The sequence below is a fragment of the Lepidochelys olivacea genome (assembly GCF_965140295.1).
Source record: "Lepidochelys olivacea isolate rLepOli2 genome assembly, chromosome: 3".
NCBI classification, from domain to species: domain Eukaryota; kingdom Metazoa; phylum Chordata; order Testudines; family Cheloniidae; genus Lepidochelys; species Lepidochelys olivacea.
The window spans coordinates 79,218,446-79,290,534 of NC_140413.1; the positions used below are offsets into that span (position 1 = coordinate 79,218,446).

General features: G+C 41.7%; 1 long non-coding RNA gene across 1 annotated transcript; it reads right to left on the bottom strand.

Moving 5' to 3' along the window:
- Positions 1 to 38,434: 38,434 nt before the first annotated feature.
- LOC311518565 lies at positions 38,435 to 57,593 on the bottom strand. Its single transcript, XR_014711024.1, has 4 exons — positions 57,382 to 57,593; positions 55,326 to 55,870; positions 40,072 to 40,155; positions 38,435 to 38,498 (listed from the first exon to the last, which is right to left on the bottom strand). It is a non-coding gene; the product is annotated as an uncharacterized lncRNA (long non-coding RNA).
- Between the last annotated feature and the right edge of the window lie 14,496 nt (positions 57,594 to 72,089).

Genomic DNA, 72,089 nt, shown 5'->3' on the forward strand with positions numbered 1-72,089 from the left:
ATGGGTCTTTTGCTCATGGTTTGTGTTTATGAACCCTAGTTGCACTGTTCTCCCAAATTAATGCTGAGTTAATTCCCTCCTTTTATTAAAAGTTTTTGCTACATTCAGACTCTGTGCTTGTGAGAGGGGAAGAAGCGCCCAGGAGGGTGATGTTTAAGTCACTCGGTGCGGGCTCGAACCGGTTTTGTGTTGTATTGTTGAAAAGGAACCCCTAGATACTGAACCCGGGCCCTTGTTGCTGCTGGCTCTGCCAGGCAGAAGGGTTACACCCAGGAACAACATATTTAATAACAAGCATATAGTAAAATTTCCTAACTACAAACACATTTGAACAGGAATAATAATAATTTACAGATTGTAGCTTTTCAAGTGATTTCAAGTGGAAATCACTTGAAAGTATTACAAGGCATACTTTCTACAAGATTTATTGTGATTGTGCAACAGTGGCAATAATAGTAGTGTAAACATGGTCACCTTCCTTTTTATACCGTAGTAACAACTGGACCAGGGACTTAAGTGAAGATGGGGGACAACTAAAGAATAACAGGGTCGGGAGTGGGGGTTGTAGGTTCAAAACTAGGGATCCAGAGGGGCACACCGAGCAGAGAACCCCAGACAGCACCCACTGCTCCTCAAAGGTGCCTAGAGAGGCATCAGACTCTGCCTAGAGGAATTCTGCCCGGATGCATGAGACAAGGAGGAATGGAAATAGCTCCCGTAGTTGCAGATCAGGAGGTTGATGAGGAGGTCTCGTGACTTCGTGGGGCTCCGGGCAGGGTTTGCGTATATGAAAAGGTATGGGGAAAAGTGCAGTCAGAACTTCAACAGGAGGTTCTGGAGGAGCCATAAAAGGGGCTGAAACCTGGCACATTCCAGATAGGTGTGTTCCAGGTCTCCCTCATGCTGCAAAAGGTGCAGGCATTAAAGATGGCGATGAACCATACCAGGTACATGCCCGTGCTCACGGCTCCATGAAGGAGCTGGCAACTGATGTCCCCAGCGGGCCGTGGAAACATGGTGGAGTACAGTCTGGCCCACCAGGGTTCCTTACCCTCCGCAGGTGGTAAAAGGTCCCACCACTTAGTATCAGGGCAGGACACAAGAGTGAGGAAGTGAAACTTGTGGAGTACGATCACATACAGTTGTTTCTTAGGTGCATTCTGGGAAAAAAAAACAGCTGAAGGGTGCACAGCTGGCTCAGGTTGTGGAAAGGAGAGTGTCAGGGTGGGCTTGCAGGGCAGGGGCCTGATGAAAAAGTCCAGAGAGCCAGGGATGAGGGGCAGGCAGGGAGCACCCTCTCGCAGGACCCACTAAAGGGAAGCCCGACAGATGGGTGATAAGTTTGTCCCCACCTCCTGAAGCATGAGTGGCGGGGGGAGGATATGAAGGGTGGAGAGCCCCCTGCACGACCAAGTGCCCAAGGATCCACCCAGTTCCCCCAGTCATAGTTCAGGAGATCTCCAATTCCGGTGGTTTCTGCCAGGACCAGTCTCCAGAACATTGAAATGGACTCGAATGTGTGGCAGAAAGGCAGACGCCCAAATAGAGCAGTGGACCCACACTCCTCAGAATGGCCTGAAGCATGAGTGGGAGGGAGCTAGTCTGCCACCCATCCCCGACCATCAGGCCAGAGATCGACCCAGTTGACCTGGGTGGAGGAGGCTGCTGAGTAACTCGCCTGGCAAGTCTCCACCCATACCAGGTCGCCCAGGTCCTGGACCACGAGGAGCACATTATTGGCATACACTGACAGGACCACCCACAACTCCAGCTCATGAAGCACCAATCCTGTCGTTCTCTGGTGGAGGACACAGAGGAAGGGCTCGACCACCGGAGTATACAGCTGGCCTGAGAGCGGACATCCCTCATGTACCCCTAGCCCAAAGGTGACCGTTTCAGTCAGGCTCCAGTTGAGCTTGACCAAACACTCCATGGAAGTGTACAGCACTTGGAGAAAACCCACAAACTGGGCCTGATGCTGAATGCCCACAGAGTGCCCAGAAGATACTAATGGTTCACCCTCTTGAACGCCTTCTCCTGGTCCAGAGACAGGAGGGCAAATGACAGACCATCCCTATACCCGATTTCCCCCAGGTCCCAGACCAAATAAAAGTTGTAAAAGATGGAGCGGCCTGGGACAGTGTAGGTCTAGTCGGGGTGGACTCTATAGTCACAGTGAGATGGCCTTCACTACGACTTTGTAGTTCGTGCTGAGGAGCAAGATGGGACGCCAATTCCAAAGGAAAAAATGGAAATCCCCTTTCTTTGGTAGCAAGGCGAGCATGGATTGCCTACACGACAGGTGGAGGACCCTGCTCCCCAAGGACTTGGCCCAGACGGTGACAAGGTCCGGGCCGAGGACTTCCCAGAACATGTGGTAGAACTCCACAGTCAGCCCGTCCGTGCCTGGAGATTTACTAGTGGGCATAAGACAGAGGGCTTCTGAGAACTTGGCTGGAGTGAAAGGCAGCCCCAGATGGTCCCGGTCGCCCACTCTGACCGTAGGAAGTTCATCCAAGAGCACTCTGCAAGCATTGGCATCAGTCGGATCTGGGGAGAAGAGGCTGGCATAGAAGGCCCTGGCCCTTCCATGCATCTCCTCTGGATCCGGGGGGTGGGGACGCCATCCTCCACCAAAAGGCAGGTGACATGCTTCTTGGGCCCCCCTTTTTCCTCCAAGGTATAGAAGAAACAGCTGTGTAGAGGGGCGAAGAGCAGGTCCAGATGACAAGTGGGGATGGTGGAGGGGGAGGAGTAGATGGGCTAGGAAAAGGGCTTCATGCTGCTCCGCCTTCTCCCCACAACAGCAGTAGCTACTACCACCACAGGAACAAAGTTGGAAAAGTTACTCAGTCCAGCAACAAACCCCCTCCACAGTGTCCTGCAGCATCCTGCGTGCTCTCCCAACAGGGGTCCTCCTCCTTGGCGGCGGCAGCAGTAGCAGCAGCAGCCGCCTCTGACGCATCAGGAGCAAGCAGCAGCCAGCCAGGAGAGACCCCACTGATGGTGGTAGCAGCAGAGGTCCTCACTCCCCTCTGGAGGGCAGGCCAGCAGGGACCCTGACACAGAAGCAGCAGCCCAGGAGTCCTCACACAGAAGCAGCAGCCTGGGAGACCTCAAGCCAGCAGGACAGCAGGGAGAACTGGTCAGTCACTGTAGTGAAGCCAGTGGGCCTCCCTCAGAACTGGAGTGTGAGGGACCACTACACAGAGTCACAGTGATTACATTTCTGTGGGGATAGGTGTTACTACTTGTTTATTATGCAAATACAAATCAGTCTTAAACTCTGAAGATACTAGTAAATCAGAATACCAAAACTTGTATGCGAACTGCTTTTGAAAAGTATTTAACATTTGTGATTAATTGTACATCCTGTTCTATCAATAGATCTCAAGCACTTTACAAAGGAGGTAAACATTGATATCCCCATTTTAAAGATGCAGAAACTGTGGCACAGGGCACGTCAGTGACAAAACAAGGGACAGAACCCAGGTCTCCTACATGCCAATCTCGGTCTCTATGCCATAGGCTATACTGCCTCCCTCCCTTAGTGATACTTGTGTTTCTTCAGGGAAGAAATCAAACTTTATGTTACGATACAATTTTACAGGCTTATAAGTATAAAAAAGCAAAAATAACCAAATCAGCATCAACAATACTGGCATTGTCACCTCTGACTCTGATATAATGTAGATTACTAAATATTCTTGAAAGTAGAGTGTGAAATACACCATTGGAGATAATTCATTGGGGAAAAATATGGTATAAAAAGGTGAAAAGGCCAAATTGCGCCCTCAAATGCATGTTTGTGACTTCCAATAAATAAAATAACTGTAATTGTGTCTTCCATCTAAGGATCTCAAAGAACTTGATAAAATGAATGAATTAATGGAGTGTGTTGCAGGGTAGGTACCCCCGTGAGGGGAGTGCTATGTTATGGGTGAATTAGAGTAGGGGTTTGGTGGCCTGAGTGGCTTACTCTCCCACATTGCCATAGCAGCCCTGGCTCCCAGGGCAGCACGGCGTAACGGCCAGAGTCAAGGGAACTACCCTCTGATGCAGTTCAGTGCAGCCTAGTGGCAAGAGTCAATATGGCTACCCTCCTATGCGGGGCTTAGTGGCCAGAAAAGAGTGGGATGCTACCCAGGGATGGGTGGCAGCTAGGGTAGGGGTACCCAGGTGCTCCCTACTCAACCAGGTCCCAGCCTAGGGCCCTAACTGTGGTGGGTGTATCCACCATGGAGGTCAGGGGGGGTACATATGAAACACTGGATCAATGTCTAGTTTCCCTGGAATAGTTCCTACCCTTCCGAGTCTGGGTGTCTCGAGGCTTCTGCTCTCTCTCCTCTGTCAAGGTGGTGGATGGCTGGGGGTCGGTTGGCGTCTCAGCCCAGCTGGTTCATAGGTGCTGGAATTAGGGTTGCTGGAAGTACTGCTGCACACTCAAGCTTGAAGTGGTTTCCATCAGACACAAGGTTTACAGTTTACAGCACCCCCACTATAAAAATTATTCCAGCACCCCTGGGCCAGTTTCTGTGTCTTCAAGCTCCAGCAGTCTTTTTGTAGGAGTCTGCAACACACATAGAATCATAAAATCATAGAAGATTAGGGTTGGGAGAGACCTCAGCAGGTCATCTAGTCCAACCCCCCTGCTCAAAGCAGGACCAACCCCAACTAAATCATCCCAGCCAGGGCTTTGTCAAGTCGGGCATTCAAAACCTCTAAGCATGGAGATCCCACTACTTCCCTAGGTAACCCATTCCAGTGCTTCACCACCCTCCTAATGAAAGAGTTTTTCCTATATCCAACCTAGACCTCCCCCACTGCAACTTGAGTCCATTGCTCCTTATCCTGTCATCTGCCACCACTGAGAACAGCCTCGCTCCATTCTCTTTGGAACCCCCCTTCAGGTAGTTGAAGGCTGTTATCAAATCCCCCCTCACTCTTCTCTTCTGTAGACTAAATAATCCCAGTTCCCTCAGCCTCTCCTCATAAATCATGTGCCCCAGCCCCCTAATCATTTTTGTTACCCTTCGCTGGACTCTCTCCAATTTTTCCACAGCTTTTCTGTAGTGGGGGCCCCAAAACTAGACACAATACTCCAAATGTGGCCTCACCAGTGCCTGATTAGAGATGAATAATCACTTCCCTTGATCCGCTAGCAATGCTTCTACTAATGCAGCCGAATATGTCATTACCCTTCTTGGTAACAAGGGCACAGTTTGAGCCCAATGATCTAGCCAGCTTTCTATCCACCTCATAGTCCATTTATCCAGCCCGTACTACTGCTGCCTGATCATATATTTCTGGTTCCAAATGAGGTATGTGGTTGACTGATCAGTTCGTAACTCTCATGCTTGTAACTCTGAAGTTCTACTGTACTACAAAAAATACAAATAAAACTGGGATTGGTTACTGATACCTGATGCATCTCTAGAAACTTATTACCACTTTAATATTTAATACTGCAATTACTTTAAGAAAATCATTAAAATTCTATGACACTAGTGCCTTCAAGCCTGGAGCAATTCCATACATAGTTACTTTTAGTTACCCATTGTTTCCAATATCAGCGATTTTCAAAGCAATACAAAATGTTCCCCATCTAAAGTATACCAAGAATCATGTACCTTAGAGATTAAAGGTTTGGATGCTGTACTTTGGCAAATGTTTTGTTAGGATCCAAGTTTATGAGGTATGTTATATCCTTTTTTCATTTTGGCAGTAGTATCCTCTCGTAATTCCAACAAATTAGTGAGATGTGACCTTTAATTTCTGAAACAGTGTTAGCTGTGTTTTATCAAGATGTGGTTTTCTAAATGTTCACTCATTTGATGTCTTGAAATTTCTATTACTTCATCAGTCACTGAAGTTTAACTAACCAGACTGTAATTTCTTAGCCTGTCCTTAGGCTTTTTCTTAAATAATGGTATTATGCTGGCCACCTTCCAGTCTTTCGGGATGCCTCTTGAATTAAATGAGCATGCATAAATGCCTTTAAAAGTCCCCTCAAATTTTATCTGCCTCATTCAATATTCTCAGATATACTGAATGTCTGGTCTTTGTATCTTAAATCCTCTTTTTTTTTTAAAGATTAAATATATATTTAATGTATACATTTTAATAATTTCTAGTCTGGCCCCAAAGACTGATTTTAGAATTGTACACAAGAAGCTACCCAATATCAACAGCAGAGAAGTATGCTGGATTAATTCAAATTGAGAGAAATTTTCACTCCAAGGGGCAACAACTCTTCAGGGAAGACTCAGTTTAGTTTAATTGAAAACGTATAATCAGCCCCCAAAATTCCCACTCAGGATCCTCAAGGATTCTGTGCATTTCTGGAAGACACAACATTATCCATTATCTATAAAGCAATAACTCAAGGTGCAACTTACAAGCTGCTAACAGATCCAGCAGGCCTGATACGTCCATCTAATCCTAAACTAGCAAGAGCTCATTCATGATCCTGAAAATATGGAATACAGACTGGCACCAGCCTAAGGTGTGCCTGATATCTACATGAGCCTGGAACTAAGTAGCCACCACCTTTTCAATTACCTTCTCCAAAAAAACCCAGAAATTAGAGACTGAATGGCAATTAGCAGGCACTCCAGTGTTCAAGAAAAGATTTATTAAGGCGGGGGCAGGATTCTGCTTCATTATGAATTGTCAATATCCTCTTACCAAAATATAATATATCAATAATGTTTGCCAGTAATGACATCAAAATCACACCATTTGTTTTAGCAACCAAAAATGGTCAGAATCACAGGTGCTGAGCACCAAGGAACTCAAAGCTCATGGAAATATTCACCAGAAAACAAATCAAACTCAGAAGGAGGGATCTACTCCATTTTTAAATTGCCTGTCACTGTAGTATCTAAAGAGAGCAGCTTAGAGCATGTCTTAGGGTGAGTGTCATATTCTTGACGGCTATTATACATCAAATATTTACATTGCAGAATCAGAGTTCTCACTCAAGGTTGACGTTCCAATGTGTGAGGTCAGTGCAAACATATTAAGATACAGTCCTTGTCCTGATGAGATTACCCTTTTAAGACGACAAGAAATAATAGTAAGGTCATCATTTCATGGTTTTCCTTATATATAAACAGTGATTAGTGAAATTAAAAGATTTCATAGGTCCATCTTACTTAGGCAGCCAGCTCAAATTATTTAGAACTTTGAATCAGAAGATTCCAGAACCCTAGTTTGAACCACAAATAGCCCCATGCTCTCTTCTACTTATGCTATACTCTTTGACAGAGGCCTGATGACTTGCTATGACTGTCCTGTAAGTTGCTTTGTGAAGTTAGGCCTCCATACAAAAATTAAACCCAAAGTTGTTATTTTTAAGAAGAAAATACTTTTATCCCAAGTGAGTTAAACCTCTAACCCAGGGGTGGGCAAACTATAGTCCAGGGGCCAGATTTGGCCTTCCAGCCGTTTTAATCCAGCCCTTGAGCTGCAGATGGGGAGGGCGGTCCAGGGCTTTCCCTGCTCCGGAGCTCCAGCTAGGGAGCACGGTCCAGGGCTTCTCCTGCTCCATGCGGCTCTCGGAAGCAGTGGCATGCCCCGCCCTCTGGCTCCTGCATGTAGAGGCAGCCAGGGAGTTCTGCACACTGCCCCCGCCCCAAGCACTGCCCCTGCAGCTCCCATTGGCTGGGAACTGCGGCCAATGGGAGTTGCAGGGGCAACACCTGCGGACACTTGGCCGTGCCTCTGCTGCTTGAGGTAAGAGCCACCCAGAGCCTGCACCCCTGACCTCCTCCCATGCCCCAACCCCCTGCCCGAGCCCTGATCCCCCTTCCACCCCTTCAGTCCCAGCCCAGAGCATCCTCCTGCACCCTGAACTCCTCATTTCTGGCCCCACCCCAGAGCCCTCACGCCTTCCTACACCCCAACTCCCAATTTTGTGAGCTTCATGGCCCACCATACAATTTCCGTACCCAGATATGGCCCTCGGGCCAAAAAGTTTCCCAACCCCTGCTCTAACCTCTTACCCAGATTTTGAGAGTTTAAAAAAAGGCTGTTCAGAGTTGAGCTGTGGAGTACCAAAACATAAAGAGGAAGCGATAAGCATCTGTCTGAAAAACAGAACTGTCCCTCTCTGGGCATGGCTTAGTGAATGTATAATCAGTGTGTTCCTATGATTTTAGTTCCAACCTTTTTTCTAGTATCAATTTTTAAAATTATTTTTGAGTCAAGACTTCTTAGAGTGGCTGTGATAATGCCTGTAGAGTAACCCATGATTTAAAATGTCTCAAAATACCGATAGATATGCTGACTGACCGGATTTTTGGATACATCCACTTTCTGGGCCCAAGTTAGTGTAATGGGGGAAGTTCTTCATTCGCATAAAGATAGCCTAATCAGACCCAATTTAGTGATGCCCGAAGAGGAGTGCCCAATACTGATTCACCAAGAAACTCCTGAGAATTCCAAGGGAGAAGAACTACTCAGGCCACCATCTTCAAAAACAGAATGAATGAAAGACGCCTTATGGCTGGTGACTGGCTTGCATGTTTCTGCCGTCTTTGCCTGTCATGACTGCTGCTGTAAACATTTGGTTGCTGGCCTATGGCTTTGCAATGTGACCATGCCTGACAAAGAGGCCTATGCTTCCTCCGTTCTCCCAAGTGGCCACTGCAGGATAGGAGTCCAGAAACACAGAACACCTAAGACATCTAACAAGAAAGTAACCTCTCCCCAGCCAGCAAGTCCATCAATGTTAAACATTGGCACCAATGAGATTTTCAATCACACATGAGCTAAATGAAACCACAAGAGCTGCAAGAAACATCCTGCATAAGTACAAATCTTTTTGGTGTTGTTTTGTTTTGTTTTAGTAGAGGTATGCCTATATATCAGCATTCTTGCATTTGGTTTCTTTGCTAAAATATCATACACATATATTTAATGGGTTAGGAATCTTCTTCATTTCGTTGTTGTAGATGTAGAGCAATGATTATAATTTTACAAGTAGGTGGTTAAGACAGATAATTGTACGAGCAGTAGTGGAGGATATCGCTGTGATGCCTCCTTTGTATTTTGGGATTGTATGTTTAATCCAGAGAAATCATGTCATTTCTCCTCCAACTTTGCCATGTAAATATTAAAATAGGACAAGTTGTGTCACCTTGAGTTCTGTTTCATTGCAATAGTATGTTGGGGGATGGGGAGAGAAGAAATGGCTATTACCTAACCACCAGTAATTTGGAGAAATTGCCTTAACTGGCATCAGAGCTGTAATCTCACCATTAGCTTCAACCTCAGAGTGATCTGACCCTCCTTGCATTGGCTCTTTGTCTGAAACCTATTGATTGGCATTGACACTGATACTGTTTTGGGGACTGATAGTTTAACAAGACTGTGCTTTACCAGATTATTACCTAGAGTTTATAAGGAATTGTTGGCTTAGTTCATATGTTTTAATTATCTGGTGGACTAGATTAATTTGATATAACCCACTTACAACATTTATTTATATATGTTATGCTTTGTTATTTAGTTTAGTTATTAAAACATAAAATGAAAGCTGTATGGACATTTCCTCTCCAGGCATCCGGGCTCCGATGCTGTGGAATCCCTGGAGTAACGAAGAGGCAATGTAACCCAGTCATAAATATAAAGGGAAGGGTAACCACCTTTCTGTATACAGTGCTATAAAATCCCTCCTGGCCAGAGGCAAAACCCTTTCACCTGGTTAAGAAGCTAAGGTAACCCCGCTGGCACCTGACCCAAAATGGCCAATGAGGGGACAAGATTCTTTCAAGTCTGTAGTGAGGGGGGAACAAAGGGTTTGGTCTGGCTGTGTGATGTTCTTGCCGGGAACAGATCAGGAATGCAGCCTTACAACTCCTGTAAAGTTAGTAAGTAATCTAGCTAGAAAATGTGTTAGATTTTCTTTTGTTTAATGGCTTGTAAAATAAGCTGTGCTATGTATAGTCCTGTTTTTGTGTCTTTTTGTAACTTGAGGTTTTGCCTAGAGGGGTTCTTTATGTTTTGAATCTGATTACCCTGTAAGGTATTTACCATCCTGATTTTACAAAGGTGATTCTTTTACCTTTTCTTTAATTAAGATTCTTCTTTTAAGAATGTGATTGATTTTTCATTGTTCTTAAGACCCAAGGGTTTGGTTCTGTGTTCACCTGTACTAGTTGATGAGGATTATTATCAAGTCTTCCCCAGGAAAGGGGGTGTAGGCCTTGGGAGGATATTTTGGGGGAAGACGTCTCCAAGTGGCCTCTTTCCCTGTTCTTTGTTTAAAACGCTTGGTGGTGGCAGCATAGGGTTCAAGGACAAGACAAAGTTTGTACCTTAGGCAAGTTTTTAACCTAAGATGGTAAGAATAAGCTTAGGGGGTCTTGCATGCAGGTTCCCACATCTATACCCTAGAGTTCAGAGTGGGGAAGGAACCTTGACAAACCCTGTGACCCACTGTGACATGATCCCTGGGATGTGGGACTGCTGAGCCCTCCAAATACACCAACTTGGGTTGCCTCTTACACGGTGATGCTGATGTCAAGCTGCAAACCTCTGACAGGCACTGCACTGACACAGCCATTCATAGGCAGAGACACACCCAAATGAGTTACATGAATGATCTCCCAGTCACTCATGAACCATCAATACAGAGGCTCCAGCCAATTCCCCCAGATCCTGGGTCTTGCACCTCAGAACTGTACTATCTTGCACTGGTCAGAAGTCTGGCCAGTGTAAGTGCATTACTTAGTTTGCCATTTGTTCCTAGGAAAGTGGACATGCACCAGCCTTTGTAACCTGAGCAGATTACCCTAGAGTTCAGAGTGGGGAAGGAACCTTGGCACCAGTGCTTGGAAAAGATGTAGGGACCTGCACGAAAAGCCCCCAAGCTTATTTTTACCAGCTTAGGTTAAAACTTCCCCAAGGTACAAACTATTTTATCTTTTGCCCCTGGACTTTATTGCTGCCACTACCAAGTGTCTAACAAATATATAACAGGGAAAGAGCCCACTTGGAAATGTCTTTCCCCCCAAAATCCTCCCAAACCCTACACCTCCTTTCCTGGAGAAGGCTTGATAAAAATCCTCACCAATTTGCATAGGTGAACACAGACCCAAACCCTCGGATCTTAAGAACAATGAAAAAGCAATCAGGTTCTTAAAAGAAGAATTTTAATAGAAGAAAAAGTAAAAGAATCACCTCTGTAAAATCAGGATGGTAAGTACCTTACAGGGTAATCAGATTCAAAACACAGAATCCCTCTAGGCAAAACCTTAAATTACAAAAAGGCACAAAAACAGGAATATACATTCCATTCAGCACAACTTATTTTATCAGCCATTTAAACAAAACAGAATCTAACGCATATCTAACTAGATTGCTTATTAGCTCTTAACAGGAGTTCTGACCTACATTCCTGCTCTGGTCCCGGCAAAAGCAACACCACAGACCAAGAGAGCCTTTGTTTCTCCTCCCCTCCAGTTTTGAAAGTATCTTTCAAAATGATGGATATGTGCGGATTAGCCTAAAAGCTGACCAGTTTCCCATTATAATTTTATATGCCTCACCTTTGTTCTTCAGGGGAATTTCATGGATCAGCACTCTTCTGGCATCTCACTCCTGTCTGAGTTTTAGGGGACATCTGTGCTGTCCCCCTTCAGTAGCTTTCTGATATTTTTATCTAAATTGGAAAAGATATTTTTGGGTTTAAATCCCAGTATGGCTTGCCATTTTGAGATATCGCCTTCATTCCCACCGGGTTAGCGATCCTTTTGAAAAATGGAAGAAGGTTTTCAAACTTTCTGGGATTCACAATACCACAGTGCACTAAATGCCCACAACAATGCTAAATTTATAAAACAAAAATTAGAGAACAGTTGTATTTGAGGATCAAAGAATGAACACTCTCAAAACTTAAGAACATTTCATTTGAGTTCATTTCAATGGACTGGAAAATCTTTGGTAGGCAGGAGCCAGGTGTTAATTTTCTACATCAGTTTCCTACCACTAGTTAGGCTCCTTTCAAGCACATTTCCTTGGCAAAACATGGAAAACAGCCTTGTGCAGAGTGCACAGTACATTTGTAAAACTTGTTAGATAGGACAGTTTTCCATTAATTTATTGCCAGGCCCTGTAATTTACAAGAGTTAAGATGCTTATGTTAATTTGTAGCCTGCCCTAAAACATCTGGATTGCAATATAAAATGTGAGATTTATAGTAAAAAAGTGACATTAGTATTTATTCAGAAAAATGCAGATGAACATTGCAGTAATTTACACTTGATGAGATGCATTTGCACATATCATTCAGAGAGTTCTACTGAGGCAGGAATTTGTATGTGTTCAGCTCTAAAGTTAAAAACCTAAGGAGGAAAGGAAGCAATAGAGATTAAAAAAGCAACCGCTGTAGACTTTTAGAATTTCTGAGATGCCCATTAAACTAGATGTACAATTTAAAAATGTGTACTTCACAGTCAAATCATTCTGTAATCTCATCATTGTCTGAATCCTGCACAGATAACTGCCAGCTATCATCTGGCATATGGGATTATTATGGCAGTCCATACGCTTTGTAACAGTGGGTGTTCAAATGAAAATTTGCAAAGTCAAATAAGAACGTGACCCAGGCAACATAGCCTAATTATCAGCAGCTATAACAAACTTCAGGCTCTCATTCAAAATATTTTGTCATTTCTTTAAACTGAATTTTATGTTTTATATCTTAAAAAGTGAGCTAACATCATAACCCTGTGTATCATATACTTAAGAGCCAGGTAATCTCAGGTAAGTAAGATACAAATGAGTTTCTGAGCCATGTTTTCTCAATGTGAATGATAATATAGGCTTGCCAGTAAAGTTTCCTGTTAAGAGAATAGCAATGATTTAAAAAAAAAAAAAAAAAAAAAAAACACTACAATTCTGAGAAACCTGGGGCCAAGATTTCAGAAGTGCTGAGCACCCACAATTACCATTGAAGTGAAAGGGAACTGAAAGATGCTTAGTGTTACAACCTGGCTAAGTACCACTCTATTTGTTCATTAGTCACTTGCAAGTGGACCCACATGCTGTGTCCCAGATGCTTTCAAGTGAAATGGGTTTAGGGAAAGACTGGTCACTGTTTCCAGCTCTGGAATTACAAAGCAGAATCCCAGTCTCAAATCTCCTGTCTCACCCCCTTCTTTGGGAAATGAGGTGCTGCATTCAGTTGCTTTAAACATGGAAATCAGAGTCTGAGGACTCCAGAGGGCCCCCCTTCCCCAAGAGCTCTACCTAATCTATGAGCATTCTGGCCTTCTAGTTGAACCCTCTTTTGGGACATTGTGGCAGGCAAACAAGGAACACAGGCTTAGCAAAGGAATTTCTTAACCACAGAAACTTTACTCTTAAAGCACTGGAGAGTAGAGCTGGGCAGGATATGGTTTTGAGTTTGTCAGTGTTTCAGCCTAGGCAGAACGCCTCATGCCTTCATCCTCCTGCAAATCCTTCTTGCACATAACAATATTTGGCTCCCCACTCAGAGCCGCACCCCACTTTTAAGAAGAGTCGTTGGGTTAGCTCCAAAAAAGGACTAGGGCATTGCAATGCCTAAGTAGTAGGCACCCTGCCACCTTGTGGAATCCTCAGCCTCAATGTAGGCATCCAGGCACCCCATATAAAAATGGGGAGAAGTAGGTGCCTAAAAAGGGATTCTAAGAAGCCAGCAAGCTGAGCAGGGAGCCATCTAAGCTAGCCAGGAGAGAATACAAAATAAAGGTACTTAGGTGCCTAGCTCCAGTTGATCTGAGCCTTAGCACCCTGACTGATGGGCTGGAGAGGGGCTCCTCTGGCTGCTTGGCACTCTCAGCCATGAACCCTCTTGGAGTTCAGTACCTAGCCAGGTAAGCCAGAGGTAGAGATCCCCTCGCTGCATTATAGCCAATAGCCCATTGATTAGGTCATTCATGTGGTATGTGGGAGACCCAGATTCAAATCCATTCTCTGCTCGATTTGGAATAAGGACTTGAACACCATCAGTTTTCTAGCCCTTGGACAATGGACTCTCTTTTTCTGGTTTAATGAATTATTTATACAAAATGGCAAAGCTCAGAAAAAGAATGAGACACTTCCACCCTAAAATACCCTGGTGGTTAGGCACTCCCCTGAAATAGGGGAGACCTGGGTGCAAGTCTCTACTCCAAATCAGGCAGAGTGGGGGATTTGAATCTGGGTTGACCACATCCCAAGCAGGGCTAATCACTGGGCTATTGGATATGCTAGGAAAATGCATACCCCAAGCCCAAAAGCTTCCTGACATGCTTGCCCCAGATGCCTTTTGTATGAGGCCTGATCCAGTAAGTGTGATCTGAGAACTCCAACAAGGTTGGGCCTCTCAGGGGAGGTAGGCAGGGGAAGGCCTACTTTGGAAAAACTCACCAGGGCTTTAGTATGAGCAAAGGCTCTGAGCAGCTTGTTAACTGGAGTGGGGTGGGGGGAAGAGTGTCAAGACATAGGCAGAAAAAACGAGGAGTATTTGTGGCACCTTAGAGACTAACAAATTTATTTGGGCATAAGCTTTCTTGGGCTAAAACCCACTTCATCGGATGCATGCAGTGGAAAATACAGTAGGAATATATATATACATAGGCAGCTTTCTAATATGCAATTCAGAAGACCAACTAACTGGAAATAGTTGAGTAAAGGGCTGATTGAGTCAAGGTAGAATACTCCATGCTGGATTCTGTTGTCTTTGTGGGCCTTATCTATCTGTTTGAAAAACACCAGCAGCAGCTGAACTCTGCACCATATTATTCAAGTGGAGCAATCAGTCTCCTACAAAATTGTGGTTCTATGTAGTTCTAAGTCTGAAAATATTTAGTTACCACTGGTATAACTCACCTCATAGGTGGTGGAGGGGAAAATATATATTGAGCAATCCAGTAACATCTTTTGATTTTTAATCTTCATCTATAAATGCCAGCATATTATCAATATTAAGATTGTAATTTTTCCCACAATCCTATCTCATGTTACCTCTCAGTCCTATTTTCTAACAAAATAGTTTTAGGATCCAGATACAAGGATTCTAGGACACCCAAGGAGCAGGAGAGCAGGGACAAACTGTGTTGCCTCATCCAGGGGTTATGCTAGGTAACAAACAGATTTGTAAAGGTAGGGCACCCCCTGTATGCAGAGATGCATTACTTTAAAAACTGTATGACTCATTCAAAAATAAGTTTTAATTTCAAGGATGCAACAGCTGCATTTTAGGGATTTAAATATGAAAACAAATATACTAATAGTATCTGGGATGGTGATGCCTGAAATGGAGAAGCCAGTTACTGTGGATTTTTTTTTTTTTAAGAAATGTCTCAAACTTTATATGTGGCACACCAATGACAGAATAGGAATGTGGCCTGGGGACACAAAATATCTCCACATGTCACTTTTCAGTAAGCTGGCAGCAGACTTCAGGGTAGCTGACAGTACCAGGCAGCTGGAGCTGTGTCGATAGGCTTCTGACAGAAATAAAACATGGCAATGTACATATATCCTCTGTGTCTGCTCTGTCAAAGTCCAGTATGTCACACTGCGGAGGTAAGACAAAGAATAGCTTTGAATAACCACCATAACCAGCAGCCTACAATGTCTCTGAAGAACACTATAACAATACTAGAAACAACCTGCTTAATTTTCTAATAGTTAATTGGATATAAATGAGTATATGGTAGACCATATTTATTTGAATGATATGTATTTTTCTTGTGGCAGAAGGGTAGCCCAACTGCTTAATGGCAGTCATTTACTCAAATGGATTCATAGGATTCTATGCTGGAATAGAAAAAAGACATGTCTCCAGAGAAATAGTTTCCTGTTAGTGGTTTGGCTATGGATTCAGTTAATTGCTTTTCCTGATACCCACATTAAAGAAATGGTAATATTGTACACAGCATGTGTTCTAGGGTGATGTTGGAGAATTACTATCTGCAAGTCACTAAGGACAAGGATCTATGTTTGTGACTAGATATGAACATAATTACTAATGAATGGCTATAGTGGGTCAGGCCAGTGATCTGTCTAGTCCAGTATACTGTTGTCCAATAGCAGCTGATGCCAGATGCTTAGCGGGAATGAACAGGGCAATTATCAAGTGATCCAGCCCTAGTCATCAACTGCCAGTTTCTAGCAGTCAGAGGTTTAGGGGCACCCAAAGTATGGGGTTCCAGCCCTAACCACCTTGTCTAATAGCCATTGATGGATCTATCCTCCATGAACTTATCTAATTCTTTTTTTAAACCCAGTTATACTTTTGTCTTTCACAGCATTCCCTGGCAATGAATCTCACAGGTTGACTGTGCGTTATGTGAAGAAATACTTCCTTATGTTTCTTTTAAGCTTGCTGTCTATTAATTTCATTGGGTGACCCCCAGTTTTTGTTTTGTGAAGGGATAAAGAATGCTTCCCATTCACTTTCTCCATACCATTAATGATTTTATAGACCCGTAACCCCCTTAGTCATTTCTTTTCTAAGCAGATCAGTCCAAGTCTTTTGAATCTCTCCTCAGATGGAAGCTGTTCCATATCCCTAATAACTTTTTGTATATCTCCTTTCTGAGGGGGTCAGCAATAATATTTTCTACCTTATTATGTATTCCTTTCCTAATGGCTCCTAACACTGTTAGCTTTCTTTTACTGCTGAAGGACAGTATAGTTGTGATTATGTTTTCCAATGTGCATTAATTTTCATTTATCAACACAGAATTTAATCTGCCATTTTGTTGCCTAGTCACTCAGTTTTGTGAAATCCCTTTGTAACTCTTCACAGTCATCTGGACTTAACTGTCTTAAGTAATTTTTGATCAGCAGCAAAATTTGCCACCTTACTGTTTACTCCTTTTTCTAGATCATTTATGAATCTGTTGAAAAGCACTGGTCCCACTACAGATCCTAGGAGGATCCCACTATTTAACCCTCTTCACTGTGAAAACTGAGCATTTAGTCACACCCTTAGTTTCCTATCTTTGAACCAGTTACTGATCCATGAGAGGACCTTTCCTCTTATCCCATGACAGCTAACTTTGCTTAAGAGCCTTTGCTGAGGGACCTTGTCAAAGACTTTCTGAAAGTCCAAGTACACTATATCAGCTAAAGAGGTTTGGATGGAGTGACAAGAAGGAATAAAAGGTAGAAGCTAAGTGGTCCTGTGGATAACTGACAGATAACTTGGTAGTAGAGCTGGTTGGAAAGTGAGTCTTTCCTCTCCCTGCCATTGACTTTTCAAGTTGAGTAGCTGAATACTTTCAGTCCATAAGCAAAAGTTTCCACTGAGAAAATAGAAACAAAATATTTCAGTTTTGGGTCACTTCCACATTAAGCTATATCTTCCTTTGCTACATCCTGGGGTGCACCCTGGGAGTGTAGTTCAGGTCCCTCATGTTTCCATCCACCTCTATGTGCCAGGGTCCCTGGCCAGACTACATCTCCCATGGTGCACCAGAGTCTCGCCTCCTAGGAGTGGGGTAGTAGATCTGTAAACCGTCAGCACAGAGATAGTATTTCACACTTATGAGAACACCCAAAGAAAGGGTATACAAGAAGAAGTGGATGGACCCTGTGGTATGCCTGTGTAAAATGGGAGAGAAAAGGAAGACCTCCAAAAGAGATGCTGAAGAAAAGGGCAAGGATGCAGTAGGGGAACAAGGAGAGTTGCACATCACAAAGCATGTGAATGATAGTGCCATGAGGTGGAGATGTAGAGACCCTAAGATTGAAGTAGGTGGAGGAGGTCATTAGAAAGCTGCACAGGCTCTCCGCCAGTCTGGATAGACTACAGAGCTGTTTCCCTGTAGTAATTTGTATGTTCTCATGTTAGTACGTGTTCCTACTTTCCATCTGTGATGTACAATGGTGTTGGAGCTCTTTAACATACCCAGCTGTCATTTAGAAATAGCCAAGAGCTCCAAGTGGCAGGTAAATCTATGATGAACCAACTTTGCTTTTCAGGGACACCTGCATTTAATAAAAAGGATTAAGAGACTATTTACAACATATGCACATAGTATGTACTAAAGCTTTGCATACTGTACTATTTATCATGTCAGTTATTCTACTCTCTAATGCATATAGTATTAAAGGATAAAGTAATTTTCTTCTGACAAATGCTAGAGCACATGAAAAATTATTTTGCATCCTCTTGTATAGTATAAGTATGCTGATCACATATTACTCCCTTAAGCATTAATGAGAAAATTCCTAAACATGAGTCTCCATTTTATGGATGTGCTTAAATTAAGCATTTACAGAAAACAAAAGACTCAAATTCATACACAAATGCAATTTATCAATTTTAATTAAAATTCCCACGCAATAAAGAAATTCATTTTTATAAAAAATAAAACAAAACCTACCACATTTTGCAGCTGATTGAATATAATTAACTCTTAGAGCCCTATAAGCACTAGTGGGCAGATCTTAAAGAGTTATTGGTTAGCTTGCTTGACCCTTCTCATGCTGAATAGTACCTTACTATACAATCAGGCCCAATGTTAATTATATTGTTATGCTGTCCTTCTGCCCCTCCCTCCTTATTTGTCTGTTCATTGTGCATTTTCTAAATCCTGGAGGACAAAAGTAATTTGTACAGGGCCTCCAGACACAGTAGGGCTCTAAGCCCTTAGGTGTTTAGGGTACTCATCTGGAATGTGGGAAAGCCAGTTTCAAGTCCCTATTCAGCCTGCTTCAGACCAGGAACTGGAACACTTGGGTCTCCCACATCCCAGATTTGTGTCCTAATCGCCAGGTTATTGACTCTTCTAGAGCATGCCTCATGTTTTGACCAGAAATTCCACGCTGGACCTGAGAAACTATTTCCTGAAGAATGTTTGTTGAAATGGTACATTCCTGTGAAAAGTTTCTATAAATCTGTATTTTCTAGTGATAAAATATTTCATTGAAAATTTCTCTATCAGCTCTATTCAGAACCCTGCTAGAGAAGCAGTGTACATAGGGAGCTAGGTCTTGTATATTTGTACATCATTAATAAGCACAGTTAATTGGACTCCAGCTATGCCACTGTGGTTTCCCCAAAATTCTTAATACTGTGTGTTCTTACATTCCACAACACTATCTTAATTCTGAAAGTCCTGGAATGGGCCAATAAGTCCTTAACCCTGCTCACCTACTAAAATGTTTCCATCACTCATTTTTACTTTATTTTATTTGGAGGAGGGTCTTCAATAACTTAAAAAAATAATTTTCATACAGAGAAATATAGATAGCATTCCTAGCTATAATGCCAATAAATTGCATGCAATATCTATCAAGAAACTCAAGGTCCTTTTTGACCCCAATGCATCTTTTAATGATCAGATAGAATGACACACTCTATAGTATGCCCCACAGTGTTACTGAATGTGCATTCCATCATTGTGGAAGCACAGTTAAACTTCTAAATATAAGCATTCATGTCTGTGACCATTAGCATCATTTGACAATATTCTTTTGTTGGTCTTCCGAAGAAGTTAAAGACTGGGAAGACTACACAGTCTGATTTTTTCTCTCTGATATAAGCCAAATCAAAACAATAAATCATTTCGATCCAATTGCTGAATTTCTCCATTGGTTTTACGTGAGTTCAAGCACCAACTTTAAAATTCTGGTGGTTGTATATCACACGACTTTCCATGCCCTTTTCTCAATCATTGGAATTATTTTATTCTTGCTTTCTCGGCTGTGAGCCACTGTGCTTTCTTTGGCTGGTCTCCTAGAGCTATCAACAGATTCATCTGGCATTGCTTTTCAAATCTAAACTTAAGTATTTTATGTTTGATTTAATTTATCAATACCAATTACGTGAAGAATAAAATTCCCATATTTACATAGGTTTTTTGTGAGATTCATCTATAGCCTTCACTATTCTTCTTTCCTCCATGATACCACATTAACATTTTTCCTATATAAAAAAAAATGAAACCATGGAGAATGTGGATAAAAAAATTGACAGCTACAGTGTGGTAAGATTTATCTAAAAGATGAGGTATTGTATAATACTGGTAGAATTAAATGGATGGAGAGGGGAGGCATTAATTGATGGTACTGAACCTACAGAAGAGACTAGAATCCAAAAATCTAAATTTAAAAAAAATCTGAAAGATTTAAGAAAAATAAGTGTATGATAAATGATTCATAAGAAACTATAAATAATGTTTCCAATATAGTATTCCACAAACATGCATGGAGGATCAGGGCTTATCTACATGGTGCATTTGTCTGCAGCAGAGTGTGTTGTTCACTTTCTGGTGTGTATGGGCCTGTGGACACTCACTAAAAGTTCCCTAGTACATGTTACTGAAGTACAGTTTGAATTGTGACTACATTAGTGAGCACTAAGGAACATTTATGGGCCCTGCTGTGCTCACTACAGACCTTTTAGTGTGCAATACTAGTGCACCCTGGAATTTACACGCCTCTAGAGTGGACTATGCACCATGAAGACAAGCTCTCAGTCAAATAAAATGCCAGGCCCCTGCCTAGAGGGGATAGATAGAAGAATGAGGGTCAGAGAATGTTTAACATTATACACACGTATTATGAAGGATAGAGTTAGGGTTGGGAATGAAGACAGAGGCAAAACAAGTGATCCTTTTGGAGGGATTTGACAGAGTAGGATTCATGGCTCATAGGTTCAAAAGAGGATATTCCAGGCATGGGAGCTGGCATGAGACGTTGTGGAGACACTTGTGTTTGAAGGTGATGGATGAAGCTGCAGCACCTGTGATGTGGCTATAGGAGATACAGTACATCTAATAAAGTGTTAGTGTATGGAATTCCACTCAAAAAGTTTCACACTGTGCATTGTAATGACAGCTGTTCTAGAGCTGCCTAAATAGATACGAGACACAGATAAGGTCACCCACAGGATTAATTGCCTTTCCCAGAGAAATATCATCAAGTGACAACCAAATGTCACCAAGATAAAAAATAAAATCAAAGACGCCACTAATAAATGATCCCTTAAGAACAAAAGCTTTCCAGACAATCATAAAGTACAAAATGAGGCAATAAGCGTATGTGACTGAGTGCATGGATCAAAACCTAATAATTGAAGAATCTGTGGCTTGAAACAAATGAACTTTGGACCAAGAAAGTAGTCATATCAGTGTTGACAAGTCATTCTTTAAAGCAGACTTGTGTGTTATTGATGAGTCTATTTCAAGGTTACTGGATAAAACAAATTAGAAAAAATATTTGAGACACTGAGTATAGTGATTTGAAGATCTTGGGGGTGGGGAAAAAAAAAACACAAGCCTCCATCCCAACCCAAATCAGCTCCAGGAGAAGCATCTAGAAGACCAACACAAAGCCAAATATACTTGAAAATAATTACCCCTTTCACTGTTATTTGTTTTGTGGTCCTCATGAAATTCACTCAATCAGAGCCAGGGCCCTATTGTGCTAAACATTGTTCAAACATCCAAAACCACAAAATTCCGACCGAGTTATGCCACTGCCATGAAGGAGGAAAAAAGATTATTGTTCCTCCGCCACTGAGGCAGCAAATTCACACCCCACAGAACTTTTCCATGATGCCAACTGTTGCAAAATCCAGACTATCTTGCACTTAGCCTCATAGTTAGGGCCCTACAAAATTCATAGCCATGAAAATCACGTCACAGACTGTGAAAACTGGTCTTTTGTTTGCTTTTACCCTATACTATACAGATTTCACAGGGAGAGATCAGTGTTTCTCAACTGGGGGTACTGATGCAAAAGGGAGTTGTGGGGGATGGGGGGGAGGGTCACAAGATTATTTGGCGGGGGGGTGCAATATTGCCACCCTTACTTCTGCGCTGTCTTCAGAGCTGGTGGCCAGAAAGCAGCGGCTGTTGACTGGGCGCTCAGCTCTGAAGGTAGCACCCCACCAGCAGCAGTGCAGAAGTAAGGGCAGCCATACCGCAACCCCCCCTACAATAACCTTATGACCCCACACAACTCCTTTTTGGGTCAGGATCCCTACAATTACAACACCAGGAAATACCGTCATACTGGATCAAACCAAAGGTCCATCTAGTCCAGTATCACATCTCTGACAATGGTCAGCACCAGAGGCTTCAAAGGAAGGTATATGAATCCTGCAGCTGGAGAGTGTTCGTCTGCACACTTCATCCACCCATCACATACACTCATTAACTGTTGAAAATTAGGAGGACAACTAGAGACTGATTTAAACTAAACACTTAAGGTTTAATAACTCTTTCAAAAATTTTGTTAGCAACAACAACTTTGAATATCCCTGTATTATATACATCTCCATCCAATCCTTTTTAAAATTTTGCGTCTTGGCCCTAACAACTTCCCCAATCTAATTGTGCATTGTATGAAAACATTATCTGTTTTGAATTTTTCACCTCTCATTTTCACTGACTGACCCCCCCTCCCCCAAAAACAAACAACAAAAAACGACAAGAACAAGGGGACAATCTACTACTTTGTTAATATGTTCACAGAACTCCAATAGATTAGCAAGATATGACTTCCCTTTGAAGAAATCATGCTGGTTAGACTATACTATCATGATCTTCCAGGTGTTTTATTATTCTGTTTTTAATTATTATTTACTTTTTAATTATCTAAGAAAGAAGCCACTTGCCGGAAGGCCCAAGTCATAAGCAACAGAACTCTCCATCTGGTTTAGCAACATTGGTCATCATGAATACAGCACTCTAGCTCTCTCCTCTTTCTGTTAGCACCCAACTGAACAAAATCCTGTTCCATCACTCTGTCCTAAAATTCAAAGTCCTTCCTGGGGCTGATTCTAGCTCCCTGTGCTATTGCCTCTCCCTTCATTCCTGCTACCACTTTGTACCACTGAAACAATGAAACATGGGAATACTTATAATTGCAGAATCCAGAACCTTGACAAGAGTAGAGCTGGTCAGGAAATATCTATGACAATATTTGATTTTCAATTAGAAATATTTAATATCAAGTTGGATAAATAAAATATTTTGATTCAGTTGAACAAAACATTAAACTGCATTTTCTTATAAACCCTGCCTAATGGAAGTTGCACTTCAGGTCCATATTCCCTCCTATGGGCCAACCTCCCTAGATTACATCTCCCATAATACAATGAGGATTTTTAACTGACCAAATCCATCCTGGCAGTTGTGTAAAATAGGAGTCACAGGACTCTGGGAGCATTATGGGAAATGTAATCCAGTCAAGGAAGCTGGCCCACAGAGACCTCAAGCATCAAGATTCAAAACGACAATTCCCATGAAGCAATGTGTCATGAAAGAAAAATGCAATACAATAAAACAAACAAATACATAAATTAAATAAAAATTGGGAATGTCCAAATGATGCATTTAAATTGAAAATATCAAAACAAAGTACTTTGTTTAAGTTTAAAAATTTAAACTTTTTTTTTTAATTTAAAAATTTAAATTTTTCAGAATTAATTTCAAAACGTTTTGCAGAACAAACTTTTTATCTCAATTTGAAATGAAAACAAAGATGAAATATCAGAATTGCTGGTGTGATGTGAAATTCAGAATTTCCAAAGCTCTAGACCAGATATGGGCCTATGTTATCAAAATCACTCCAACAAGAGATAAGATCATTCCTATCACCACCACTTCCAGAACTAAACACAAAAATCATTTATTCAGTTCAACTTCCCTTCATTTCTCCCCACACATTCACAAAAAAACCAAAATCATACTGTCAAGGTTACTTTCCCATTCTGAACATCTAGGATACAGATGTGGGGACCTACATGAAAGACCCCTAAGCTTATTCTTACCACCTTAGGTGAAAAACTTCCCCAAGGTACAAACTTTGCCTTGTCCTTGAACCCTATGCTGCCACCACCAAGCGTTTTAAACAAAGAACAGAGAAAGAGGCCACTTGGAGACGTCTTCCCCCAAAATATACCCCCCAAACTCTACACCCCCTTTCCTGGGGACGGCTTGATAAAAATGCTCATCAATTTGTACAGGTGAACACAGACCCAAACCCTTGGATCTTAAGAACAATGAAAAAAACAATCAGGTTCTTAAAATAAGAATTTTAATTAAAGAAAAGGTAAAAGAATCCCCTCTGTAAAATCAGGATGGTAAATACCTTACATGGCAATCAAATTCAAGGCATAGAGAATCCCTCTAGGCAAAACCTTAAGTTACAAAAAGACACAAATACAGGAATATACATTCCATTCAGCAGAGTCTATTTTACCAGCCACTGAACAAAAGGAAATCTAATGCATTTCTAGCTAGATTACTTACTAACTTTTCACAGGAGTTCTGAGCTGCATTCCTGATCTGTTCCCGGCAAAAGCATCACACAGACAGACAGACCCTTTGCCCCGCCCCCCTCCAGCTTTGAAAGTATCTTGTCTCCTCATTGGTCATTTTGGTCAGGTGCCAGCGAGGTTATTTTAGCTTCTTAACCCTTTACAGGTGAAAGGGTTTTGCCTGTGGCTAGGAGGGATTTTATAGCACTGTGGACAGAAAGGCATTTACCCTTCCCTTTATATGTATGACACATACATACCAATAATTCTATGCACTAATCTAGATAACTGTCCCAAGAACAGGGAAAGGGAAGGGGAAAAATTGCCTATGCTTGGGTGGTGCTCAGTTATTACGTTGATTGAGTCATGTGATATATTTGGGTTTAAAATGTTGCTGAGAATTAGGGTGTAGTTTGAGAGAACTATCAGGCTTGTGGAATAGAGAAAAGAATACATAAGATTTTTCTACAGTACCTGTATGCTAAGGTGCTGGCAACAACCATAACCTATGATATGAAATAAAAAATGTAACACCTTATATCTTGCTGCCCATTTTTACATGGGTTTGGCAACAGAAGAATACACTGAACAAAAGAAAAGGTTTAATGCCAGTCTAAAGTTAGGTCACAATCTAAAGATGGATTGGACTAGATCATTATTTCCTCCAAATGTTTTAAAATATTAAAATCTGAAAGCACAAAATCTGAATCTTTTCTGCATCTTATTATTTCACAGGAGTTGTAGCTATAAATGTAATTTAGAAGAGTTCAAACTCAGACAGATTTTAGTTTTAACTTTGTTCCATGAGGAACTATGAGAATGCCTAACCAATTTTCAAAGGCCTTCTACTGATACTATTAGTTGTTGCCTTTGGTTCAAACAACTGACAGGAACAATAACTTTGATTATTAACTCAAGTTATATGATAGAGAAGCAATTACAAACTTAGACAGCTTTTGGCTCTAGATTTATGGCTTTTCTGCCAACAATATAATCCCAAAACATAGCATAATTATCTTGAAAATGTACACATGCCAATTTTATTACCAAATGAAAAGTGCATTCTTTATTTCTGTTTTCCTTAGTCAAAACTAAGCTATAAACTTAGGAGCTGTAGTAGCTCTGATAAGATAAACAAGTTACAGGTCCATCATATATGCTCTCAGATATTTGTTTTAGCCAGATGTCTAAAAGATTCTGGTTTTAAATCTCATGGAATATTTGAAAGTTAAATGACAAATCACCATCAACACACAATAGCCATTAGAATAATCTGCTGTTTAAATAAAATATATTTCCAAAACCCATATACATCAGCAACACTATGTTACTTGTTTCAAGAGTATTTAAAATCATTTTAGCAAAATATGACATATTCTAGTGCAGACAACACAAACATAAAGACACTCTTATAAACAACCATCCACTTGGGTTCCATATTTGTGGGTGCACTTTTTTCCTCCTAATTGTATCCAGCATAATTAGGATAGTTACATATTTAAGTTCTACCATTACTTGCAAGTGCAAAACTATAAGTTTAATTATAGCTACACAAATAGACTGTAAGTGTCATAGGGGGATTGGCCCTTTTAAGAGGAGCTGGGCCCAGCCCCACCAGTGAATAATCAAGGGCCTCACAGCATCAGATGAGAGGCAGCTGACCAGGCATTAGCTTAAAGATCACCCGGTCCTCATGAAAGCCAGCAAACAGTTCAGTTCAGTGGGAGCTGCAGAAGTATGGAGGCTTTTGTAGGAGACTCTGGATCAGGGCAGGGACCAGGAAGGAGGCTCACCACACTAGCTAGATGAGAGCTGACTGGGGATAGCTGCTGTGCAGGGAGTAGCAGAAGCCCTCTGAGACAGATCCTTAAGAGGAGCCAGGCAGCAGGACCTGTCTTACCTGTTTAGACTGATGGTGAACTGTTTGAACAACTAGTCGATCCTGGGGAAAAGAAGATTAAATACTGACACTATTGGGAGTTTCACTGATGTACCAAAGAAAGTCTATTTACTTTGCCTTCATAGACACCATCTCAGAAGGACATTATTAGCTAGAGTGATAACTGCTAAAAGTTAATGTTGTCAATTCTAACACTTGCCAAAGATTCCATACCATTCCTATAATTATTTCCTATTTTAGGTATAGGAAAAGTGATGTACCATCTCACATATTAACAAGTGGAGAGGTGACTGTTGGCATGTACTGACATTTTAGCAGTAATGACTGTAATATGGTTTATCTTACATTTAAAAAAAAAAGTATGAACAAAGACCTAGTAAAAGAAAGGTAGGGATTTACATTAGCAACGGTTTTTGAAGAGTTTGAAGACATAGTCCATTACAGTTTTGGGCCCCACACTACAGAAAGGATGTGGACAAATCGGAGAGAGTCCAGTGGAGGGCAACAAAAATGACTTTGTGCACATGACTTATGAGGTGAGGCTGAGGGAACTGGTCTTATTTGGTCTGCAGAAGAGAAGAGTGAGGGGGGATTTGATAGCAGCCTTCAACTACCTGAAGGGGGGTTCAAAAGAGGATGGAGATAGGCTGTTCTCAGTGGTGGCAGATGACAAAACAAGGAGCAATGGTCTCAAGTTGCAGTGGGGGAGGTCTAGGTTGGATATTAGGAAAAACTCTTTCACTAGGAGGGTGGTGAAGCACTGAAATGGGTTACCTAGGGAAGCAGTGGAATCTCCATCCTTAGAGGTTTTGAAGGCCCAGCTTGACAAAGCCCTGGCTGGGATGATTTAGTTGGGGTTGGTCCTGCTTTCAGCAGGGGGTTGGACTAGGTGACCTCTTGAGGTCTGTTCCAACACTAATCTTCTATGATTCTCTGATTACACTGGCAAATTATTCAAATGGCAGAGAAAGCATCTGACCACACAAGCACCTAACCATGGGAGAAAAAGTGTTCATAAAACAGCTGAGCAAATCATGCAGACAATTGTTTATGAATATTTATTCCAATTTAAATGCAAGTTTGCTTTAGTCATTGTCATAAATATAAAGGGAAGGGTAACCACCTTTCTGTATACAGAATTATAAAATCTCTCCTGGCCAGAGGCAAAACCCTTTCACCTGTAAAGGGTTAAGAAGCTAAAATAACCTCGCTGGCACCTGACCAAAATGACCAATGAGATGACAAGATACTTTCAAAGCTGGAGGTGGGGGGAACAAAGGGTCTGTCTGTTTGTGTGATGCTTTTGCCAGGAGCAGACCAGGAATGCTCTTCAGAATCCCTGTAAAAAGTTAGTAAGCAATCTAGGTAGAAATGCGATAGATTTTCTTTTGTTTAAATGGCTGGTAAAATAGCTGTGCTGAATGGAATGTATATTCTTGTTTTTGTGTCCTTTTGTAACCTAAGGTTTTGACGAGAGGGATTCTCTATGTTTTGAATCCGATTACCCTGTAAGGTATTTACCATCCTGATTTTACAGAGGTAATTCTTTTACTTTTTCTTTAATTAAAATTCTTCTTTTAAGAACCTGACTGTTTTTTCATTGTTCTTAAGATCGAAGGTTTTGGGTCTGTATTCACCTATGCAAACTGGTGAGGATTTTTATCAAGCCGTCCCCAGGAAAGGGGGTGTAGGGCTTGCGGGGGAGGACATCTCCAAGTGGGCACTTTCCCTGTTTTGTTTAACATGCTTGGTGGTGGAAGCATAGGGTTCAAGGATAAGGCAAAGTTTGTACCTTGAGGAAGTTTTTCACCTAAGCTGGTAAGAATAAGCTTAGGGGGTCTTTCATGAAGGTCCCCACATCTGTACCCTAGAGTTCAGAGAATGGAAGGAACCTTGACAGTCATACAATACTAATATTAAGCTTGTATATTTAAGTGATCAGAGAAAGTGAATTAAAAATTGTCCTTTCAAGAGCATTCACACCCCAAACTTCATTGCAAAAGTGTCCAATCCACAGACCAAAAACTGTACCTTCCGACTTGTGTGGCTACCTGAAGCTACGCAGTGCACCTAAAATTTCAAACATTCGGTACTGAATAGCAAGCCAAAAAGATCACCATTTTCAAACAAACAAATACATCTGAGATTATCATGAGCGGCTTGAAGCTCCTATCTGGGTTCTTGCATTAGTATCCGTCACAGTAATAACGGAGCGGTTGCTAAAATTCTTCACGTGAAAAAAAAAGAGGCTCAAGTTCTTGAATAAAGTATTCCTTATAATTATTTGCTCAGTTCTATTGCACAAGGAGAGCCTAAAAGATTGCCAGAAGAGGTGAGTGATGTCTGGATCACATTATGGCGTAGGAAATTTTTAGACATCCATCATGACTTTGAAATTACCCAGACAAGCAGATGTATCGGGGGAAGCAAAAATAACTCTTAGTGGTAATTTTAATCTGTGTGTCATTAACAAATGAAATTAAAGCACTTCAGCTGATCACTATATCTTGGGGAACACTGTACTAATTTAAGTTTGGGAAACTTGAGTGAAAACAGTGATCTGTAGGACAAGCACATGAACACAAATACAGCACGTACTCTCTCAACTTTCTTCCAACTCAGTTATTAGGTTGAGTGTTGCTTTATGTTGGGTGCAGTTTTCTATAATTATTTCAGATAGTGGTCCTGTTGCATTGACAGTACCTCATTGCTATTGCATGCTCAGTAATCAGGAAACGTATTTTATTAAAAAAAATTGCAATGCTGAATATAGTGCAAAATGCAATCTGTTTGTAAAATTAATCATAACCAGTTCCTGGTCTCTTAAAAAAAACCCAGCACTTGTTTCTATAGTGACTATAATGCTGTGTTATGTCACTAAGCTCTGCTTGTGTTGCACTTAATGCCATCACAAAATGACTAATCAGGTTCTTGCTTCAGTCCTGTCCCATTTATAGTGGGCTTTAGATTTATAGATAAAGTTTAACAAAGTCTCCAACTGTTCAAATGCAATGGCAAAAGATGCTGTAACCTAGTTATATGAATGTTCTTTTAAAAAAAAAAACACACTCCTGGTACATCTTGATCTAATTTTGATTTTGTTATGTCTGATGAGAGAAAAGTAATTCTGTGTGGAAATAAATTTTAAAATAATAAATAGCTGGAGGGTGTTATTTTACTTTAAGATTTTAGTTGATGCTAATTAATTCAGTGATTATCATTTCAATATTGCTAGAGCTTAAACTTAAAACTTGAACCTATATTGACTTTGCAAAAAAAACCAAAACCAAATAAATTTGTGTGTATGTGCAGAGGTAAAATGAAAACAACATTTTAGCTGTGCTTCAGAACATTGTTATATTTCAAAATTTACATAGCTTAATGTACTAATAGCCTGTTAAACTAGATCAGAAAGACTGATGTCCTGGAGATAAGATATCTTTACATATGATTCAAACGTCCCTTCTTTTCATTCTTTCTGTGAAAACAGCAGGAGAGGATTCAGTCACTAAAAATTTTTTGATGTGTGCAGGCTCACCACACTATTTCAACTGGAAAAAGCCAGCTCCAAAACAGAGACAATTTTTAAAAAAAGATAAAAAATAAAATGGCTTTTCAAGTTGAGAACACGTCAATTAGAATTTGCGATAGGTAGTCAACATTCCGTCTTGGAGATGATCCTTTTATTTTTCAAAAGACATTTAAATTGAAGTTGCCCTTCAGTTCAGAATTTTATCATGACTCTTAGTCAGGAATTAGTGGAAATGCAGATACAAGGACTAGAGCCTATTGTCTATTAACACTGATTTATGCTACTCCCAATACATTTAGCCACACTGAAGCAGTTAGTGGAGGACTAACCTGTTATCACAGGGATGCTGTGCCAGCTCCTACATAACAGCCTTCTCAGGCCTGTGGGGTATACGGAGTAACTGGGGGGCAAAGAGGACATGATCAGTATTTTTTCCTCTGCCCTTGCAATATTTGGCTGCCAGAATGGCTCTGTTGCCAGTGTCAAATAGAACTCAGCTCTAGTTTTCGCTGGCAACCAGCTCAGGAAAATGCAAATATAACTTAAAGCCACCTTTACACCTCCTGTAGTGAATGGTTAATCTGCTTTTCAGAATCGGTGCCAGAAATAGCTTCATATTTACACTGGTGTAACTGAAAGAAGAATTTGGCTCTATCAATCCATTATTCTATTGATTGATAACAATCAATCATTCTGGGACATAGCTCTGGAAAGGCAATGAAGTCTGAAAGTATACAGCTGCCAGCTACTTCTAGTAGTAGCAATACTCTACTCCAAAACAAATCCCTGTAATTAGCTATCAGAAGACTGGGCTAGGTCTGTCAGACAAATGAGCTGAATTTTGAAAAGACACAATATGCAAGTTGTGTGTAAGAAATCAGAAAAGCAATGAAGACTTTCTGAGTTAAGTATTAGGCCCTTTGCCATGAGTTGTTCTCCAGTCTCTGTGACAACAGTATTCATTGCCTTCAAATGACCACATGAATATAACCCAACCTGCTCACGCAAATATTGCTGATTCAACACTCTCCAAATATCTACCGAATTTGTATGTGAATCATTAAAGGTATTTGTGTTTAGAGTGTAACAGCAATACATTTTAAGGGTTTGATCCTGTAAAAAGATGAGCAGTCTAGTTCCCCACAGAAGTTACTGAAAGTATCAGGTGCTCAGCACCTTGTGGGCACAAGCTCTACAGTAGCAAAATAGGAAAAACTTATATATGATATGATCAAATATGGCATCTTATCTTGTACCAGAGAGTATTTTTTCTAGTCCTACCTGTAGCTAAGTGATAAAAAATATCCTTCAACTTTTTTTGTTGTCTCAATTCCACATCAAAATAGTAGCAACATTTATGCTAATTAAGCCAGTGACTTTATGAATTGAAATTACTCCATTACATTTGTTCTGTATAATCCCAGTTTCACATGAATGGGTGGAACCAACCAGTTCATTTGTGTGTAAATTCCATCCCCTATGAACATTTGGGGCTAGATTCACAAAAGACTTCAGTGCCTAATTGCCACACTTTAAGCACCTAAATCCTAGAATCAGGCCTCATACTGCTGCTGAACCAGTAAACACCTAAACTCGCTTGATGCCTAAATGTTTGCAGTACAGGTTCCCTAGGCACCTGTATTTCTGCCTCTAACCACATGCATTGCAGTCCCAAGTTCACTCCCCAGCCAGTGGGATAATTAGTTCCTCCAAGCACCTAAGCCCCATTGCGATGCACAAACTGGAAAAAGATAGGCATCATCCACTTAAACTGCCTCTTGGGCCTGATCCGGTAAGTGTGCACAGACCTCACCTACTAAATTGGGCCCTATAACAGAGCAGGCCCCTCTCCTGTTCTGAGAGACTTCACAAACAGCTTTGGATGCTTTTTGATTGGTTATCATCTCTCCAAGTTTTATTTCTTACCTTCACCAAACCACCATCACAATCCCCTGCAGCAAGACTATTTATAGCTTTTCCTAATCCTCAACCCTTTCTCAAGGAAGAACTCTTGCCACCCTGAGACCTTTCTTCCTCAGGCTGTGCCTTCCCTCCCTTTTGCACTTCCTTCCTGTGCTTTTAACTAGCCTCTCCAGCCAGTGGAATAATTAGCTCCTTAGGTCATCAACCCCCATTCTGCTTCAAGAATTAAGTACTTTCCATCTCCACCTGGCCTTTCGTGGTGGGGGATAATTAATGGTGATGTGATTACAGTGTTTGGTCACCTACTGACTCTCAGCACTCTGTCACAGGACCCGATAGGTGAGTTTGTACAGAACAATGGTGGTGGGAAGGGAGGTGGACATCCTTCATACTTTTTAGCCCTGTGGTACTCCCGTGCGATGCGGAAGACCTAGGGTTGCCAGGTGTCCAGTTTTTGACCTGAACATTCAGTAAAAAAGGGAACTTGTCAGTGTCCAGTCAGCACAGCTGGCAAGACACTAAAACTCTGGTTGGCCACAGTAACCAGCCTCTGCCACTGTGGGGTGGGAAGAGCAGCAGCTGCGGTTGGAGACACATGGAGGAGCTGCCCTCTGCTCAACTTCTGAGAGCAGTTGGCTGGCTTCTATACTGAGCTCCAAGAGGTAGGTGCTGCCACCGGGGGGGACAGGAAAATCCTGTCTGCCCACCCCTCGTGCCGATTGCTCTGGCGCCTCACTACAGGGACCGACCCCTGCCCACCCCCTTGCTCCAGGGACCAACCCCACCATGTCACAATTTGCCCCAGCCCCCCCTCAGACCTGCTGTGCCCTGATTGGGCAGGTGGATAGCTCCATGTCAGCTCCTCGCAGCCTGGCTTTGCATGCAGCAGGTGAGTCCCAGGAGAGGGGAGAGTGAGCAGGGGTGGACAGTGCAGGGGGTAGGGCCTTCAGGGAAGAGGCGGGGCAGGGTGCGGGGCAAGGGTGTTCCCTTTTCAGCAATTAGAAAGTTGGCAACCCTAAAGACTCCTGGTTCAAGTCCCTCTTCCACCTGTGAGGAGGAATCACTGGGCTATTTGATATTCTGATATGGAGTTTCCTCAGTGTCTCCTGTTGAAGATGTTCCACTGTGGATAAATAATTTAAAAAATCATTAGAACAAAGGGACTGGATCCTGGGTCTCCCCACATGAGTGCTCTAACCATCAGGCTACAAGTCACTCATGTACACTCTCTTGCATGTACAATGATTCCTAGTTTATCCACAGTGGAACAACTTCAGTGGGAGAGACTGAGTGAAACACCCCCTGCCCTCATAGCCCAATGGGTAGAACATGCATCGGATAGGTAGCAGATCCCAGTTCAAATCCCTTGCTCTCAACAGGTAGTGGGGGGATTTGAACCAGTGGTTTCCCACATCCCAGGCAAGTACACTATTCGCTGGGCTAAAGTTTACAAGGGAGGTCCTCTTTTTACTTTCCTGCTGTTGTCCTCTGCTTGCACAGCCAGGTCTGTGTACAGCTTACACCAGGTCCATCACTGGGCTAGGTTTGTGTCTGCAAAATCCAGACTGTGGTGGCTTCAGACTGAGTTCCATGGTTCACGCAGCCAGCTGCTGCATTGCAGAGAACTCATAGCTCAGACACTGCCCACTATGTTACACTAGAAAAAAATGAGGCTGACTGCCAGGTCAGCTGAACAAATGGAACTTCATTAAAACACAGTGGACTGCTCTGCCCATGTGGCTTCATTGCTCCCAATTCCACTGATGTTCCCTGAAGGGACTGTTATTTAGGGGATCTTTGACTCCAGTTCCACTTATCATGATACAGGCTACTGTAGTTTCAGTAGTTCTTGAGGCCCTTCATACACAGCAAAGAGGGCAGTAAGGGAAAACATAGCAACCCTCAACAAACCCTGATCCTGAACTATGCATGCTCCTGGTATCCTGCCTCTGTTCAGTGGAATTATATTGGCTCCACTGTGGACAGGGTTATATAAAAGACATTGATTTGCCCCTATTTTTTTATGCGTACAGATACCCTTCTAGCTATGAAATCTCTACAGACTCCAAGGCCTGACTAGACTTGCACATACACTATTTCTTTCCAGGTGACAAATTATAGCCAGGATTTAACTTGCATGAAGAGATCAATAACAGAAAATCTCATTTCAACATTCATACTTCACCTAAAATTATATTTCCCTATCATGTACCAGGACACCTTTAAAAGCCTCCTCCAAATAATTACACTTCCTCCTAGAGACATAGACAATAGATCACTGACAGAGGAGGTAAATTGTAATCTGTAATTTCACTTGTTTAAATGTATGTGATGTACTACCAAGAATGGTACCAACATATCAGATGGAGCTGACTGCCCAGCATAGTGATGATGAGCTAAAATAACAGCCCAGACAATTTGGGGTGTTGAGTAATATTTGGGGATTATGGTTGTCCTTAGAAACCCAGCCATGTCTGGCATCTGCTATTCATTTCATGTCTGTTTTAGTTTTATTGTTATGAAGTGCTTTGGAGTGATTGCATTACGGGAGCTATATGAAGTGAAGTGATTGTCTGATTGATTCTGCCCATCTCTACTAGATAAGTCAGGCTATGCTAATAACAGCTGCCAGAGTGAATTCTCTACACATTGTAAAAAGTACCTATTTATTTCAGATAACCAACTCACTTCATAACTTAAAACTATTGTTGTGTTATTGGATGGTCAAATTATTTTGCTATTAACTACTAATTAATGGGTCTGCAGAATCACTAAAAATCAGATGAGACACAAAAATATAACTAGGAAACAGCAAACAAAGGTGTTTGAGACTTAGCAAATCCCTTGACAGCTTCCCATCTCTCAGTTTTCGGGGACAGGGCCACAGGAATAAGTTGAAGAGAAAGACAAAATAATGGATATGTTTTGAATAAAATATTTATTATTAACTGTCCTTAAGGGAGACATGCACACAGAGACACACAAATCTAGAATTTTCTTATTCAGTCCTGAGCACTTAACTGTTACTTACAATAACATTAACACTTCCTGACAATTGCTAATCTATACGTCAGAGTGGTATTTGCGTTTCTCGTTAGTACTGCATCCTTTTCTTCAACTTCAGAGGGGGAAAAAAGGTGCACAAGGAGATGTCAGGAAGTTTTGTAAATTAATTTTCAGGAAAGTGAAATGCTCAGCATCTTTAAGAAGGGGTCTTTCATTACCAACACTGTGAAATATAGCTCTAAATATGCAGCCAGAATACACATCAATAAGAAGCAACTCAAGAATAGAATAGTAATATCTGGCAAAACCATTTGGAGCTGCCTGCTATTTTCTCAATACCTTTTACGTTTAAGAGGAAAACTTATTCAGAAATATTCCCAAAAGTTCCTCGGCTCCATTCATATCAGGATTCTGAAATCACTAAAGATAAGAACTCACTCTGCGAGTGTGTTTGCATGCATATGGCCACCCATGTATATAAATGCTTTTATCCTAGGGAAATTTTCCACAGGTGCACTGGGATCCTTTAGGTTCCTCAACTTAATTGTGGCATGGCAGTTTCCTTAAGAGGAATTCAGTCCGATGTTCAAGAATTGTAAGATTCCCATGGAGAGTAAATTGTATTTTTCTGTACATTTGCACAAAATATCAAGACAAACAGATATTCAAAATTAATGTTTGTTCAAAGTGAGTACCACAAAAATAACAGTGAGAGAGTCTACCTAACTAGTAACAGAAAAGTGTGGACTTATATGCTCCACATCCACACTTACAGTACTTCTCCATCACTGATCTTCAGTATGCTGATGACTGTGTAATCCTCATGCACACTGAGAATGACCTTCAGTCCATACTGGATTTTCTTGCACAAGCTTACTGAAGCCTAGGACTCTCATTTAATATTGAGAAGACTAACATGCTCTATCAACCTGCTTCAGGCCTTGCACATGACCCACCACAAATCACCATCGAGGGCCAGACTTTGGAGACATTGAGCACTTTTGCCACCTCGGTAGTCAACTTTCTCAAAACACAAAAATCGACAGTGAGATCGAGCACAGGATCCAGAAATTGCTCCATTGCTTTTTCACACACCGTGACCTATGGCAGGATACTAAAATCCAGTTCTATAAGACAATTGTTGTTCCTACACTCCTCTATAGATGTGAAACCTGGGTGACTATCGACAGCACCTCAAGAGTCTAGAGAGGTACCACCAATGATGTCTCTGGAAGATCCTTCACGTCAAGTGGCAAGATCAGTGCACTAATGCCAGCATCCTCGCTGAAGCCAATGTCACCAGCATTGAGGCAATGATCCCCATGCACCAACTTTACGGGGCTGGACATTGTTTGTGGATGCCAGACTCTTGCCTCCCAAAACAAGTCCTCTACTCTCAGCTCAACTCAGAGATCCCACGGTGGTCAGAGGAAACGCTACACAGCACTGAAAGCGTATCTTAAGAAAACTGTTGTGGACATCAGGAGCTGGGAGGAGCAAGTCACCAACTGACCCCAGTGGCTCCATATCCTCCATCAGGCAGTGACCCACTTCGAGAAGAAGTGCCTTTCCCTCTAAGCTGAAAAGAGAGAAGAAAGGAAAAAGAAAGAACATTCTCCCAGCAGGCAGCTGGCCTGCCATGAAATGTCTGTACCTACTGTGGGCAGATTTGAGGTTCCAGGATTGGACTCCTGAGTCATCTTAGGACCCATATGTAATTCTGTGGTAGAGATCATTCTTAAATTGAGGGATCACCAATAAAATCAATCTCTTTAAAATGATTGGTATGCTTGTACGAAACCTGCATTCAGCACAGTTGCCATAGGTATGATGGAAAAAAGAGCAACAAAAGCATATAGTAAAAAGGAGAGCAAGGTTAAAGAAAAAAACCCAAAACCTGTTATCGGGGTGCTCCTTTTTTATGTCTTTGTTTCTCTACCCTTATCCCCAACTCTAAGATCAGTTGTCTCGTGGTATATTCTGCAGATGCATCAGCATTGGCTCAAATGCAGGCTCAGGTTGTGATACCATATACTCATAATGAATAGCACTTCCCAGTATGAGTAGTTCTACTTGATAGTTAAATGAGATTGTGTGGAGCAAGGTACTACTCCAGGAGAGTCTATCTCAGGGTCTTATCCTGATGCCCATCACATTGGTTTCCGAGAACCTTCCATATAAAATCAATAGCAACAGCAGAGTCTCTTGGAGCTTTTTCACAAAATATATGGTAACCAACTCTCTGCCTTCTTGGGCAGCTTCTCTTTCTGAAGCCAGAGAAACAAATCCTTCTGAAAAGAATTTAACAAATTTCACCTTTAATATATGTGGGTGCTCTGGCATTGATTCATTCTGTAATACTGAATTATTCATTACAAATCAGTCTACTGGGAAGTTTGCTGATGTTTTGTCCCCAACATTGCTGTGACCATTAATGGATGGTTCTCTTGCGACAGGGGATGGGTATCTGGAATGGACCCAGATCTACCATCGGATTTTAGTTTTTTGTTTTTTTGTTTGTTTTTTTATTTTGGGGGGGGGGGGGGGAAATGGAGGGAACAAACCTGAAATTTTGAAGAAAGTTTTTCATTAAAAAAACGCAGTGTTTTTCAATCATCTCAAGTAGTAACAAACCAACTAATTGCTTCTCTATTCCATAAATGTACACCCCAAATTGTTTGTTACATTAAGCAACATTTGGCTAACACCCAAGGTAACTAGAAGTAACTACATGTCATAATAACCCCATTAAATTTGACGAATGTGAAAGTTATGAACGAAAGATACTATTTAATCAAAAGATCAGTTTCTAATTTCAATGCATCAGCATGATAAAACAATGACCACAGTAAATCAGTACAAAGCCCTTAGGAGCTTTTCCTATTCTATTGCTATGCATACATGACACAACTTAATTTCACTCTGAGAATACCTGTCTAATTGCAAGTCTGTCCCCAAAATATAGTTGTGAGACATACAGTAGTCTCCGTTTTCCCCATAGGTTAATACAGGCTTAAGTGCCTCCCACCACCACCTTTCCCTGCACACACAATCTAAAGTAGATCACTAAACTTAGTGTCTTTTTGTAGTTTGTTTTTAAACACAAATACAGTTTTGCGAACACTAAAAATCACAATGAAATTCTGAATACCTTATAACAGCAGACAGTTCATTTTTTTTCTTGGTTTTGTATCTCAGAGCTTTCCTCAAAAAGACAAGTGAACATCCAAGTAACCACTGTCCAGAGCAAAACAAAACAATCACACCCCATATGCATTCTATTCCAGGCACAAAAGCAACTAGCACTGAGTTGAATACATTATGCAGTGCATCTATCATAGTAAGACACTTTGGGTTAATTCTGTGCAGGTGTGAAAAAAGTGTGTTCCTTAGACTAGGCCTGTTCATATTCATAATGGTGTGATAATGGTGGAGAGACATCACTTACACAAAAACCACTAAGTCTGGTTCTGCCATTCATGATAATCTTTGTCTAGGAATCTGAGTCCTATATAATTTACAACCTTTTGCAACACAACACCTGCAACATGGGCAGCACACAAAGCAGTTCCTGAAGGTAAACACTGGGCATGTACCCTGATCTCAGCAGATACCTCTACCTCACTATGAGGAGATGTCAATCTGTATAATTCCTCAATACTATGAAAAGCTTCCTTACAGCCAGCAGTGGTGACCATTGTTGTGGTATCCCTCTGTTGAAGGCTCAAAGAATTTTCTATTAAAATAGTTACCATTGTAATCAGATACTCAGAAGTACTGTACAAACATCTTCAGCTCTTTGCAATTAGATTTCCATTTCTCCAATCTCTTCTCCAAATTCTTAAACTGTTCCTTTTGCCTTAATTTGTTCTGCATTACTGGATACAGAAGAACATTCAATGAAACATCAACAATATACTTTTTTCTTTATAAATGCTTAGTATAATTGAGATTTTAAACTAAAAGTTATCACGAAAATAAGATACTTTGGAACTGCTTGTTTCTTCCAGTTTAGGCCTTTGAAGCACAATTCCTTTACAAGGCAACTTTGTGCACTCATCTTTATCAAATATCCTTAATACACTCAGAGTTTAGTCATTTCAGCTGTGCTTTCTTGGGGTTAAAAATAAAATACATGTATAATACTTTATTGCTATATTGATCTGCCATGGCTTCATTCAGCCTTGCAAAAAGAGTAACCCAGATCTGCCACAGGCAACATGCATAGGAGATTGCTTCAGAGACAGTTTTGGTGATGTTCTTAAAGGTAGCAGAGGTAAAACTGAATTATTACTTAAATGTAATCTTTTGGTTTTTCTAAAGCATTTCAGTTAGACTGGACATCTGTTTCTGAAATAAACAAACATGCTATCCAATGGCAACTGTCTAACGGCTCGCAGCAACACTACAGAAAAGCCCAGGGCTCAGAGTGTAGAACAACATATCCAACTGAAAAAGAAGAGGGTGGGGGGGAAGGGTTGGATTAGGCAGAATATACTAGGGTTAACACTTTTATTCTTGTATTTAGTGCCATGAGAACTTCAAGTTGCAGTGGGGGAGGTTTAGATTGGATATTAGGAAAAACTTTTTCACTAAGAGGGTGGTGAAACACTGGAATGCGTTACCTAGGGAGGTGGTAGAATCTCCTTCCTTAGAGGTTTTTAAGGTCAGGCTTGACAAAGCCCTGGCTGGGATGATTTAACTGGGAATTGGTCCTGCTTCGAGCAGGGGGTTGGACTAGATGACCTTCTGGGGTCCCTTCCAACCCTGATATTCTATGATTCTAAAGGACAACAAACACCACCTCAACTCAGTGGACGGGCACCACCTCCAGAAACAGAATACACTTTAACAGACTGCTGGGAAGTTAGTTCCATACTGACTTCAAAGGAAGTGGACCACTCAGCAATACAACACCTAGATATCTTCTATCCAGTGTGTGACACTTTTTTGGGGTTACCTGAGATGTCTGGGATGAATCATTACCACCTGTTTACATCATGAGACAGTATTGTCTGCGTCCACCCGGGGAAAGCTTCCCCAGCTGTGGGCAACACAAGTGCTTCATTCTGGGCTCCACAAGCCCTACTTCCTCTCTCTCTCTCTCTCTGCAGGCTAGCAATATACGCACCCCACTTGGGTACATGCAGGTGCCCAGGCCCTTATCTTCTGGACACCCACTATGTACATGGATTCGCTACCTCCATAGAAACAGAGACTCCCAGCGCCCTGGTTTCACTTCAGTCCAACCCTCTCCTGAGCACAAATCACTTAGGTTTATAGAAAAACCAAATTGAAGTTTATTTAACAGAGCTTGAGATAAAGTTTCAAATAAAAGCAAGTATAAGAATTTAGAATCATAAGGTTACAACTAAAAGAAAAACAAGAGACCCAAACTACAGCCTATGCTTATTATGAAGTTACTTGCCTGTCTAATAAGGTATCTCTTACCCGAAGGTCAATCCTTGCAGCACGGTCCCGTTCCAAGAACTCAGATCCATCTTTCCTGAGACACCCACACCAGCAGTATCTCCTCTGTAATAGATAAAAATCATGTGGCCTTTCCTTTTCTCTTATACAGTTGGAGACTATTGCCTCTTACCCCCAGAAAAAGCTCCCAACCCAATTCAAAGTTTTAGATTTTGACAAATCAGCAATATTTTGTGGGGATGCTTAGGTTTCAGTGAAGTTCCTCTGGAACCCCAAACCTGCCTTGGTTCCTGCTACTTTGGCTGCCTGCTTGGATCTTCAGAAACATGGGCTTATAGTTTTCCAGCCACTCAGCAGTCCACCTGGTGGGCTGATGGGGAGCCAAGAGACTGGAAGCCCTGGCTCTTTGGCTCATGGGTCTTCATCATCCCTGGCTCCCAGGCCAGCAGTTCTCTGGGAGACTGTTAGACAGACTATAGAATCATAGTATATCAGGGTTGGAAGGGACCTCTGGAGGTCATCTAGTGCAACCCCCTGCTCATCAAAGCAGGACTAATTCCCAATTTTTGCCCCAGATCCCAAATGGCCCCCTCACGGATTGAACTCACAACCCTGGATTTAGCAAGCCAATGCTCAAACCACTGAGCTATCCCTCCCTATCCCAGAGTCAGGATCCCAGGGTTTCTATCTCTGGGGTAGCCTACCAAGCAGACTAATCTGGAGCTAGGGCTCCATTTTCATTTGCAGAGAATTTTGAAATGTTGGGAGGGGGAGTTGTTCTAAGTCTGAACAGACTCACATTTCAATATAACAAAATCTTCTGCGAAAGGGAGTTACCTTTCCCCATCCAGCTCTGCATAATGTGTCCAGGCCATTACAAAGTGTATGACAGCAAGGGACAACACAGCCTCAATTGAGAAGATTTGAGTATGATGTGTGGAAGGATGTTTTGGAAAAGATCAGATTAATCTAGAGTATGACCGCTTTTAAGAAATCCTCTGAAACCTTCCTTATTTGCTAAGCCTTTGCCATGCTAACCCGAATGACATTTGCAAAATCAGCTCCCAGAAGATGCCCAACCCCTTTATCACTTGAAAAGGGACAAGACTCCATGAAGTCAACTGAGGACTTTACTGTTGCTTATCTATTTTACATGGAAGCCATTCAGATATTATGCTATGGCCAGCGGTAAAAATAACCCTGAAATGAATTGATATTACCAGCAATTATTCTGTTCTAAAGCAAATAATGAATGACTTTGACTTGGAAGAGTGTAATTCATTTTACTTTGTTGGCTTCTATACTTGAATTTGAGCCAGTTTCAGTTTTAATGAAAAGTTATCACATTAGTAATAAGCTTAGTATTTATAAATCAAAATGAATGAGACGAGAGACTGAAATATCTCATACTCTTCTGGAAGCATGTGTATTCCACAGCCAGGACTTTTTACCTTTGGAAAAATGGCAGCATCGTCCTACCTCTGACATGATTTATGCATTGCAAAAGTTCAAGTTACATTAGATCCTGTCATTTCGGATAGTCTCACATATATGTAGTCAACCTCATAGACACTCTACACATTACATTTGGATTAAAATCAAAAGGTTATTCTTGCTGTACAAAAAAGCCCAATGGATAGAGTGAATTATGTTTATCCTGTTAGATTGCCTCTCTAATGCACAGTTGTTTTTCTTTTGGAATATACTGAAAACCCTGGGGTTTTTTTGTTTTTATTTTTTTTAAAGGTGCCAAGGAAAAAGACTCCATCTCTAAAACCAAGACAATAACTGCCATGTTTTCCCAGAAAGGTGCATATTTTTTTTAGATTTGCTATAAAGTTCTTCCATTGGTGGTATAATTTTTCTCATTTTTGAAGCAGAATTCACATAAGAACATTGGTCTCAAGAAGGAAACTAAAAATACATATTGCAGTGAGTCACATGTCCTTCCAAGTAATCCTAGGGAACAAACAAAAGGATTTTCAGCACCTGTTTTTGGTGGACCTCTAAAAAGTGTGTCTGCTACCATTGCAGGCACGCTCATTTGTGCATGCAAAATCTACCATTTGCAGAAGCAACCCAAGATTTTACTTGCCAGCTTTCTACACATTTTCACGGCTATTTGTACTCACTGAAGTTGGTTGGGATTTCTTCAGCAAAATGCTGATTTGTCAAAAATTAAGCTTTTCACCAGAATGGGCTGGCTTCTACAAATTGTATGAACTGAAAGTTTCAATTTCTTTAAAAATGTTTCCTTTTGACATTTTTTTAAATGAGGGAAACCACATTAGTGTTAGATAATCTGGAGACAAATTTGCTTCTGTTTGTTGATTATCTTCGAAATTTCAGCAGAAAATAGGATAAGGTACAAAGGAAGTGTCCTTAGAACCCTGCAATGCGCTGCTCCCTACAGAATAAACTTTTCTATCAAGAGACATACACTCTCTCTGATATCATGTTAGCCATTCCTACTCATGACAGACTCCCTCATCTCCTCCTCATCCCTTCCGAATTCATTGTTCCCATCCCTCCACTGGGAAGACCCCGGGCAGGGTCCCAAGCAAACTCCTCCACAACATCTATAACTATCCTTCCCTATAACTCTGTGACTGACAGAGCGATCGGACTGCCTTCATATGCACTTGTTTCGACTAGTATTTCCCTGTTAAATACATTTTTACAACCTCAGAACAGTTTTTATGAAGCTCCCCAGATTCCCTTTACAATTCAACATTCTTACCAATGGTTCAAAATTGACTATAAAATCAATTAGGTAAACTGCAAGCACCACACACAGAACACTGGACACAGAGTTCATGTTAATACAATGAACCATGAACATCTAATCCAATGAACATGGTGGCGAAAAGTTATCTCCCATGTATTCCATTGCCTCTGCTGCTTAAGGGTTTCTCCTCAGACAACACCGTATCTTTCAGCATGTGTAATAAAGTTTATTCTCTTCTTTCAGATTTCCCCACCCAAAAGATTGTGCTCTCACTGATTTACAAGATCACCAGTTACTGGCTGCACATAGTCTATCATCTAAACACAGAGATCCAACCATCCTGATATACACTACTATGCTAACAGATGGCAGCAAGGATAAATAGCAAAAAGACTTAGTCAATGTATGCCTTGTGAGGGTTTGGGCACAGTATGAAAATTTGTGGCATTTCCTTTCACACATCCACACACACACAAGGAGTGAATCAAATCCCCAGCTGGAGGGAGGGAAGGAAATATAACAGTTTTCAGATAGAATAATTAAAGGGTTGAGTTAACTGGGAGAAATTGATATTGTCATGCTGTTCGAAGCAATTCAATTGCATGAGTATTTCAATTCCCTTCTCTCTCCAAATATAAATTTCCTTTACAAGTTGGCTGAGAAAGTGCCTGATCCAAAGATCATTTAAGTCAATGGGATTCTTCCCATTGACTTCAGTAGAGTTTGGATCAGGTCCCAACTTCCCAATTGCTTTAGCTTGAAATCCTTGTCAGCCTATGTATATTTTTCTCCATAAATATTTATCATTGCTGGAACATCCTTGGAAATTTACATTGCCATATGCCCATGTATTTACTTACTAGTCTGTTTTGGTTATTGTTTTACTAGCACCCAGCTAGCTGCCCCTCCTTTGAAAGCAATGACACTTTAAAAATCTCTCTTTTGACTTGCTACCCATGTATCAGATTAATGAGCCATATTATGCAAGGAAAGTAGTGTATCATTTCATAATCAGTCCATGATGCAGAGAGAGGGAGGAAAATGTACTAGCAATATGTTTGGAGAATTTATGGTCCAGGGCAGTGAACTAGAAATGAAAAGAAAAACTATCCAGTCAAAGGTGAGGTGTAGCTCACCTGTAGTGGATTAATTATACTCATAAATAGTAAGGCAGCAGAAAATGTTACAGGGCCACATTGGTGATTATTTGACAATTGCTGAATTCCCACACTACACTAGGCACTTTGCAGAACAAGTAAGAGATTTTTTGTTCATGTCTTACAGCTTAAGATATTTGAAATATTGATCTAGACCAATGTTTCTCCTGGGATGGATCTGTGGGGGGGTGGGAAGGAAAAGGGAGAATTTGGAAATCCTAAATGCCCCAAATCAGGTGTGGTCTCATGTGGTATGAAGAGTAGAGAAGTAGCTTGCAGGTTGTATATTCATTCTGGCTACCGTCAGTGCCAGCTTCTGTTGCAACATGTGTGTGTATGGTGCTTTTGGGGGTAACATCCATTTATAAGCCACCCTGAAAACTGTTCCTGATCAATTTCCTCTCCTCTAAGTGCTTCAAAATTGATTCCTTGAGGACTTACTCCATGATTTTTCCAGGGACTGAGGTGAAGCTGACTGGCCTGTAATTCCCCAGATCCTCCTTCTTCCCTTTTTAAAGATGGGCACTACATTAGTCTTTTTTCAGTCATCTGGGACCTCCCTGATTGCCATGAGTATTCAAAGATAATGGCCAATGGATCTGCAATCACATCTGCCAACTCCTTTAGCACGCTTGGATGCAGCGCATCCGGCCCCATGGACTTGTGCTCGTCCAGCTTTTCTAAATACACCTCTACCCCGCAGGTTCGCATACAACGCGGTAAAGCTCTGACACACTGCTCTGAGCAGTGTGTTAAGGGTGCCGGGCTGGGCCGGGGCCGAGGGGTTGGATAAGGTGCAGAGGGTCTTGGGGGCATTCAGGGGCTCCCCCCCCAGAGTCTGGGAGGCAGGAGCTGTGGGGGGGCACTTTTGGGGGGCCTAAAGTCCCAGAGTGGCCCAGGGGATTAGTGGAGGGCTGGGAGCAGGCCGCTCCGCTTCCCTCACCCCAGCCCCAGCCGTTAACTGGGGGGAGGGGATGCCCCCCACACTCACCGGCAGTAGCGGAAGCGGAGCAGCCCGGCCCCAGCCCGCTCCTCTCCGCCAGCTCCCAGCCGCGGCTTTCTGCTTCCCGCCACAGGGGAGTGCGGGACCTTTCCCCAACCCCACCCCCAGCGACATGGCTGGAGCCAGGGCAAGGAAAGCGGAGTGGGATGGGTCTGTGGCGCTCCACTTCCTGCCGCCGGTGAGTGCGCGGGGCGTCCTTTCCCCAACCTCCCCACACTCACCGGCGGCGGGAAGTGGAGTGCTGTGGCTGGGAGGTGGCAGAGTGGAGTGGGCTGGGGCTGTGTTGCTCCACTTCCCACCACTGCCGGTGAGTGCCTGTCAGGAGGCGAGGGGTGTGGATAGGGGTCGGAGCAGTCAGGGGACAGGGAGCAGGGGGGTTGGGTGTCTTTGGAGCAGGTGGTCAGAGAACAAGCAACGGGGGGCCAAAGCAAGTTCGATATAACTTGGTCTCACCAATAATGCGGTGAGATCTTTTGTCTCCCGAGGACCGCATTATATCGGGGTAGAGGTGTTGTCCTGAACCATTTCTTACTCCACAGAGGGCTGGTCACCTCGTCCCCTTACTCTGCTGCCCAGTGCAGTAGTCTGGGAGCTGACCTTGTTCGTGAAGACAGAGGCAAAAAAAGCATTGAGTACATTAGCTTTTTCCACATCCTCCGTCACTAGGTTGCCTCCCTCATTCAGTAAGGGGCCCACACTTTCCTTGACTTTCTTCTTGTTGCTAACATACCGGAAGAAACCCTTCTTGTTACTCTTAACATCTCTCGCTAGCTGCACCTCCAGGTGTGATTTGGCCTTCCTGATTTCACTCCTGCATGCCTGAGGAATATCTTTATACTCATTCCTGGTCATTTGTCCAATCTTCCACTTCTTGTAAGCTTCTTTTTTGTGTTTAAGATCAGCAAGGATTTCACTGTTAAGCCAAGCTGGTCATCTGCCATATTTACTATTCTTTCTACACATCGGGATGTTCGTTCCTGCAACCTCAATAAGGATTCTTTAAAATACAGCCAGCTCTCCTGGACTCCTTTCCCCCTCATGTTATTCTCCCAGGGGATCCTGCCCATCAGTTTCTTGATGGAGTCAAGGTCTGCTTTTCTGAAGTCCAGGATCCATATTCTGCTGCTCTCCTTTCTTCCTTGTGTCAGGATTCTGAACTTGACCATCTCATGGTCACTGCCTCCCAGGTTCCCATCCACTTTTACTTCCCTTACTAATACTTCCATGTTTGTGAGCAGCAGGTCAAGAAGAGCTCTGACCCTAGTTGGTTCCTCCAGTATTTGCACCAGGAAATCGTCCCCTACACTTTCCAAAAACTTCCTGGATTGTCTGTGTACTGCTGTATTGCTCTTCCAGCAGATATTGGATGATTGAAGTCCCACATGAGAACCAGGGCCTGTGATCTAGTAACTTCTGTTAGTTGCCAGAAGAAAGCCTCATCCCCCTGATCTGGTGGTCTACAGCAGACTCCCACCATGTCATCACACTTGTTGCTCACACTTCTAAACTTAATCCAGAGACTCTCAGGTTTTTCTGCAGTTTCATACTGGAGCTCTGAGCAGTCATACTGCTCTCTTACATACAATGCAACTCCCCAACCTTTTCTGCCCTGCCCGTCTTTCCTGAACAGTTTATATTTGTCCATAACAGTACTCCAGTCATGTGAGTTATCCCACCAAGTCTCTGTTATTCCTGTAACTTTAGTGCCCTTCTGGCCAAGATGGAGTCTGCTCTGCAAGCAGCTCTGGCTAAGAGACGGCACACACAGGAATGCAACAGGAAAAATTCCTTCCACCCCAAGGGCACCTGTTCCAAACCCCACAGAGTGAACACACCCACCCACAGGAAAAAGTACAATGTGTTGCGGTCCACATACAAGACAGCACAAAGCTTTAAGCAAGCAAGCAGGCTGGTCTGCCAATGGGCTGCCCCTGTCAGCTTTTCACCCTCTCCTTTATTCTTTCTCTCCCCCCGCGCATTACATTCTCCAACAGATAAAATGAATACACTGGCTTTGTTTAACATTCTTATTTACCGATTTCTATCTACCGCATTCCTTGCTCTCAGGCCTTGAGCCAGTCCTGGGAGGCTTCCCACGGTTCATGTCATCTGGGCGAGATTCCAAGGTTCATGCCCTTGAGAGGAGCCATGTGTGCACTGCTCCTACATAACACTCCGGGTGTGCCCTGAATGTTGCCAAGTGCATGAACCTTGTATGAATGCTACATACAATGGATATAACAAAGGGAGATATTTATTTACAGAGGGATGAGTGGAGAAAACAAGGGGGAATGTAGGGGGAGCAGTAGAACAGGGTTGCATCCAAACCAAGGCCCCACAGGCCCAGTGGTAGCACAGTCTGAAAGGGCAGACACTGAGCAATGTGTCTGCACCCAGAGTTCAGGAGTCCTGAGCAAAGTTCCAGTCCAGTGCTCTGGCTTGGGTGCTCCTGGTTGTCTTTAGTGCCAGTGAAATTTCCCCAACAGGCACCTCCAGTGCCCTCTTCTGCCGCTCTCTGCAAAGCCACACAGAGCGACAACCTCCTCACTTAACTACCTAGCAACCTCCCTCCTTATTCCCAATCCAGAGTCACCAGCTCCAGTACTTACAGCCCCATGCAGCTATGGGCAGCAGTGATACTGGGTCCAGCTCCCGCCTGTCCTTCTCGGGCAATTCCTCCCTGGCACAGTGCTCCTCCTGGCTCCTGTCCGGGGCCATTCCCAGTCTGCTGCCCTGTCCTTCCCAGGCTTCAGGCAGGTTCTCTCTCCTTCACTTTGTCCAGGGCCTCCCTGCTGCAGCCCTTCTCTCCCTGGGCTCCAGAGCAACACCCCCAAGTTTCCTTCCTTTCTCTCACTGATCCCCCTCCCCAATAGGAAAAAAGATTTAAAGGAGCCATGCTCTCTAAACCCCAAGGGGTTACATTCCAATCACATCATAATCCCTTGATTGTGCCAGGACTTCCAGTTCTCCCTGCTTGTTTCCCACGCGTCTTGCATTTGTCTACAGGCAGTTAAGATAACTCACTGATCGTCCTGCTTTCTCAGTATGAGGCAGGATTCCTCCCCTCGTGCTCTCCTGCTCGTACTCCCTCCTGGTATCCCACTTCCCCACTTACCTCAGAGCTTTGGTCTCCTTCCCCCGGTGAACCTAGTTTAAAGCCCTCCTCACGAGGTTAGCCAGCCTGCTTGCGAAGATGCTCTTCCCTCTCTTTGTTCAGTGGAGCCCATCTCTGCCTAGCAATCCTTCTTCTTGGAACACCATCCCATGGTGAAAGAATCCAAAGCCTTCTCTCTGACACCACCAGCCATTCGTTGACTTCCACAATTCAATGGTCTCCACCCAGGCCTTTTTCTTCCACAGGGAAGATGGATGAGAAGACCACTTGTGCCTCAAACTCCTTTAACCTTGTTCCCAGAGCCATGTAGTCTGCAGTGATCCTCTCAAGGTCATTCTTGGCAGTATCATTGGTGCCCACGTGGAAGCAGGAAGGGGTAACGATCTGAGGGCTTGATGAGTCTCGACAGTCTCTCCATCACATCGTGAATCCTAGCTCCTGGCAAGCAGCAGACATCTAGGTTTTCCCAGTCAGGACAGCAGATAGAGGACTCAGTCCCCCTTAGTAGGAAGTCCCCGACCACCACCACCACCTGCCTTGTTCTCTTGGGAGCAGTGGTCGTGGAACCCCCATCCCTAGGACAGTGCATCTCATGCCTTCCAATTGGTGGAGTCTCCTTCTGCTCCCTTCCCTCAGATGTATCATCTAGTTCACTCTCCGTATTAGTACCTGTGGAGAGAACTTGAAAATGGTTGCTCTCCTGTATCTGCATTGCTGGTACATGGATGCTCCTCTTTCTTCTTCTGGATGTCACATGCTGCCAATTTTCTTCACCGTCCCCATGTCCCCGCTGTGCAGCCTGCTCTGATTCTTCAGAAAGTTGTGCCCATAGAAGCATATCCTGACTTCTGTCCAGGAAATCTTCAGTTTCTCTTATGCAACTCACGGTCGATACCTGTTGTTCCAGACCGTGAACCTTCTCTTCCAATATGGAGATCAGCTTGCATTTTGTAGAGACAAAATCTCTTCTGTCCTGTGGAAGAAAGACAAACATGGCACATTCTGTGCAGATCACAACAGCTGATTGCTCACCATCCATATTACCTTCCTTCTAAGAGCTTTCTCAGCTGTTGCAGTAACTACTCAGAGAAGCCTGCACTATGAAAGCCTCAGTGGGCTCCCCCCCAGGAGAAACTCCTTCTGTTGATTCGCAGCTGGCTGCCTTTTTATAACATGCCTTTTAATATGTTTGTGACAACTGTTTATTAACGTCTTAATATCTATGTGGCTTTAGAGTGAATGTGTTAACAATGCTACAAACCATTAACTATTGTTAATAATCTGAAGGCTTTGTTTGCAAATGTGTTTAATTAATTAGACTGACACAATAACTTTTACAAGGTTAGTAAGATGTCATAACCTGATGGTATTTGTTTACTGTCAAACAAATGTGCATTTGCCTCAAGTTACTCCCTTAAATAGAGGTCTATAAAACAAAGAACACAGAGCACAACGGTTTTAGAGACATCATCAAAGATCATGTCTGAATTGGATCAACTTGTCATTTTCATGTTTATTAAAATCCATTGATAACTTACAAACATACGTTTAATAGCTGCAACTTACAAAAGCTTCTATTATTGCATGATTAGCCATTTAGGGTTCAATACTGAAAACACTTACATAGTTTATCACCCTAACTATCAAGAGTAGACAATGGGATATTGTCATGAAAAAAAAAAAAGTCATGCGGTGTGAAAGGGCAAAATTTCAAAAGTACTGGGTTGACCTAATTTTGTTCCCATTGACATCAGGTGGAGCAATTAGTCCAAAGCTAGGTATTTTTGAACATTCCACTGTAAGTACTTGCAGGATTGTGGTTTATATTTATATGTTTAGCAATTAGTTCTTGCATAATGTTTATATTAGAGCTGGGTGAACAGTTAACTACAGTATCAGCAATCTATTTGCTAAAATTAGCCCTTTTCCCTCTTCAGAAAATGTCTGAATAGATTACAGGTTTGTTTACTTTCAGAATTGTTTTAGGTTTTGTGCAAACAAATCTGAGCCTATGAATTGCGCACAAAGTGTCAGCTGCTAGTATTCACTCAAGTATGTCATATTCACAATTAGAAAACCAACCTGTGTTACTGGTTTATAACAGTGCTATTTCTGGTTAGTGATTTGATCATCAACAAATTATTTATTCTAATGTAGGGCCCAGAAGTTCCATTTTGTTAGGACCCATGCAAACACATATGACATGGTCCCTTGTCCAATGAACTAACAGCCAAAGAAGGCAATTAATATTAGAAGGGTAGGGGAGAGGGCTACAATCTACTTCAGTACTGTTATGCCAAACTCAGCCTCAGCTAGGCTCAGTAGAAAAAATTCTAACTAAACTTATTTTGATGGAAAACTGGATTTTCAACTAAATGGAAACATTTGTGGAAAGTTTGCTTTCCTAGAAATTTTTTAAATTTCCTCCCCCTGAAAAACTGGAAATTCAAACCCTCACACCTCTTTCAGTTTTCAATTAAAAGTCAACATTTTCTGCAGAAGATAAAATTCTGACCTACCATAAAAATAGCCTTAAATTACTTTTAGATATAATGGAAAAAATGATTTGGAGGATGGATTTGAAGGAAGAGATAGCTCTAGTGAAGGAAGCCCAAACTTAGGGGGCATCATAGAAAAGGCACAAAGCAGGCTATGAAAGAAATGTACAAAAGTCTATTGTCATTGGCAGAGCGGAGAATGATGGGAATGTTACACGCTAAAAGTCAAGAGTGGATAAGAAGAGAGCAGTGGAGCTTTGAATGGCCTTGAAAGTGAGGGCAAAATTCCTGGAATTTGGAAAAAAGGGAGCTCGTGGAGGCATTAGAGACTGAAGTCTGACAGTGGTCACCATTTGTAAGTGTCATGATTTTAACTGTAGTACTGTGTCAAGAACCGATAGGCACAAAAAAATAAATCTGAATGAATAAACTTGATAGTGTTACTACTTATAACCTGTTCCAAAGCCCAGTGAAGTAACTGAGAGTCTTGTCATCGATGACAATGGGCTTTGGATCAGGTCCACAATTCCCATATTTATTTATTACAATGAAATCTAAAGTAGTATTAATTCCTTGCAAAGGAAGCCATTGTATATAAAAGTGAAAGATACAGGACTATCAAAATCCAGAGCTGTTTGGACCCAGGATTTGATTCTATTCCATCTGTAACATAAATGTGTTTACAGAAGATGCACAAAAAGCAACAGATGGCATGCTCTTTGCATACTAAGAAATATGACTGAGGTTAATGGGAATTTTGCCTGTGTAAGGACTGCCACATCAGGCCCTTTATTCTATATTTTTTAACCTCTGGATACCCATGTAATTGATAAATAAAACCAAAGCAGAGGTCCTAAATTTTAATGCATGGACTGATTTGCTCTTGGATTTTTATCATTTACAGCATTAAAAGAAGTGAAAGGATAATTTCTCTTGAAGGACAAACTGTGTGTCTTTTAACCAAGTGTTATCCTGGGACCAAAAAGAAAAATAAAAAAAATCTGCAAACAGATGGATTAGTTCACTGTGCACTAAATCTAAAAGGCACTGGGCTGCATGATATGGACTATTCTACATCTCTATGCTTAGCTCAAGGTCACATCTGAGTAATTAGAATATTTTTCTGATCAACCAGTTCTGTTAGACATTCATAGTAATATACCTGACAGGAACTTTTTTTAAAAAAAATATCCTTCAAAATCAATTTTGAGTTTCATTGGACTATCACATGAATATGGATACTATTTTTAAACACACCTTAGTCCTAGATACACAAGAACTTAAAGGTTAGGCCTTGCAATGGTTATGTTGCTAGAAAAATCACTGGAGCCACAATGGGTTCCACAAAGCCTGAGTTATATACCTAAGTTCCCTGTACAATGAATGCGGAGAGATAGATGCCTAAGCCTGTAATCAACACAAGCCAGCATGCTACATGGGGAACTGCGTAAACCAGCCAATGGAGGATGCTTACCAGAGAAATATGTCCTAAGCTTCACTCTTCTCACAGAGTTCGGTGCCTAGCTCTGCTTGCAATCCACAGCTGGAAACAGGAGCAGTGGCCTAACTCCACCCAAAAAGGCTGGAGGAGAGGGTGGAACCTTATAACTTTTAGCCCAGTGGTTTGGGTATGCATTTGGGATGTAACAAACCCCAGTTCACTTCCCCTGATGAGAAGGGATTTGAATAGGGTTCCACACCTCTGAGTTGAATGCCCTAGCCACTGGACTATGGGATAGATATGGGTCTCCCTTAATTGCTCTTTTTGAAGTTGTTCCACTTCTGATTAAATAATTGAATAATTAAATACTTTCTCTGCTGCATTAATAAGAATCACTCCATAGTCCAGTGGTTAGAGCCCTCAGAGAGGTGTGGAATCATTGTTTAGATCTCTTCTCATCAGGCAAGGGGGGAAATTGGCAGGGTCTGCCACATCCAATTTGCTAAGAGACTATGCTGAACACTGATCTAAAAGTGATAAGGGAGACCACAACCTTCTCCTCCCCCTCCCCAACCCCCCAGATACTGTATGAAGTAAAAAGAAAAGGAGGACTTGTGGCACCTTGCTTATGCTCAAATAAATTGGTTAGTCTCTAAGGTGCCACAAGTCCTCCTTTTCTTTTTGCAAATACAGACTAACATGGCTGCTACTCTGAAACCTGTGTGAGGTAAGTGTGCTCTGAACACACCTGCATCCAAGATAGGCAGAGAAATGCCTATCATTCCCCAGTTTGCAGATTTTGCTGGGGTTTAGGTGTGAGATAGGCATTCAGATACAGAGTGAAGCAGGAATGTGCATGCCCAGAGGCAGAACTTTAGGACCTAGGGAACTTTGATAGCAAAAATTTAGCTCTGAGTGAGGTTATTGCTTACAGGGTTACGTGACAGCCAAGCCTGGGGTTTGTGGATTGCAGTGGTGCCTAAAATTGGGACTTAGGAGCCTAAGTCACAAAAGACCAGATCCAGTCAGACTGAGGTGCCTAAGACCCATTGACTTTCAATGAGACGCATTCCTAAGTTCCTGAGGCACTAGGAAGTTTTACCCCTATACCTATATTTCAGTTTTTACACTTTGGAAATTTTAGTCATTGAGTAATGCTTACAGTAGGTATTAGAAATTTATGAAAAAATAAATAGTGAATTTTGGCAGTAAATCGTAGCATTTGAGCACAATGCACATCAACAAACATTGCAGACACATACATAGTAATGGGCAAAAAAATTAAGCAACTCTACCTACAGTCAGCTTGCCTATTGATAGAACTTCCCAATCCCAGCTGCATCACAATACTCAGACAAAAGCCTATGTTGGAGAAAACCACAGTTCTCACTCTCAGGTTGGGTGCAGCCAGTCAGATACACTTCATTATCTCAAGCAATTGCACAGAGGGAGAGAGTGCACCAGGACACAGGGTTTCCCCCACCTAGGCAGGTCTCTCAGAAGAAAACAATTAGAGCAAGCATTTATACCTTTATTACAGACAATAATAAGCAACAGCTGCATATTGTTTATAAGATATCATGAAGGAATATGTATTTTTCTCACCAATTTATCTTATAGTCTACATTCTATTCTTATCTAATACAAGGTCACAACAGCCTCTTTCACAGTTCTTTTCCTACTCACTTCACACTATCCCTGCTTCTACAAATCTCGTGTTATTAAAGCTAGAGTTAGCCTGACTCCTGCTCATTTCAGAAGCCTGCATCCAAATTCCCTTTATCTACTTCCACACTCCCCCCTTTTGTGCTTCCAGCACAACTATCAATTTTAAAACTTCCATTTTCATTAAATTTTGTATTTCAAACTCTACATCAAATACTTCAACCTTAGGGGTTTTAATTGGATACAATGACAAAGCATGGTTAGTATGGACATTGCTTCAATGTTTTGTTTTTTTTTGCTTCAATAAGCTGCAGGGGTTCTAAGGGCCCTAATATCCAATAATTCAAATAATCAGGTGTTATTCCAGGAGCACTAACAACAAATCAGCTAGGCATACCAGGTGGTCTAATCTCCCAGATTTCACAGAGAATAATCCAATCCCACATGCATCTTCCCCATGGACCCGGCAGGATTCGATATGTGGGAGCCCACACCCCTCCTACCGGCCCATATGCTTGGAAGGAGCACTGCGAGTACTTGCACATCCATCCTGAAAATCTCCAAGTATGTCTCCATGGCCACAAATTAGATGATTTCCTGAAATTCTAGTAAGGGCAGTGGGCCAAGCCTGATGCTCTAGATCACTCTGAATGGCCATCAGCTGGTCATTCAGGAAATCCTGGATTTCTGAGCAAGCCAGATCCCACTGCAATGCCTTCCCAGTCTCAGTGATATTCAGTACCATCTCTGTTAACAGCTGGGCATGGGTCATTGAACTAAGGGTGGAGATAACATGTAATACACCAACTCCTGCTTGCACCTGGGTCAGCTGTGCTCCAGTAATAAGACCAGTGGCTTTTTCCTAGTTGCCCTAATTTTTCATCATGTTGTTGGCCCTTAAGAATATCCCAAATTGCTGCTGCGCTATTGGCACCATCCCATAAATGTCCAGCTAAATCTCTTTTCTTCCTAGGGGAGACCTATGCCATTTTTGCCGTACTAACCTAATGACAGCCACTCTTGAGCAATTTGGATATGTAGAGGTGATCTGAAAACTGGACAAGGGCAGCGTGAATTTGATAGTCCCTAATGTATTAGGATATCGATGGACTGTGATTAATGCTACATCTCTTTTTGGTACAGAACTATACCACATCTGTTATTTAACTATTCTCTGGTACTTTCAAGAGGCATTAACATTAATAGCATAGGAGAGGTATATTGTAATATGGTACAGGTTAGATTATTAATTACTGGGACCATCTTAATACAAATAAAATTTCCAGTGGCAGAACACAGTCTCTGAGTATGAGTCTGATTGATTACTAATTGGGTAACTAAATCCTGAACCTCAAGAATAAAATTTTCAAACAAAATTTAAATACTTAATCACTAAAATATATAAAGGCCTTGGCCACTGGGTTTCATCAGAATATATGGCATTACCTGTATTTGGATGTATTATAGGGGTAGTAGTATAGTGTAGGAGATGTTGGGGGCAGGGGCAGCAAGGCACCGTTGGTATGTGTGTCATCTGAAAGCCAATTAGGAAGGGCAATACATGCTGAAGATACTTATCCAAAAACACAGGGTGCAGCCTGTGAAATAAACCCCAAAACCCAATCACTACCTCATTCCCAAGCATGGGTCCCACAAGTTCCTTCCTACCTGTAATTCTTTGTTTCTTCACCAGGGTCAGTTCTTAATGTCTTTTGTAATCAGGAAGTCCTGGACTTTGGCAATTTCAGCGGAGCGAGTATTCCTTCTTCTTTCCTGAAGCAATCATGGCTCAGCATCATACAGGGGAGAGGTTACCAGCATGTCACCCTGTAGTGCTTTGCTTTCTTTAGCAAATACTGAATGTAGGTTAGCTTTGTCAGTGGACAAGGGAGAGGTTACTAGCACTTCACCTTGCCTTTTCCCCTGCTGTCCAAATGGAGGAAAGAAAAAACCCAGAAGGAGGGGCAGGCTAATCAGTACTCGAAGTGAAGTCATCTCGAGGCGGAGGGGTCTTTTTTCAGTAAGAAGCATGGGTCCTGGCAGTCAGTCCTTGGCACTTCACAGAGGTGTTGGTAGTTAGCAGGACTTAATAAGGGCCTTGCTAGCGTGGGGCCAGAGTAGTCTTTCATTGATGGACCTTTATGTAGACCAAGTCACCTGGTTTTAATGAATGGCAGGTTTCCTCAGGATTCTTGGAGCAGGATTTCTTTCACCTGTAAATACAGAGACCTAACACATTTCATTAATGTCCGGCAGTGTTTTGCAGATCTCACAGTTGCTTGGGCACGTTCAAGCCCCCTTCTTTCTTGGCTGTCAGCCAAATCCTAGTTGTGAGCAGTGCCCTTGGGCGGGTCAGCGTCTTATCTTTGGACCAAGCCTGCCAGCTACAGCATTGAATTAACTTGTCCTCTGTTCTTTTTCTTTTCCCCTTCTTGGCTTCTTTTAATCTACAAAGGAAACTTTCACTCTCCACTCACACACCTTTTTCCAAAAATGAACACGTATACAGTCTCCATTATACAGCACTTTAGTCTTATTGTTCAATGTATGCCACATACACCCTTCTAGTAAAATGACTATTAGAGAGCTTTGGAGCAACAAGCCAGGACAAGCACACCCACTTTTGAGGAGTCCACTTGGTACAACCTCTGGTGTCCAATAGCTTTCCTCCCTTCCCAGTCCTCTGGCTAGAGATCTGGGGTAGCCAGAAGGATCCCATGTGCAATATGGGGAGTGGGTTAACTTTTCATGTTGTTGTTTTCAAAGTCTGTTGGTGTGCAATTTTAACAACAATTTTTCTTTGCTTTAGCTGATATTATCCAAAACAAATTGTGTTCCAAATTGAATAAAACAAGTATCTGCATTTTGATTTAACCCTTCTATTTGATTTTGAACTAGACTGCCGTATGAAAATATTAAACACAACAATTTTGGCCACAAGACAAACACCACAAGACAGGACATAGAACACATAACATAGTTCCTATTGCACCAGTAAATTCATGATATGTTGGATTGCTTTTCAGCTGGCACCAGTTTTCTCTGATTTTCTGAAAAACAAAAAGAACATACGTCTATCCCTTCTGGGCAGTCAGTCATTGCTTAAAATATCTCCTTTTTATACAAATATCCTTTGATTTCAGGCAAAACAGAAGAATTACCCCATATTTTCTTGTGTTTGTTTCATAGGCATACCTAGTTTCAGTAACTTCTGCCTTATCAATCTGGTAATTTACATTAACACAAATGCTTTCCAGCTTCCTTTTGGATCCAAAGCTATCAGTTGCACTCTATCATCACCGACTAGAGTGGAGAGAGGAATGCTAAATCCCTCTCTGGTTCTCAGACCTACTGTAGCTGAGGTGCGGCTCACCTTTAATCATGTAATTCTTAACATGTAATACCAACTGTGCCAAACAAAGCAAATGTGAAATATCAATGGCAAAACAGATAGATGGTGTGCATTCTGTAGGGTTCTCCCCCTCCTCAATTTTCCATTAAAACTATGACAGATTTTCATTACCAATTTGCCTGTGCCTTAGTTGATCAGGCTAAGACCACAGGATCATAGGGCAGAGAGGACGAGAACACACCATGTGACTGAATTTTAAACTTCATTAATAAATAATAAACAACAGAGAGTGTTGAGAACGTTCTCACATCACTCAAAGGAAAAAGAAAAAAATACGTTAATGCTCAAACCCTGCCCCCCTTTTATACTCACAAACAAGCTTCCCAGGCTGGCCAGGCCCGGGGGTAGGAGAGACAGAGAGAAAGAGATGGATGGGAGGTTATCCTGTGCACAGATTGTTCAGAGATACGCTGCAAAAATTTCCAACTTGCTTCTGCTTTTGGGAGGTATTCCAGTCCAGGCCGGCTGCCTGTGGCTTCTTTAATGTCCCCAAACCACATTGGCTCCAGGGTTGCAAAGGCAGACTGTTGGGTCTCACTGGGTGTCCAACCTTTGCAAATGTAATCTCAGTCCTGCAACTTATTTGCCTTTATTTTACCTTTATCTATATTTTCTTCACAGCCAGCTGGGCTGAAAGCAGGGGTTTTTTTGTGCTTGGCATCATCTGTGTCGATTCTTGCCCTTGGACGCAAAGCAGCTTTCTCCTTATCTCTAGGCCAAGCTGCCTTTTCAAATTAACCTGTTCCTTTCCATCCTTGACTTCAGGCTTAACTAATTGGGAATATAAAGAATATACAGGGCTTAAGAAAAAATAATTTGGGTACGGAGGCATCCGGATGCTTTACATTTCGTTTTAAATCCTGCATTTGCATTTGAATTTTGCCTGGGAGTCCTTCAGACTCCTCACTCGAGAGTCATGGAGTCTCTTTGTGGCTTCCTCTGAGGTGTATGATTTTATTTAAATTGAAGGTACCTTCTAGTTTAATTGTTTTAGATAAATTAGGTAATTGTTTAGATAAATCATCATGTAAAAATTCCAATCCTCTAAGTACTTACAAATCCTAGAACTATAATACACATATATATAATAAGCAGGTGTGCCCTTCAGTGGCACGGGAATGGTCTTAGACTGATTTCCACCCATTCTCTAAGCATGTGGGGGTGCCCTGTCCACTGCAGCGGCTCATAAACTAAGACACGTCTCTATCCTGTCTGCTGAGTCAGCGGCTTATAAAGCTAAAATTACCACACCATTCCTCAGGCACTCACATAGGAAACATTTTTCGAGGATGTCCATGACCCTCCTACACCCCCCTTCAGCAAAGAGTGTTGGCTAATCTCAGAGTGACGATGTTGTGTACTCTAATTGCCTCCGGTGAGGTGATTAGACTAGTCAGTGGTTCAAACAGGGAGGAGAGGGGGAGGAGAAATGGGGTCACACAATCCTAGACCCAGGCAGATCCCTCGCCGGTCATGCCATGCAGAGACAGCCACCTTAGGTCGGACCTTTTACCGATCCACTAAGATGCAGCCACTGAGCTTGTGTTAGAGATATCTCCGGTCATGAGCTTACAGCTTTGCAGGGAGCTCTGGGCATCTTTCGGTGGCCCTCATTCACACTAATCCCCCCCCTCCCCCCAAGGCCTCTGTATCTTCACATCATGGTGCATCTCCTGTACAATAACCTTAATGCTTTATGTTCAGACTTAATACAACCTTTGAGGCAGTAACAACCCCTCAGCACTGGTGCAATAACCTAATGCATTAACCTTATACATGAACCTTATTGGGGGCGGCAAACAAATCCCCAGTACCACTCTGCGCTTGATCTTCTTGCACAACCAATAAGTTCGGATGGCATAAGCCCAAAAGGGACAGATGGCCTCCTGGGCAGTCCTCCTCCGATACCCCAATAGAGATTTCAAAAGGTCTGTCAAGGTTCCCTCCCCACTCTGAACTCTAGGGTACAGATGTGGGGACCTGCATGAAAACCTCCTAAGCTTACTTTTACCAGCTTAGGTTAAAACTTCCCCAAGGTACAAATTAATTTTACCCTTTGCCCTTGGATTTCCACAGCCACCACCAAACTTTGTCTGGGTTTACTGAGAAACATAGTTTGGACATGTCTTTCCCCCCAAAATCCTCCCAACCCTTGCACCCCACTTCCTGGGGAAGGTTTGGTAAAAATCCTCACCAATTTGCATAGGTGACCACAGACCCAAACCCTTGGCTCTTAGAACAATGAAAAAGCATTCAGTTTTCTTACAAGAAGACTTTTAATAGAAGTAAAGGAATCACCTCTGTAAAATCAGGATGGTAGATACCTTACAGGGTAATTAGATTCAAAGCATAGAGAATACCTCTAGGCAAAACCTTAAGTTACAAAAAAGATACACAGACAGGAATAGTCATTCTATTCAGCACAGCTCTTTTCTCAGCCATTAAAAGAAATCATAATCTAACACATACCTAGCTAGATTACTTACTAAAAGTTCTAAGACTCCATTCCTGTTCTGTCCCCGGCAAAAGCAGCATGCAGACAGACACAGACCCTTTGTTTTTCTCCCTCCTCCCAGCTTTTGAAAGTATCTTGTCTCCTCATTGGTCATTTTGGTCAGGTGCCAGCAAGGTTACCTTTAGCTCCTTAACCCTTTACAGGTGAGAGGATTTTTCCTCTGGCCAGGAGGGATTTTAAAGTTGTTTACCCTTCCCTTTATATTTATGACAAGGTCTCTTACCTCTTTTGTGGCACTATGGGGTTTGAAGGGGAACGGTCCGCAGCAGCTGCCATTGTCTCTGCAGGCGTTGCCATCCCGGATGAGCCCCCAAATTGTCAGAGAAAACCACAGTTCTCACTCTCCGGTTGGGTGCAGCCAGTCAGATACACTTCATTATCTCAAGCAATTGCACAGAGGGAGAGAGTGCACTAGGACACAGGGTTTCCCCCACCTAGGCAGGTCTCTCAGAAGAAAACAATTAGAGCAAGCATTTATACCTTTATTACAGACAATAATAAGCAACAGCTGCATATTGTTTATACATGTTCCTTCATGATATCTTATTTTTCTCAGGTTTCAGAGTAGCAGCTGTGTTAGTCTGTATCCGCAAAAAGAAAAGGAGCATTTGTGGCACCTTAGAGACTAACAAATTTATTTGAGCATAAGCTTTTGTGTGCTACAGCTCACTTCATCGGATGCATGTAGTGGAAAATACAGTGGGGAGATTTTATATACACAGAGAACACGAAACAATAGATGTTACCATACAGACTGTAACAAGAATGATCAGGTAAGGTGAGCTACTACCAGTGGGAGAGCGGGGTGGAGTAGGCGAAACTTTTGTAGTGATAATCAAGGTGGGCCATTTCCAGCAGTTGACAAGAACATCTGAGGAACAGTGGTAGTGGTGGGGAGGGAGGGGAGGCGAGATAAACATGGGGTAATAGTTTTACTTTGTGTAATGACACATCCACTCCCAGTCTCTATTCAAGCCTATGTTAACTGTATCTAGTTTGCAAATTAATTCCAATTCAGGAGTCTCTCATTGGAGTCTGTTTTTGAAGTTTTTTGTTGACGAATTGCCACTTTTAGGACTGTAATCAAGTGACCAAAGAGATTGAAGTGTTCTCCAACTGGTTTTTGAATGTTATAATTCTTGACGACTGATTTGTGTCCGTTTATTCTTTTACGCAGAGACTGACCAGTTTGGCCAGTGTACATGGCAGAGGGGCACTGCTGGCACAGATGGCATATATCACATTGGTAGATGTGCAGGTGAACGAGCCTCTGATAGTGTGGCTGATGTGATTAGGCCCTATGATGGTGTCCCCTGAATAGATATGTGGACACAGTTGGCAACGGGCTTTGGTGCAAGGATAGGGTCCTGGGTTAGTGGTTCTGTTGTGTGGTTGCTGGTGAGTATTTGCATCCAGTGAAGTGAGCTGTAGCTCACAAAAGCTTATGCTCAAATAAATTTGTTAGTCTCTAAGGTGCCAGAAGTACTCCTTTTCTTTTTGTGGATACAGACTAACAAGGCTGCTACTCTGAAACCTGTCATAATGCAAGGCACTGAATTTAGCTGAACGGAGTGGAAATCTATCAACTTCATGAAAAAAACTCATACAGATACAGACAGACTTCATCTTCCTTTCCAAATGCAAACAGATGGACATCATACCAAAAGGACTGAAGGTAAAACATCCATTACAATCTACATACCACACAGACTATGCTGACAACTTGTGCCACACACTGTCAAAGAAACTGCAGAACCACCTGATCAACATCTTCTATAGCAAACAGGGAAAGATTAAGAATGAGCTCTCAAAACTGTATACTCTCATAAAAAAACAACCTTCCACACAAACTTCCTTGTGGCTGGACTTTAGTGAGCCACACAAAATATGGTCCATAAAGCATTTGCTGGTGGTTCAGGATGAGCTGGTTGGTTGACTCTCCTGGATTCTAGTTGCTGCAGTTTCATTAAAGATTGATTGGGGAAAAAATCCTAAAATTCTTTCCTGAAATTACATTTAAATGAAGGATAAAATGAAATACAAGTTAAATAATCATGTGTCAGAGAGGAGGCAGTCCACAGATGAATGAATGTGAGAGCAGTAGCTCACAAAACAATACCGTTAAGATGTCATCCACAAGATGAAAATGTTTGAGAACCCCTAAATATGGTCATTTAGAGACAACCAAGTGCTGTCTGGCTTTGTTTTGTCCCAGTGCTAATATCCATGACACATGCAATTGGTGTCAGTGTTTCTCTTTTTCCCCAAATCTCCGTAACTTCATAACACTCCAGTTTATTCTTAGGGGAATAAAACTGCAAGAATAACTTGAGTGAGATCCATGACCTGTGTTACACTGAAGGACAGACTTGAAATCCATTAAAGAGACTTAGGAAAAGGATGACTCACTGCTCTCTCCTCCTCGGTGCCAGACATGGCACAGGAGCTGTCTTCCCATCAAGTACCTGCCTCTGACCATGGCTCTGCCTCCGTGGTGGCCTGCCTTTTCCTGTGACTTGCCCCCCCCCAGCCAGGTCACTTTAAAGTCTCTCTCCTTCCAGAGTATTTCATGCATAAAAAGCAAGGGGACTTAATGTAAATAAACTGAGTTCAGAGGAAATAGAGGGGAATGACCCTCTCAAAGTGCATCAGAATCTGGCACTCCCTTCCCTCAGGAAGGGGCCATTAAGCAGCAGTTGTTTGGGAAGCTCCTACCTTCAATCACTCCTTTCCTCAGCTGCTGAAAGTCTGAGGTCTTCCCTGGTCTGCCAGCAAATGAGCATCTCTGCTCCCCTTTTAAGCTCCTCCTCCAGTCTCTATATGCTGAAAAAGGGAACAGTCCAACACATGACCACATCTAATTCCCATGATGGAACTCTGTAATTTAATATAATGCCTCTTAAAAATAAAACAGGAATGCATAAAATGCTGAGTTCATATCTATACATGAGGGAAGTGCAATATGTTCCCTTTGAGTCTCACTGATTTGCTGTTTGGGGTGCAGGGTAAAAAAATTGTTGAGATAAAGCTGCCATTGTAATGAACAGGATGCTCAGTGTCGCATAAAAAAAACTAATGAAAAAAAGTGTTTGGGTCTAGCCGCCCTGCAACAAACTTTGAGGAAATTTGAATTTAGATATGAATCCTGTTCAGGTTGGGTCCTTTCCTACTTTTCACAAAGAGAAGGAAAATATAGATACATTTCATGTGAATGAAAGATAATACTCCATGATAACTAAATATGGGTAGGTATTAAACGTTCTTCTAGATGCTTTCAATTAGTATCCTTACATGTTTTATATTGTACCACTAGCCTTTTCGCAAATGACTACATTGGTCAAGTAAAACCAGAAGAAGTTCTGAAGACTTACAGATTTTTTTTTTTAAAAATGGTTTTATTTATTTTATTTTTAATTCAGAAGACCAGCACATTTTCGGGAATTATTTTTGTAGCTCTCATACACCACAGAACGTGACACCCATTGTGCACCCTGTGGTTTGGGCACATATTACAAAAATGTGAGTAACAGGTGTCTTGTAATCAAAAATTAATCTTGGCACATCTTTTCCCGTAATCTTGTGTCATCGGGTTATATCACTTACAAATGTCAAGTATTTATAAGCAACCTATGAAAAAAAGGGTACCCCGATATTCTAAAGACAAGGAAAAAGCAGGTTAACCGTTTTACTCATGTGTGCAGGGTATTAGGTATAGTCAGAATCACATTATAAAAGCGGGTGCCCGTATTGGGAAAATGAGTTACCATTGGGAGATCTCCAGCAGGAACCATGTTTCTATTGATGATTAAGACTTTAGCTATAACTCGTGCACAGGTATTTTTAAGATTTAGATAATCATAACCTTTTCGGTAACTTTAATAAAATTGATAAGGCAGACTAGACATTATGAATGCCTGTGTTACTATCCTTGCTCTTCATGTGTTCCTAGAGACTCTAGATCTGAGACAAAGGACAGAGATTACTTTCACATGGAGCTGGAAACTGCAGCCACCAGAGCTGGACCCACAGTGGTATAGTACATAATTACTTAAAATAATAAATTAACTATATTCAATATAAATAAAATATAAGGCTACATGGTTCAGCTGAGGGCGTACATCCCATTTTAATACACTGCACTGACATGAACTTACAGTAAAACCATGAAGAAGTGTATTAAAATAACAGATTTAACTGATATTAAGCAAAGATAATAGAAAGAGAACATGATTACAAACAAAAGTATAGTATGGTTTCTAATAACTAAAACTTAACAGGCTATTATCCTTTCCTAAGGAAGTTTTCTCATCTAAAGATTCCTCTCAGTGTCACAAGCCATTCCCCACCACCCAGGTCAGGATCCAGCTTTCATGGATGCAAAGATTGTTGATCTTTTGCTTCCCTCAGGGTATATCTACATTACAACAGCTATAGTGGTGCAGGAGCACCACTGTAGTGCTTCTGGTGAAGACAGTCTAAACCAATGGGAAAGAGCTCTCCCATTAGCTTAACAACTCCTGCTTCTGCAAGAGGCAGTAGCTCTGTCAGCAAGAGAAGCGCTCTCACTACACAATGCTGTCCAACCGACCATTGCTTAGGTTGGTATAATTATCGTCGCTCAGGAGTGTGGATTATTCACACCCTTGATTGGCTCAAGTTATACCGAAGTAATTTGTTCTGTAGGCATAGCCTCAGTGATGAATACCAAAAATGTCTTCCCCTCCTACCTTTGTTTTATAGTCAAGTAAACCTTTGAAATGTATTCTTTGAAGTATAACCCAAATTTCCTCTCTCCCTCTGACTGTTCTTCAGGGTGCAGTTGCCATGTCATTCCTGTATTTATTTGCTTTTCCCATTGACTCAAAATGCAAATAAAGTTTTCATGGTCTCTGGCTCACCTTGTTCCCTTTACATTCAAGATCCAGGCAGATAGGCCACACAACATTCCTTTGTCTGGGACAAACTAGTTTACCATCCCTGCCTGGTTTCATGGTTTGAGCATATATTAAGTATACATATACATCTTTTTTAATTGTTACCCATACATACACCACTCAATTATTATGATGACCATTATGATATAAGCTTTCATTTGATGTGTTACACAACATTCTTAATAGATGAATGCTAAGACAGCAATGGATTAGTTGTAGTGAGTATGTCAGGTCTTATAGGAATTGCTTTACAGAACTATGAACCCTTTGCAAGTGGACACTGAGGGGCTCTTAGGGTCAGTGTGGGAATTTTGGGTTAGGATTAGGGTGTGGGCATTTTGGCCTAGATTCACTAAGGGATTTAGATACCTTAACCCCAATTCTAGGCTCCACTGTGATCCACAACCCCCCTGCTCAGCTGTCTCCTAATCCTGTAGAACCTAAACTCACTCAGCAGCTAAATCTTTGTTGTAAAAGTTCTGTAGATACCCAAGTTTCTGCCTCTTGGCATGCACACTGCTGCTTCGCTCTAGGTATCTGGACACCTATTTCATGCCTACACCTCAGTGCCATCCATGAATCAGAGAAGTTAGGGTCTCCTCTGCCTATTTTGTCTGCTGGGCCTGACCCAGTAGGCGTGCTTCAAGCACACCTAAATCCACACAAAACAGCTATCCCCAGTCTACCTTGTAACCTTTATCCGCAGTGGTTAGTGTACTTATATGGGATGTGTGAGATCAGGGTTCAATTTCTCGGAGTTCCTGATGGGGAGAAAGGATTTGAGCAGGGTTCTCCTGCTTCTTGGGAGAGAGCTCTTGCCTCTGGACCATGGGATATTGTGGTGAGGTCTTTTTAATCTATCCTGTTGAAATAGTGTTACCAGATTTGGCCATTACATTGGGGTATGCTCATTTATAAAACAGATTTCAGAGTAGCAGCCGTATTAGTCTGTATTCGCAAAAAGAAAAGGAGTACTTGTGGCACTTTAGAGACTGTTAGTCTCTAAGGTGCCACAAGTACTCCTTTTCATGTATAAGAGTTACTCTTCATGCGGGTGGGGGGGGGTCCTGTAATTCTATCAATGTACTGCTTGTGTCACTTGTGTTCTTACATGGAGCTCTACTTCTCCCTTTTGTAAGTTCCCTCCCAATGGAACTATCCTGCAGGGCCTAGGTCCCCCCGGGCTCGGTTCTTCCAACCCCAGAATCAGACAAACACACACACACACACGTCTGAGAGGAACGGGTTAATCAGCACTCCCAAGCTGACCCCTTATATGCCCCTGGACTCAGCAGACTTGGTCGAGCAGCATTTCCAAGCTGCCACCCTCAGATGCCCCAGATTCAGCATGTCCCTATACCCACTTTCACATTACAGTTGTTCTGGTAGTAACCTACTTGATGAGCAAACCCCACAGGATTTGTGGGTGCTGCAGAGATCTTTAGTTTAGGTATGAGTAGCGTTGCTGCAGAGTGAATGGGGAAGCCAAAAAAACCCGCACCCATGGGGTGGAGGAGGAGGGAGAGAGAGAGAGAAGCAACCAGCTTAACCGTGAAAGTTATTTATTGCCAGGTAATCACCACACAAACAAAACAGTTATAATATTAAATCTAACTTAAATTTGATTATAAAAATCTGGTTTAGAAAACATAAGGACACATGTCAGAAGGCTAAACCTAGAGAGCATGAGAGAGCTGGGTTCTCACCACTCCGTGAAGCTTGAACATTCAGGATTCCGAGATGGTGGGGGTAGCTGAGGGTCCGGAGTGCTGAAAACAGGCAGAGCCCCCAGCATGATCAGTCAGGAGAAGATGAAGTCCCATGTTGGATCCAGGCATCAGAACACTTTTTTGAGAGTGGATAGGGTTTTCTGTACGGAAAGAATGGTTCAAGGGAGATCACTAGATTTGTTTATGGATAAACTGATGGCTCAATGGCGTATACTCAAGTTGTTTTGTTCAGGCTAGACAATAGGAGCTGATCATTCCTGGCTATAGGCGGTGTTCCTACAGGGAGCTCACAAATCAATTAGGCAGCTTCAGTATTTTGGATACCAGTAAAGGTTGCACTTTCACAATAAAGAGATTGCAGTACAGTATTTGTATGAGGTGAACTGAAAAATACTAATTTCTTTTGTTTATCACTTTTACAGTGCAAATATTTGTAATAAAAATAATATTATGAAGTGAGCAGTGTACACTTTGTATTCTGTGTTGTAATTGAAATCAATATATTTTAAAATGTAGAAAAACATCCAAAATATTTAATAAATGTCAATTGGTATTCTATTGTTAACAGTGTGATGAAAACTGCGATTAATCATGATTACTTTTTTTGAGTTAATTGTGTGAGTTAACTGATTAATCGACAGCCCTATTATTTATTTATACAACCTTGAACAGCTTCAACACCAGAGGCTGAGAGAGCCCCATAGTACAGTATACCATCGCCCACTTGCAGGGCTGCTCACGACACATGAGACCCAAGTTCAAATCCCTTCTCTATATCTGGGGGAGGGTGTGGGGGGAGGAACTGGACCTGGGTCTCCCACGTGAGTACCCTAAACACTGGGCTTAAAGTTATAAGGAGGCCGGTCATAGCATCTCTAACTGTTTATGAATGGCATCTAAGTCCTGAAAAATGTTTTGAGGCTGTAACTATTAGGCCGTTCATGTTGAATTAGCAGGCAGTTTTAGGGTTGTCCAATACTGCATTTTTTAAGAGAATACATTATTTGTCTGAAAATTTTTGCCTAGCTCCAGTGAACTGTTCAGTACCATTTCATGGATGCACTTGTTGAAGGATATCTGTGCATCTGGGAAAGAGGGAGAGAATAGTAAAGTGAGCAAGCAAATATGCCATTTACAGTGTGTTCCATCTGTAGAACTGATATTATTACATTTCAAATATATGCCTCCAAATTTGAACTAATTGTATGAATTAATACACAAATCAATATGAGCATCAGCCTTCACACGCAATCCTGGCACTATATCCTCTGAACAATTCTGCAATTTTGTAATCAACCTTTTCTTCTTCTCCTCTGCACCCCTTCTTGTAAGGAAATCAACCAATCAACCAGCTCCCACTATTAGGCATGACCATGCCCATCACAGTTTCAGACAGTTTTATTTTAACATTCACATGATCAAATTATTCAGGAAATAACATGTTTGTGTTTGTAAAGTTCAATAGTGAAACTCAGACAGAATGTCATATCACAAATTTCGCCATGTTAAAAAAAAAAAGCCCCAAATACAGAAGCATCTTTTGCCCTGTAAGGTAATATTAAATAGAATAAATCCACTGGACAATTTTACATGCCTCTAACTGTGCTAGTAGGATGAAAATTCTCTAATTAGAAGTTTTAACTGTCTATACTGTAGACTAATTAATTGCTGGAAAGCCTGTCACGTCACTGATGCATGTATTTATGACTCCATGAGGATGCAGTGAAGTTATAGAAAGAACTGGCTATTAGAGAGCTGTTACAGGGCATTGTGTCAATAATACATGGATTAAGGGTCTCCAGGAGGACACATTGACAAGACAGACCATATTAGCTCAGTAAGAGGAATCACAGTCCATCATATGATGCCAATGATTTATAGGTTAAGTATGGCGAACTGTCTCATATACTGCCATTGAGATCGCTGGAAAACAGATTAATTTTGTCACTCACATGTCAAAGAAAATTAAAACCAAAATTTATGTATTTGGAAATGTCTAATTCATGAGTTTGAGAAGAGTGTTATCTATCCTATCATCCAGAGGCATGATATAAACTACTGAAAACTGAGAAGCCATTAACTGTGGCTTTCCTTGCTTTATTAGATATAAGCTAAAACCTCTGTTGTTTAGCTGAATTGTATGTATAGTACCAAAAGAAAAATTAAAAATAATTTTACCACAGTTATTTACTAGTTGTATTGAAGTAGCACCTACAGATCGCAACAAAAATTGGGGCCTCGTGTTATGCACTGAAGAAATACATAGCAAGACCAAACGTATTAAATTTAACTGTAATATTTACAGTTTCCCCATTTTACAGCTGGGGAATTGAGAAGTTAAAAAACTTGCCCATGTTCACACAAGAAATCTGTGGCAGAGACAGGCATTGAACACTGATCTAAGTCCCAGTTCAGTGCCTTAACCACAACACCATCCTTTCTTCTGGCAAATATAAAACTTTAAATCATTGTGTGTATAGATAGATGGAGAGAGAGAGAGAGAACGAACGAACAAACGAACATGAACATTATTTAGGAAAATTGTATTCAGAACTATAAAAAAAAAAAGTGGATCCTATGCTATCTATTCATAGATTTCAAGGCCAGAAGGGACAACTGTGATCATCTAGTCTGCCCTCCTGTATAAAGCAAGAAATTCCATTGATTCATTCCTGTTTGAACTAGAGCACATCTTTTAGAAAAAGGAAAACCCCGCCCCAAAGCTGATCCAAAGGTTAGTTATTTTCACTTTTTGTCTGCTAAACTGAAGAGCTAATCATAAAAGTTTTGTACCCCCATGTACGTATTTATAGAATGATGAAGTCACCACTTAACCATCTCTTTGTTAAACTGAATACATTGAGCTCCTGAAGTCAATCACTAAAAGGCATGTTTTAATCATTCTCACGGCTCATCTCTAACCCCTCTTCAATTTATCAATCTCCTGGAATTGGCTTAATTTTTGAGGTATTTATATATAAAATAATTATATAGTTCTCTGATGGGATTTTGAGAGGCAAGAACTAACTCACATATCTATTACATTATCTTAATTTTGGCAAAACAGCAGCAAAAATCCCCAACCTGACGATCATGACTTCTTGCAGGCATGAATGAAGTATGAAGTCTGGATTCTGGAGCCTGACGCTAACCAGGTCAATACCCTCCTCTATATAGCTGCTCAAGATAGTCCACCATTCATACTAGGGATTAATCCTATCCTCCTGCCTTGCACTTTTAGCATTCCCTTATTATCAGAAAAAATGTTTACAAATTCAGGGGATGCCGCAGGCAAGCCAAATAAAGTCAATATCATATGATTGCTGCTATGCAATTGAACCAGTCAGAAAAATAACATTGTTTAACTAAAAAGCAAACATCAAATGTGTGAACAAAAGACTGCACTGCATTTCACAGAATGCTACAGTGTCAAGGGATCAGAGTAGCAGCCAGGTTCACATACAAGAACATAAGCTTCCATCTAGTCCACACAAAACATTCTTGCAGCACAGAGAAAATAGAGATGACAACTCAGAATCATTTACCTGAAAATATTCTTGAATAAGAAGAGACAATAAAGAGAGAAGAGCAAAAAGGCTGATTTTAAAATACAAAACATACCTCATAAATGTAGCTTGTTTTTAAAAGTGCAGTTTTGCTTTGAAAATAGTCTATGTAAAAGATAGCACCTTCTTACTCAGGCCTGCTACCTGAGTATAGTCAGATTCATATCTGTCAAAAATAAGGGGTAATAAATTGAAAAGAATGCCAGTCAGGTAGAACAAATACAGCTCTGGCAGAGTGAACTGTATACTTGTGTGGCTTGTACATCATCAGTACAGTTGCATAACTAAAAGTTTCAGGGTATGTCTACACTGCAAAAAAAAAAAAAAAAGACCTGCAACAGTGAGTGTCAGAACATAGGTCAACTGACTCAGGCTCACACTACAGGGCTAAAAAACCCAGAAGTGTAGACATTCAACCTCAGGCTGAACCCTGGGTTTTGAAATCCGAGGGGGGTGGGTCTCAGAACCTAGGCGTATGCCTAAGCCACATTCTCTACCTCAGATTTTTGGCCCTGTAGCCAAATTGATCTGGGTTCTGAGATTCATTGCTGCAGGTCTGTTTTTTGCAGTGTAGAGATATACTCATTTGCAAAGCTACTTTACAACCCCATTATTTTCTCTGTTTTGCTCTCAGTTACACTTATGCAACCCCACTGAAAGTAACAGAGTTGCAGAATTGTATTTGAAGGCAATACTTGACCTGTAGAATCTTTATCACTGTTAATACATGAGTCTGATAGAAAACAGCTGAACTTCCAGATCCCAGCCAGAGTTTTTAGGTCTGGCAGATAGAAAAGCCATCTCTAGCTGTAAACTACTTGTGATTGGGAAATTATTGAGAAAAATAACCACTGAACATGACAACACTATTTTATAGTCAATTTTCAGATAGTCATGCACTTTAAGAATTAATCACATCCTGCAGCTTATTCCTTACTTGAAGTCAAAATGCTCCATTTTTGATATCACAATTGGTTGCTATAGAAATGATAGTCAGGTCACAACAGGGAATTATGATTTCAGGTGAAGAATAAGGAACATGGGCAGATGAACCCGTAAGAAACGAGAGCTATTTCTCTTGCTTATCATAATAAGTTCAGAGAACAGAAATGAAATACACTTTGTACTATTATATATATATATATACACACACACACACACATACACACACACACACACACAGAACAAACAGCTTATTTAGAATTTGGAGAAATATGCAATTCTATCTGGAGCTGAACAAACACATATATATGCAGTAACATCTTGCTCCTGAAGGCCCCAATCCTGCAAAGGCAGTACAAACTGTGAGTAGTCCTTTGAAGTTAATGGGACTACTCACAGTGAGTGAAGTTAAGCATGTGCTTAAGTATTTGCAAGATTCAGCCTGAATAATATGAGCTGCATAAAGCTAAATAAATGAAGCTGGATAAATTTCACTCCTCCTCATCCCTTCTTCCACAAAATAAAGAATGCAATGGGAATGTAACCTCCAATTAATTAGATATTGCATTCACTGATTTTTAACCAGATGTCATGAGGGAGCAGGAAGCTTGGAATATAGCAAAAGATTCTAATTTCCTAACAGGAAATAATAAGTAATACCTGGCTCTTTCATAGCACTTTTCATTAATAGATCTCAAAGGCTCAGATCAAAGGTCACCAAGCAAGCCAGTGACACAAGCAGCAAGAGAACCTAGGTCTCCTAAATACTAGTCCAGCACTCTACTTGCTAAGCAACACTGCCTCCCAAAATAAATGAAAGCAAGACAGCATATGCTAACACGGTTGGTCCTCCAACTTTTCCATAGCATGACCCCCACGTTACCAAAAAAAAAAAAGAAGTTCAGGTTATCTTTCCATCTACACAAAAAAGAAAGAGGATGGTCATAACAGGGATGTGGTAACAACTTTCAGTTTGAAAACCCTTATGCTAAAGGATGATCAGAGGCATAGAACAGCTTCCATACAAGGACAGATTAAAAAGAGTGGGAAAAGAGCTTAGAAAAGAGATGACTAAGGGAATGTATATTATAGAAGTCTATAAAGTCATGAATGGTGTGGAGAAAAAGTGTTATTTACCCCTTCACATAACACAAGAACCAGGGCTCCCACTCTTGAAATGAATAGGCAGCAGGTTTAAAACAAACATAAGGAAAGACTTCTTCACAGTAACCTGTCTAACTTGTTGGTGGAGCATCTTGTGAAGGCTAAAAGTATAACTAGCTTCAAGAAAAGTATTAGATACATTCATGAAGGGTAGATCTATTAATGGCTA